The sequence below is a fragment of the Crotalus tigris genome, unplaced genomic scaffold, assembly GCF_016545835.1.
Source record: "Crotalus tigris isolate CLP2741 ecotype Arizona unplaced genomic scaffold, ASM1654583v1 scf7180000024429.2167931701:2281839, whole genome shotgun sequence".
Taxonomy (NCBI): Eukaryota; Metazoa; Chordata; class Lepidosauria; order Squamata; family Viperidae; genus Crotalus; species Crotalus tigris.
Genome location: NW_024100596.1, coordinates 1,604,209 through 1,676,297, shown reverse-complemented (window position 1 = coordinate 1,676,297; position 72,089 = coordinate 1,604,209). Strand labels below are relative to the sequence as shown.

The following is a 72,089-nucleotide window of genomic DNA, read 5'->3' as shown; positions in this document are numbered from 1 at the left end:
GCCTGCAATACTTGCTGATGTTGTTGATCCATCTTGTTTTAGGTCTCTTTTGTGGATGCTTTTTATCTAGTGGGATCCATTCTATAACTGCTTTGGTCCCCCTACCATCAGTTCTTCTTGCTATGTGACCAACTCATTTCCATTTCAATTCTTTTACTCTCTTTGTGATATCATATACTTTTGTTTTGCTCTCTAATCCATGTGCAGGTCTTTCTATCTTGTCTTGTAATGCCAAGTATCTTTCCATGGCTCTTTGTGCCACTCACAGCTTTTGTATCAATTGTGAGTTTAGCTTTACCATTTATTCTTCAAATGTATCTTGCATGGTTGTGGCCTACAAATCAATTCTTGTTCCATCAGTCAGGATCATTCCAATTTAAATCCTACATCAATCTAGCTATTTTGTACATCTGATGAAGTGAACCACAGCTCACAAAAACATCGCCTTTCAATAAAATTGGTTAGTCAGAAAAGGTGCTACCAGGCTTCTTCTGATGTTTTTTTGACCTATGTAGAATTAAAATCCTTTCCCCCCTAGCTGTACCTTGTGTCTTTTATAGACTGCAGAAATTGCTCCAGAAGGGATTTTCTGCTTCCCACATATAGAGAAACTGCATCTGTTGAACTGATTGATTGAAATTAAGCACAGTTCCCCAGTTTTTTGGGAGGAAATAGCAGTAGGGGCTTTTTAGTTCTAGTAACTTTAATATTAATTTTTGTGGAGGTGGACCTTCATTTTCTGTGCTTCTGTCCTGAAAACTCAGGTTTTGCTCCCTGTTCATATGTCTCCTTTCATTCTAATGTATATCTTCTTCTTGCACCATTCCATATATTGTATATTGTATGGCTGATAGGAAAGGGATAAATGGTAAAGATGCAGCAGGGAAGATTGAGAAAGCTGCAGAAAGCCTAGCCACAACCTGTATATGATTCCATAAACACCACTAGAGCAAAGGCAGGGAGGGTTAAATAAGGCTGTACCGCAGAGCCTCTAGCGTTGATGTCTGACACAGTTTTTTCACTGTTGGCTGGTTATATTTAGAATCCTCTGTAGAGTGCAACAAGACAAGCAAGCCCCAAACACGGATTCTGCAGTGTCTATGACTCCCCATCCCCATTTGAACCTTCAGGTTCATACATGAAGGAGGGCTATGCAGACACTACAGCAGCACTGATCCAGCTTTCTGTTGTGCTGCAAAGGAAAGTTGTCATGCAGCATTAGGAAAAAAAGTCAGTGGAACAGCTTGCCTGCAGAGGTTGTGGCTGCTCCATCACTGAGGTTTTTAAAAGGTTGGATGGCCATTTGTCGGGAATGGTATAGGATCTCCTGCAGGGGGTTGGACTAGAAGACATCCAAGGTCCCTTCCAACTCTTTTATTCTGTTAATGGCATGATAAGAAGAGAGCCGTGGCTCAGGGGCAAGGCACATGCTTTACCTAACCACATTGAGTTTGACATCTCCAGGTAGGACTGGGAAAATCTCTGTCCCTGAAAGTTGGAGAGGGGCAGCTAGGACAGACTGGTGGTCTGACTCTCACTACTCATCAGCTTTTTAGTTTCTTAAGTTTCTTCTAAGGCAGTCCTACCACTCAAAATTTGGTGAAAGTCAGGCATTGTTTTGAACATCAGAGTTTGCTCAGTCCTAAAGACACAACAGAAAAGCAAGGCTTGCTGATTGTATGCCTCTACCAATGGGCATAACTTCCTATATAGCTTGGATTCAGATTAAAAATGGTGGATGGGGAATCATTCTTGGACCAAGAGACTTAGCTGGTGCCCCAGGACCCTTGTTTTTAAAATGAGAAAACTCAGTGTTGTATTGTCTTTTGGTGAAAGTCGTATTTCTGTCTCACAACGGGCTCCTAATCTCTCAACATTTCCTAACCTGATGCCTTGCTGATGTGTTGGACTACAATTCCCATCACTTCCTAGCTGCTGCCTTTCATAATGATGGCTGCTCTGTTTAAAGATGGATGATGCCATAGAATACAGCTCATCATATCAACCTTGGTCTGTCATGGCCAGGATACAATTTTTGAAATTCCAGCCTTAGAGATAAGGTTCCTTTTCATCGAAAGTGACAGCTCTTGCACCCAGTTCTGCAGAGAGCAATAGCAGAAACAGTGTCTTCATCAATCTCATTTTGTATTTTCCCATTTTCCTTCTGAGCCTTCCTACATTCCTTGCTGTATTACAGCAGATGTATAGACTAGGGCAGGAGTCATTTTTAACTGAACGCCTAATTTCCTGTTAGTGCATTATAGACATCCATTCCTGTTGCACTAAAATAACAATAATAAGGATAGGCTTGAATCCGTTCAGCTGTGGGTGGGTGAGGGTTTGAATACTTCTGTTCCTGTTGTTTTATGATTCTGAAGGATAGTGGACTAGGGAAAATATCCTTCATCCTAGTGTTACATTAGTTGATAGAGGTTCCCGGAGCAGAAACACTGAGGTTGGAAATAAGAGAAGGATTTAATATCAAAGAAGATATTTTATTTCTTTGTGTGTTTGTTTATTTTTATCCTGCCTTTACTATTTTTATAAATAACTCAAGGTGGTGAACACACACAATATTTTCTGCTTGTCCATTTTGCACACAACTCTGTGAGGTGAATTGGGCTAAAAGAGAATGACTGACTCAAAGTCACTCAGCTGGCTTTCATGCCTCAAATAGAACTAGAACTCACAATCTCCTGGTTCCTAGCCTGATCCCTTAACTGCTAGACCAAACTGGAATCAGCATTGACTGTTTACAACTAGTAACACCTATCTCTTTGAGCTACAATAAAAAAAATAAGCCCTAGATATCCGGCATTGTGCTGCATCTCTGAGAAGTTTGTGTTTGCTATGGAAGAGCTTGACACTAAATCATCATTTGTTCTGAGGTTTCTTGACTGCATGGTGATGGTAACAGCAACTGTACTGTATTCTTGCCCTTGCTTTAAACTAACTGATTCCATTGTTTTTAACTGAATTGGTTTTTCATCTTTATACTTCAAATTCTAGAAGTTTGATATTTATATCCTAAAAGTTTGTCATTTGGCTAACATAGTTTTACATGCTTCAGCAAGAGTCTATACAAATGTTCTTTTGTCTTGGTGATGTTTAGTTCATCAAACTGATGAAGTGGCAGAACAATAAGCCAATGGATCACACACAGTTTTTTACACTAAGAAGATATTCTTTTGGTCCTATCAGTTTCTCTATAACAAGCTTTTTTTTTTTCATTTGAGCCAAGGTGGAGTTACCAATTACACAGTACCATTGGCTGCATTAAGTACCTTTTGGATGTCCACCATGCTGTAACTTTTTATTTAAACAACACACAGCCACTTCAATCATGCAGCATTTGCTAATACACTTTCCTCACACAACAGCATGCTGGGTACCTAGCACCACATTTGTTTACTTGCTGATGAAGTATACTTCCTCCATTGTAAGTGGAAAAACCCTCTCAAGGAGGACAACAACCATTTCAGTGGCAGCTCTCCAAGTATCCAACTGTTCAGTGTTTAGCATATTGCTTTCTGATCTCAGCGTCAGCTTTCATCCATCACTCATACAAATATGCAGGGTAGTTTTCTGGGGTCAGGCTGGGCTATCATCAGTGCTTGATTGACCTTCTTTCTTGACCACCAGTAAGCATTGCTTGTTGCTCAACCATACATGTGACCAAAACGGAAAGAAAAAAACAAGCTGATTTTGTATAATGAGGGTTTTTTCCCCCTATGCTTATCTGTGCGTTCACAGGTCCCAAGCAAACTTCAATCTTAAAAAGAACAGCACTGTAGAAATGAGAAACTGCTCTTCCCATCATATACCGACTCTTCATAATGTTCCTTTAAAGCAACAACAACAAGAACAAAACCACTCCGAGCTGAATAAAAGGAACATTTTAAGTATTGTTTTAATGAATTTTTCAATCAATACATATGATAATAAAGATAATAATTATAATAAAATTGCAGAGAAATTTCATTTAAACTAGGATCACAAAATAAACTAAATAATGAAAACTGAAAAGAAAAAAGGCAGAAAAATACTTTTCTAATAATAGTTTTCTATCAATACAGTTATACCACTCAGTTTTTAACAAATCATTAAGTGTAGGCCATACAGAAACATGTTGTCCAACCTTGGCCCTCTGTCAATACAAAGCCTTTTAAAAAACTGAGAACTGGCAATTTAATTGAACAAACTTTTAACATCTATTAATGCACATATTTTTCCAAGAGTATAAAATGATCTTTCTTGCTACTATCCAGGCATGTTATTGTATATTCAGAGCTGTCCATATGTAAACATATTCATACAAACTGAGAAACAGAATTTAAGAACTCATTCATATCTTTACATTTTAGCTTCCTTCCTACAACTTGGTTCACCACAGCATTCACCCCTAATGAATAAGAAACAACCAGGGAATATGCCCAAAGCTTATGCACTAATGTTTCCTCAAATTGACAATCCTTTAATTATATCCATTGAGAGGGCCAAAATATCTAAAAAAAATATTTTACTAATTGTTTGAAACATAAGAAGCATTTCTTAATACTTGAAGCCTTTAATTACATAATATAAGATACAGTATTCTGGTTTCAAATATTTGTATCTTTTTTCTTCTTTTTTAAAAAGAAATTAATCTTCTGTCCTATGAATGGGTGAAGTGTGTTCCAGCATGACTTACTGCACATTAAGGAAATATATCATACTAATATCTTTTTGAAGAACAATAGAGTAACATCTGCCATATCCAGTGGTGGACAAATATTATTTTATTCTCTTATCCCCAATTCAGTTAGGAATTGGGGTATAAATATGTTCTAAATTAAGCTGGAAAACTATGGCAGAAATTTCAGAGTATGAATGTTATTCTGTTTTGCTGGAGAGGATCTGTTTGTCGATCACCAGAAACTTTTGCAATGATATGAAATAATTCTACTTTTTAAATATGTTTTTCTTGCTCAGACACAAAAGCATTTAAATCTGAAGCCTGCCTTCAGACCTCAGGGGTGAAGAAGAATATATCTGAGATTAACTGTAATAAACATTTAGGAGGCACAAGAAGTAAAGCCTTGATAGGGCATGATCTTAACTTTGGAGGCATCTCTGTACACCCATCTGTCCTGGCAATAAAAGTTATACGATAGAAACTGAGGCTTTTCACTATATCTAAGTGCTGGGATTCCTATCTCATGTGGCTCTTTGGTCGGTCTTCCTAATCTGATAGTTTCAAAATATTTTGATGTTATAGGATTCCCAATTTGTCATTTTGCTTGAGAATTCCAGGAATTGCAATCCCAGTGCAAGTGAAAATTAGGAGCATTTGTCTCAGAGGTGTAGAACTTATGTCCTCCCCCTCCTCTTCCCCCTTCCTCCCCCCTTTGTAGTGAGGAGCATCCTTAGAAAAAGAAACAAGAAGCAGGAGTGCCTCCCATTGCTGGGTGCAAAACAGCCTGGTGAGCTTTGGCCATGTGCTGGCTCAGCCGGATTTAGAAGTTAGTGTTCTTGACCTTAGGGAGCTAAAAATACACACTGGGCAGCTGCCTCCTGTGGACCTGCTGCCCTGTGCATGGCCCCAAATGCTCTGGAAGTGAAGGAAGGCTCTTAGGAGCCACAAGGCTCTTTGACTGGATGCTTTTATTATGTTCCAGTAGCAAGGATCCTGCAAATTACTCCCCACCCTGCTAAGGTAACCAGCATCTGGAGGACCTCTCCTCTCACGCAGGTCTGACTCATGTGTAGCCCTGGCTGCTGTCCCCCCTCCTGCACCAGATGCTGCCCGGGCTGCTTCTGGAGCTCCTGCCCAGCTTGTTCCCTTCGTCCCTGCAACTCCATCTGCTGCTGTCTTCCTTGCTGCTGCTACTGCCCATCTGCCTATTGCCACTCCAATTGTTGCTCCAAAACTCACTGCCTACCTGCCCCTTGTTGCTATCCTTGCCCAACCTGTTGTACTCCTGCAGCCTGTCCAGGCTGCTGCCTGCCCTCTCGCTCTTACACCTCTGCCTGTCCAGCCTGTCGGAGGTCAGGGACCCGCTTCAGCTCCAGATGAGCTGCCCAGCTGCCCTTAATGCTTCTCTCCCTCTGATGTGGAAGAAACCCCCAGGCGTGGTGACAGAAACAGCTCAGCTATTACACACCGCAGGCTCTAGTAAGTACCCTTCATTTATGTGTAGTGACCTACTCTCCCCATCCAACTGTTGGGCTCCACCTCCCTTTATTCCCACCCACCTGGCTCCCTGGCTTAAAGTCACAGAAAGTACCACCCAGCTCTTTTTTTTGGGGGGGGGGGTAGGCGGTGCCAACGTATTGGCTAGGAGGGCAGCCTACTTACAGTATACAATCTTCCTACAGTAACAATAATCAGGTAAAGAGAACAACTCTGGAGGATTTAGGGTTGGGTTGTGCCCAGTGCCTAAGGATGGTCTTGAAGATGGGAGAAAGGATTGGTTCTGGTGTTTCTGAAAGACTGCCTGATCACCCTTAAAATAATCCTAGCAAACAATACTCCTTTAGGTTCTCAAGAGGACTGGCGATACTACTGTGTAGGAGATTGCAGTGTAGAATCTATAGTATGGTGTGTGAGAAATGCCTAGCAAATCGCACTCTATCTACCTCTTCTAGGTCCTCAGCATCAGACCATGATAGCCTTTCTCAAAGATCCACTTCAAGATTGCTCTGTCTTGTGAGAACCCTGACCAAATCCCATTTCTTTCCCTCTGAGGGGAACTCCTTTTAACTTTGCAGCATTTTGAAGGGGAAGGGCAGCCATGGATGAAATGAGGAAAGATTGCTTGTTGTTTATGGAGAAAGGGGTTGAAAGGACTCTACTCTGGTTCCAATGATCCTGAGACAAGGAGCAAAACCAGCATTGATGGACCTCTGCCCCCCCCCCGCCCCATATAATCAAACAAAACAATATTCGCCCCCCCCCCAAGTTAATTCCCAGACAATGAGGAGAAAGAACACCATTTGCATCTCAATGTGAGTACTTGTTAACTGACAGATCTGGAGCACAGGGCTGTGAGCTTTCCAACCACAGTGCCCTGCAGAGACTCCTACACACAAGTTCTTAGATTGTTTTGGAAGAACACCCGCTCAAAGAAAGGACACTGAGTTGGAGGGAGCTGAAGAAGGCAACAAAATTGTGGCTTAGGCAATTTTTATCAGTAGGGAGGCAGGCAATTAAACAAGCGTACATGGGGAAGCTTCAGCAGAATAAGCTCTGTGGACAGCAGGGATCCTTAAACTGGGGAGCTGCCAAGCACATTTTAAACACTGAAAATATTTTTTTGCACATTCTGAGGGAAAGGAGCTTGTTTGTTCAAAATATGGCTGTCGTTGGGGCCATTAACAAAAATCCGATTTTTATGGAATGCTTCTTGCTATTCATTGTAGCCTTGATATCCGGTATGGCGCGTCCTACAATGCCAGGTTATCTCTGTTCTATTTCTGGGCAGATTGGCATACTTCTAGAGAAAGTACTGTACTGTACTGTATTTTATTTTCTAATAAAGTTTTTGAGATCCATTTGGAGCCAAGAGCATTGCTACAAATAAACAGGATGCTGGAGGGTGGTGCTGTGCTTTATCACATAGTAGGTTTCCAATTTAAAAAAAATGGTGAGAGGTAGGTATAGATACACACATATTGACTGCACACATTTGTAGTGTATAACTATAACATTTAGTACTCCATGTGCATATTTCTGAAATAAATATAAGCCAGGAAATCCTTTCTTTCAAATTTTCTCTTTCAGTGCCCTGAGGCAGGCTGTGTTTCTGTTAAGTCTTGCATTTCAGGGAAATGAAAACATTGGCCTACCTTGAAGGCCATTTTAATTATTATCAATTGCTCTGATTATTTATGAAATATTTGGAGCATTTGATACTTGACAAGCTTAGTTATTGTGGAAGTATTCTCTTTGTTACAGCCTTTCCTCATTCCTGTGTCCTCCAGATCGGCTCTACTTCTCATTATAGCTAACCAGCTGACTTCCTACCTTTATGAAATGTATACACTGCCTCAATCAAATGGGATTCTAGATTATTTCTGAGACATGATGAGAGTTAGAGTCAACATATCTGAATGGCAAGAAGCTCATCTGCTGTATTTATACCAGAACAAAGAATGGAAGAGTGATGCTGGTGGAAGTCCACAGGGTGACTTTTGGTCAGTCACAATCTCTATCCTTCTGTGGAGGGAAAAACCGGAGGAGGGAAAACCTCCTAGGAGAAAAGCTCTATTAAATAACATAAAAACAAATGACTATAGAAGTTAATAAGAGCTTATTTTCATGCGTCATACTTTACAATGCTTTTGTTAATGTGTTTCATAACAATGGCTGGATTTATATCACATGCTAATCCAAAATCAAATAAACCTCATTGAAGTTTAGCATGATATGTAAACCCAGCAACCAGGAGTCCTAAATAGCCAATTCAGATTGGTTGCTACAAACTAGTTATTGTTATTTTTTCCTATGCAGAAGCAGCAACAACCCAACATATTATGTAGCCTGTGAGCTGAAACCAATCCTTTCCCTTCAGGCTTTCATGGAGAGGACCCCTCTCTGGGATGTGGCAGGCAATAGAATTTAGAAGAGTGAAGCCACAAGTCCAGGAATTAAGCACAAGGCAAAATACTGCCAACTTGTTACCCAGAATACCAAGAGGGAAGATGGGCTATACCCCCCTCCCCCACTTGAGAACAGCTAGGCCTGCTTCCCACTGTGCAGTTTTCCTCACTCCTCACATTGCACTTCTTTCTACTGGTTTGGAGTTGAAATAGCATGTGGTATAAATACAGTCCTGTGGTTTATAAAACCAAGTTTTCATGTTGTAGATACTAAAATGTGGTTTATCCAATAAACCATGGTTAAACAAATGTAGTTTAGTGTCATGTGTGAACTCAGACGAGCAGATAATCAATTTAGTCAGTGGTCTGGGGAAAAAGATTTTGTAGGGGATCTCTAGATCAGGGATCCCCAACCCCCGGTCTGTGGATCGGCACTGGTCTATGGCATGCCAGAAACCAATCCGTGAAAAAATGAAAACCCTATCCACGGGATGTAGGCAGTACATGAAACCACACCCACTCCAGTCCACAAAAAACCTCTCCACAGACTCAGTCCCTGGTGCTCAAAAGGTTGGGGACCTTTGCTCTAGATATATTATGTCCATGCACTAAAGCAGGGGTCTCCAACCTCTGGCCCACTACCAGGCCATGAGCTGTTCTTAACTGGGCTGCCTGAAGCGGCGGGCAAGCACATACACGTACTCGCTCATCCCCACTTGCATAAGCAGTGTGAGTGTATGCACGTGCAAGCGGCAGGCGCACTTGTGCAAATGGAGCTGCACATGCATGCTTACCCACTGCTTGGGTGGAACTATTCCCTCTCCCTACCCCTCACCGGTCCACAAAGCTAGAAAGATTGGGGAATTCTGCACTAAAGAACATATGGCTAGCAACAAGGTGGATGATTCAGTCATAGCGATTGGAAAACCTCAAGGACCAAGCTGGGGACAGATCCACTTGTAGACAGTCTACATGGGGGGGCTAGGAGTTGATACCAATTTGTTGGCATATCATCATCATCATAATCACCTGTATTGTTGCAATGTTTTTTTTAACGACTTGCCTCCAGAAATTGTGAATGCTCCAACACTGGAGGTTTTAAAGAAGAGATTGGATAACCATTTGTCTGAAATGGTATAGGGTTTCCTGTCTGAGCAGGGGGTTGAGCTAGCTCAGGGGTCTTCAAACTTGGCCCTTTTATGACTTGTGGACCAACTCCCAGAATTCCTCAGCCAGGCATGTTGGCTGAGGAATTCTGGGAGTTGAAGTTCACAAGTCATAAAAGGGCCAAGTTCGAAGACCCCTGAGCTAGATAGAAGACCCCCAAGATCCCTTCCAACTCTTGTTATTCTGTTACTCAGGGAAAGGGACAGAAAAGATGAAATATTTCTGTGCCTGAATATGGATAACAAAATGGCCTTTAGGATAGTTTGCATACGACACTAAGACAAAAAGCACATTTAGGTTACCTTCAGAACACACAACTCTTTAATGTTTATCCTATTCAAACTCCGAGTGCCACTCCCGGGCTTCCCCGTCCTCTAGCCACGTGCGGCAAAGAAGTCACGCTGCACCCTCCCTTTCGGCATGTGGCTTCGCCTCCTTAATCCCGTGGCGCCCTGGCGGATCCGGGCCAACAGCTTCTCGCGGAATTAGCATAATCGCCTCGATTTGCCTGAAGTTAGTCCAGAAGGCTGGAACAGTTGCAGGAGTTACGCCTGCCTAGCCGGTCCATCCTTCTTGAACCCGGTGGGCAGAAGTAGACCCAGACTTTCAGAAAAGGGGCCTTTGAGCTCCCCCACGTGCGATCGCAGGCGCTGGACTCACCCGGGCTTGGGAAGTCGCGACTCTTGCATACGGGATCAAATGAAGAAGGGCGGGGTGGGGGGTGGGGAAGAGAGAGATCCCCGTGAGCGTAATTACATCTCTCCTATTAATCGCTCTCCTCCTTGAGGAAGTCGAACCAAAGTTAAAAACAGCCTAGTCTGTAGTGTATCTTTTATCTTCAGCTCTGCCCTTGGGAGGTTATGGGAAACCGAGGAAAAGGGAGGAGGAAGACAAATGCTGGGTTTCAGATCTGCTTAATACTGTACTAGAAACACCCCTCCCCCCCCGTGCTTCTTGAACTTAAACCTGGCTTGCTCCATATACTGTAGGGACTTTAAAACCAGTTTTGCTCAGAAACCATGCGTCCAGTGGTGGGATTCAGCCAGTTCGCACTTCAGCAGAACCGGTAGCTAAATTTTTGTTGCCCAATCCCAGAATGTGCTTCCGGAAGCGGCATCCACACAGAGAACCAATTGTTCACATATTTGAATCCCACCACTGCGATGCATCCCTTTATTTACTACAGTATTATTCTGTTTTTAATTGTTTTAACCCGTGTTAGGTTTTGTAAGAGTTTTTTTGGGAGTGGGCAGTTACAATTTAATGAAATAAATTTTGTTTATTTGTTATTCCTATGGATATATTGATCATAACATGTCTGTGCAAACACACGGATTAGTTTGACTCATAGTTTGACTCAGTGATGAGGGGAATTTGTTCACTACATGCTCAGAAGCAGTTTTGATTATGTGCTAATCGGCACATCACTTGGCAAATCAGCAGTGGAATCCTACCTGATTTGAGGAATGAGGAAAGCTGCTAAGGCAGTGGAGACATACAGATGACCATCTGCAACTGGTTGTTTAAAAAATTCTTTCCACTTGACTAGATACCATAGATGGCTTGTTTACTAAAGCAATCAACATGCGCAGACTTGATAACAGAGCCTGGTAAATATCTGCTTATTGTAGTCTTTCCTGTGTTCAGAAGCTGAGCAACAAACACAAGTCCTTGAAAAACAGCACTACTGTTCTCATTTGGAAAGGATGGGAAGTCTACCCATGTGGGGAACTAGATTCTATGATGTCAGCCTGTCCTTGAAAATGAGTCTTATGATGGAGCCTTGCTGGCAAGATTTGGATCTAAACAAATCTAGTTTTCATTCCAAAGGAAAGATGGGTAGAAGGTGGAAATATACAATTTGTTAAAAAGGGAGGGCTGTGTTATTCTGTTGGATCTCTGGTGCTGAGTATAGGTATTGCATGAGAGCAATCTATCTCCAAGAATACCTATAGAACAGTGCTGTTGTTGAGGAGAGAAGCAACTTAGAACTAAGGAGAAACTTCCTGACAGAACAATTAACCAATGGAACAACCTGCCTCCAGAAGTGGTGAATGCTCCAACACTGGAAGTTTTTAAGAAGAGACTGGACAGCCATTTGTCTGAAATGGTATAGGGATTCCTGCCTGAGCAGGGGGTTAGACTAGATCAGTGGTGGCAAACCTATGGGATGCGTGCCAGAGGCGGCACTCAGAGCCCTCTCTGTGGGCACGCGCGCCATGCCCCGGAGATGGCAACCATCCCTCTTCAACCAGCTGCCTGCTAACTCACCGAGGTCCCACATGGCTGGATACATCCCAGCACCCATGCGCTCGCTGGCCTGTGTGCAGGGGCCGATGGTGTCAGGCAGCAGCCGCCCCGGCCCCTGCCTCATCTTACCTTTTGACAATGGCACCCCCGCCCTGCCTCGCTTCACCCCGCAGAATCAGCCTCCTGCCCACCGCCCCACCTGCCAGTGACCCCCTGGATCTCCCTCAACCCTGCCCGGCCCCCAAAGGCGTCCCTCTCCATGAGCAACATTGAGGTGATCACGCCCACTTTGGCCACACCCACCCAGTCTGCCATGACCACAGCCACACCCATCCAGTGGGCCATGCCTACCTGGCACCCGGCGATAAATAAGTGGGTTTTGGGTGCAGTTTGGACACTCGGTCTCTAAAAGGTTCGCCATCACTGGACTAGATGACCTCCAAGGTCCCTTCCAATATTATTATCATCATCATCATTATTATTATTATTATTATTATCATCATCATCATCTGCCCTATTGCATTTAGATGATTCCAGAGGCAGTTTCTCTTTCACCACTCATTTGAATCTACTTAGTATGAGTTAGGAAACAGACCACATACTTTATAAAGCAATGCTTTTCCATGTGTCGTGCATCTCTATTGGAGGAAACTATAGATAGTGTTTTTGCAGTTCAAATCTTTGCATCATTACCAATTTCCAGTAACTTTATTCCCAAGTAGAAACTATGCAGTGATATTCAAACTTTGAAACAAGTCCCACTATATTTGAGAATGGCATTTATTCTCAAATGTGCCCACAGTCTTGCATTGTAGCATGACAATTATTATTTAATGTTTTGAACATACATAATGTATACTGTTGTTAAAAACACCACCAGGGAAATGAAAATACACAATAGACCACTGAGCAAAATCTCTATCAGGACCCATCAAAATACTACAGAAGGATATGCAATATCGAGGTCTCCACAAACGTGCATCAGGTGAGGTAACCCCCAAAACAGGTTATGGGAAACAGTTCAAAAATTAGGCCCGGTGTTCTCCATTCCAAAATGAAGTTTGCAGACAGAGTGCAACCAAATGGCTGTATTATAATACTATCTTCAGTCCTTGATTTACAAGAAAAATATGCAGGCAAAATGTTTGCTGCTCTGATTGCTGTACCCTATCTATCCACAGTAATGAGACTGGCGATTGGTGCTGTGTTTCTGTTTTAATGCAGGACCAATGTTAGGCAAAATGATAGGTGGGCTGTCCCACATTTGTTTCTCCTCCATGAAGTTTGCCTGATGGCAAAAAAACCACCAGCAATCATTTTCCCTAATGGGTGGGGAAGGGTTGGGCAAGTGTGGGTGGACGCTTGGAGCAGCATATTTAGTCACTTGCCAAGTTGCCCAACCAACAAGTTGCGGATGCGGCTATGCTCTGCATCTGTGTCTTCTCTGTCAGGCTGATTCTGTACATGGATCTAATGCTCTTCTGAAAGAGTGCTAAATCTGTGTCCACAAAGAATCCAGCTAATGGATTGCAGCATGGAGAAATAATGTGAGGTGGAACAGAGGGGAGCAATTAATAACTAGTAAGCTCAGTCCTTGCCTAGTACTGTAGAGATAGTCCTTGACTTATTGTATGACCACAATTGAGCCCCAAATTTATGTTGCTAAGCAGGATGCTTGTTAAGTGACTTTTGTCACATTTTATGACCTTTCTTGTTACAGTTGTTAAGTGAATCACTGCAGTTGTTAATATAGTTGTTAACTGAATCTGGCTTCCCTATTGACTTTGTTTGCCAGAAGAACTCAAAAGGTGTTCATGTGGCCCTGGGACACTGCAATCATCATACATATGAATCAGTTGTTAAGCATTTGAGTTTTGATCATGTGACTATAAGGATGCTGCAACAGTCGTAAACATGAAAAATGGTCATAAGTCAACTTTTTTCAGTGCCGTTGTGACTTAGAACAGTCACTAAATGAGTGGTTGTAAGTTGAGTACTATCTGTATAGGAATGTCGGCACCTGGAAGATCCCTCAGTGTCTTTACACTTTTAGACCAACCTCCCTCACAGAGTTATTGTGGAAAAAAATAGAGAAGGGAGTGCTCTCTCTGTTGTCTTAGGCTGCCAGGAAAGAAGGTGGATACTGTACATATCTAAGTAATCCTAAAACAAAGTGCATGTCCAGGCTTAGAACCAGATAGAATGCAAAAGGAAAAATGAGGGAAGGGAGAGACGAAAGCAAGAATTGGAGCAGAGCGTTCCTATTGGAAAGGCCAGGGAAGCAAGCTGTGCCCTCTCTGTGAGAGGAATAAGGCCTGAATGATCTTCCCCTTGTCATTATGTTCTTGGCATCTCTGAGACAAGTGGTTCTTTTGTCCCAACGATGACGGTTTGCTTGAAAAAAAATCAAGGAAGAGTCTCTTCTTGCTGCCTAACAGTCTCTTTTGTTTGTATTTGAAAAACTCTGCCTTCTGTTTATTTAGTACAAAATGAAGAGTTTCACTGCTGGAATCTGGGTCACCTGAAGAGGGTGGGAAGGCAAGATTTCTGGACCATGTTGTGCGAAGTGCAGTTTCTGCAAACTGCCACAAACAAGCAACAGAGGCTGGGCTCATTCAGAGATTGCCATTATCCATATTTCAAACCCTCCTCATTCTCTTTCCTCCAAGATCCTTTGCAGTGGTCGGGTTTCTTTCCAGAAAGCAAAATTCTTTTCTGAATGACTGAATATGATGGCTGCAGTAGGGAATATTAGGAAAGCATGTGGGGAGGAGGTGAAGATGCCATGCACCGAGACAAAGAAAGGCTTTGGGGGATGTTTTTTGGAGAGGCCTTAAATAATACAAGTTCCCAGAGAGCAAAGATTCCCACCCTGGGATCTACCATAGGATGTGTAAGGGGTATGGGAGGTGATTCCTAAAGAGGAAGGCACTTAAAAGAAACAACAGAAGTCACAGTCACTAAATCTAACTATTCTTGTTTCAAAACTCACAAAATGTTCGAAATTTTGCAAGATTTTAGGTGGTACATCAACATCTCATTAGATTCCGTCCTGCGTTAGAGTTTGGCCAGTAAATAAAATGCATAAGAAAATGAATCACTCCTATATTGTCAAGAAAATAGTTATATGCCACATAGTTATATGAATTCACTAGAAATCAAGTTGGATTTGAGACTTCTATTATAAGTAGTTCTCAACTTACAACAATTTGTTTAGTGACCATTCAAAGTTACAACATGCTGAAAAAGTGACTCATGACTATTTTTCACACTTATGACTATTGCAGCATCCCATGGTCATGTGATTAAAATTCAGACACCTGACAACTAGTTCATATTTAAGATGATTGCAGTGTCCTGGGATCACGTGATCCACTTTTGCAATTTTCTGACAAGCAAAATCAATGGGGAAGCCAGATTCACTTAACAATCATGCTACTAACTTAACAACTGCAGTGATTCACTTAACAATTGTGGCAAGGAAGGTCATAGAATGGGGCAAAGCTCACCTAATAACTGTCTTGTTTAGCAACAGAAATTTTGGGCTCAATTGTGATTCTAAGTTGAGGACTACCTGTAATTCTGTAAAAATATATATATAATAATTCTGTTCTATGTCCTACAGATATTATTTATTTATTTATTTATTTATTTATTTATGAGACTTATATACCGCTTTAAGTGCAAGCACTCTCTAAGCGGTGTACACCAGTAAGCAATGTATATATATATTTACATTGCCCCCAACAATCTGGGTCCTCATTTTACCTACCTCGGAAGGATGGAAGGCTGAGTCAACCTTGAGCCGGTGAGATTTGAACCGCTGACCTGCTGAACACAATCAGCTAAAGTGGCCTGCAGTACTGCACTCTAACTGCTGTGCCGCCTCAGCTCTTTTATCTGGATATGTTCCAGATACCTCACTGCTTGGACCAAGCTTATGGGATGGTCTCTCAAGCTTTAATTATAATGTAGTAGTTGACATAAGAGAAAGACTGGAAACGGTTGGTGTAAATAATGTTTTCCATGCCTGAATTAAAATCAGACACAAGTTCAGGTGTTTACCAGAACCTGATGAGTTCTTGCAATCAGACATCATGTATCTGAGTCACTGTTCTGGAACTGAATATCTTGAACTCATGGAGAGTTAGTCGCTGCCAATGATAGAAGACCTGAACAGGTTTGTGTGGTAAAGCCCATTTTCTCTTTGATACAACCATGCCTGTTGATGGGAAGAAGGTATGCCCAGAGGAGAGACTTATGCAGAGGCACAAGTAACAGTCTTCTCTGGGGATGAGTAATTCTATTACTGTATTAGAAGCAATTGCATGCTCCTATCAGATCCAGTAAAAGCCAAGCTAGGTCTAGGACATAAGAGAAGCCCTGCCAAATCAGATGAAAAGGTCCAAATTGTTCAGCAACTTGTTTTCCCTGAGAGTAGACAGATGCCACAGGAGGAAACCTGCGTCAGAGAAGGAAGGTGATGCCCGTTTCCTGTAGGGATGCACATTTCTTTGGAAGTTTGGCATATGGCTTGCATGACAAGTTGGCAGAGAAAGATCTGTCCTTCATTACTTTGCCAAATCTCCTTTAAGAGCCATGAAACTAGCAGCCTTTACCACTGCTTGTTGACCCCCCCCAACATTTGAAATTAACAGGATTTCTTTGCTATATATCTTTTACTCATTTCAATGAACTTGTGTAGAAAAGCTTCCAGGGATCTGAAGAGTACTCAGACTAGAAAAAAAACTTTTGCTAAAACATCTTGCCTTATGTTGCTATTCCTGTGGCTGTTATGACAGATTGCATAGTGTCTTTGGGGGGAAAGCACAGAAATTTCAAACAGCATGTTCAGCTACGCAAGTTACTGGTGCTTCTACGGTGCAGCTTTTGATCCAAAGATCTCCAGTGCAAAACAAACAGCATAGAAGAATCAGTAAACCTTCTCTTAATTCAGGCTTGAATCATGGTAACTTAATGGACCTGTCCATATTGTTTCCCCTGCAATAGTATCAAGAAAGTAGATTGTCACTGCTTTGTTTCATGCTTTTTTAAAAAAATTCTAACCTAATCTTTGGCCCTAGGTTTCTCTGGTAATTTCCCATCCAAGTTCTAACCAGGTCTTTGCTTTTCAAGATCAGTTAAGGTCAACTAGGTCTGTCCCCCTAGCTGAGGACAAGAAGTCACCTTCCAAGTCACTAAATGTGGATATGCACATTGCCTTACTCTGTAATCTTTTGTTCTGGCAATGTGTCAAGAGTGCACTGCACTGTCCCAGTTTTTCAAAGTAGAAAAGGAGTCCTATTAATAGCTGTTGTCCTAGTTTCATATTCAGCAGGGTCTTTCTCTGTGCCCTAGATATATATTACTTCTGGCTCACACCGTTTCACCCCTAGAAAAGCTAACTCGTCCTCTAGGTGTGCACGAATATTAATAGTGGCTTGGAGAGAACAAAGAGGTCTTCTAGTACTGTCCCTGTCAAAATATATCATGGAGCTATTTTTCTTTCTCTCTATAATGGTCTTTGTTTAATAAGATTGGAATTCCTGGCAACATTCACAAAAATTCCTTGTTAACCTTGTCTGAAAACACCCCAAAATGATTTTGTTTCAGAGACCTCAGGAAGAATTGAATGATATTCAATGCTTATCTCTTGAACATAAGGGAATCCCCTGGAGAATTCAGAAGGAATAGCCTGGAGACAATTGTGGCAGTAACTCCTGAGAAGGTAGTTAACTCAGTCACCTGTTTATTAGATCTATGTTGTTCCTTGTTGGTGAAGGTTGCCTGGGATGTGATATGTAGTAGGGTAATAACTGCTTTGCTGAGGGAAAGGGTGTTTCCCGTTGTCTTGAAGGAGGTAGTGCCACATCCCTCGTCCAGGAACCTTGGCTGGACTCAACTATATTGGACAATTTTCAGGTCTTCAGCCTTCGTACTTTATGGAAGATGGTTGAGAAGGTGGCTGGACTGCAGAAACAAGTTTTGGAGGATACTGATTAGCTAGACTCCTTTCAGTCAGATTTTAAGTCAAGACATGGTATTGGGAGAACATTGGTTGAGCTTATTAATGATGTTTGGCAGAACCAGAAAGAAGTAGTGCAATATTCTGATTCTACTTGATCTTTCAGTGGTCTTCAACACCATCCAGCGTGACATGTCCTATTTGAGGGAATTAGGAGTATGGACATCATGGTGTAGCAATGATTCTCCTCCTTTCTCTGTTATTAGGTTCAGTTGGTATTGACAGAGAAGAAGCAATCAAGTCTGAGACCCCTAACTTTTATGGTTAAATATTTTTATTAATTTATCAAAATATAAAATACAGAAATACAAAGAAAAATAAAGATAGTGTGAAAACAGTGAATAGAAAGGGAAAGGAAAAAGTGTAGGGTAAAGGAGAAAAGAAAAAAGCATTGACTTCCAAGTCTCTCTCGCATAGTAGAATAAGGTAATAACATAAAACATCAACTTTTTACTTTTATATAATAATACATATTAGCCATTTCTATCACAACAAACCTATCTAATCACCAAAACCCAAAATCAAAGTTTTCCCTACCTCAAACACAAAGTCTAAAAGCGCTTTCCAAGCAGAAACAAAAATTGTAGTTTTTTCTTTAATCAACACAGTCAGTTTATCCATCTCTGCTAACTGTACCATCTTTTGCAGCCATTCGTCCATTGTGGGAATCAGTATCCTTCCCTTTTCGTGCATAGAACATTCTTGCTGCTAACAGCATATATAACATCAAAGTTCCAATTTTTCCCCCAAGTTCTTTATCCATTAAGCCTAAATGAAAAGTTATCATCTTAGAATTTTTTTCTTTTAAATTATAATTTAATGTAAAATTTAAACCTTTAGTCTACATGTTTTCCCATTGCTCAAGCATTATCTGAAGCCCCTAATTTGTGGGATGTTTCAGGGCTTTCTATTCTGTTCAGCTTCTATATGAAGCCACTAGATGAGCTCATCCATCAATGTGTGGTCAGTTAGGATGATGATGATACCAAATTGTACATCTCAACTTCAGGCTGATTAGGTGATGATGTCATGATCTTAAGTATCCAGAGGCTATGGAAGCCTGGATGGAAAAAAACAGACTCAGGTTCAACTTTAACAAAAACTGAGTGGTTGTGGGTTTTTATAATCTGTGGGACTTGTGATTTTCCATATTAGTCACAAATGGGTTTGCACTTTCCTCTTCAGGATGAGTACACACTATGAAGGTCTTTTTAGATTTACTGCTTTTGCTACAGGAGCAGGTAGCAGTTGAAGCTAAAAGGGTCTTTGCACAAATCCATGTTATGTGCCAATTGTGCTCTTTCCTGAACCAAGGAACCCTTCAGATAATCACTCATGTTTTGACAAACCTCATTCCTGGACTACTGCAATATTGTACCCTGCCCAGAATCCCTCTGAGAGGGAGATGGATGTTTCTTAAATATGATATATAAATAAAATAAATATACGGTACTCTACACGGGGCTACCCTTGAAAACCACTTTGAAGCCACAGTTGATCCAGATTGCACTCACACAATTATAGGTAGTGGTCCCCAACCCCTGGGCCACAGCTCACTTCTGGGCTGTGGCCTGTTCGGAACTGGATTGATTGGCTGGCTGGCTGGTGCATGTGTGTGCTATGTGCAGCTTGACTTGCGCACGTGGCAGGCTGGTGCGCACGCACATGCACACGCAGCTTGACTTGTGCAAGCAGCGGGCCGGTTCCCCTCTCCCTCCCCCTGCAGGGCTGCCAAACCATAAAGGTTGGAAACTGCTGATGACCATGTAACAGATTTGCTTCATGAGCTGTACTAATTACCAGTTACAGTATTCCCTATTTGAGTAATTCAAGGTACCAATTATAAACTAAATAGCCCATAATGGTATCAAGCTGCTAAGATCTAAGAAAGCACCTTCCATAGTTTCTGCTCATCCTATCTGATTTGGCAGAATGAGCATGTTCCAAGTCCCATCCATTAACCTGTGTCCCGTAATGAGATCTAAGAAGCATGCCTTATCTGTGACAGACTTGCTCTCTGGAACAATTTCCCTGATGAGATTGCCCTGACCCTATTCTGACCATGATTAAGAGAGCCCTTATATCTGGCTCTTCCCACAGTCCTTGGGTTAAACCAGGTGGTGGATCCTGGGGTTGCATTTTATACAGAATGAATAATCTTTCTCCTGATGCCTATGCTTTTGTGTTTTTAGTAATGATTTTATTGTAGATGTTCTGTGTTGCAGTGGAATTAGTGGCCTTATCTTTTAATAAGATGCAGTGGTCAGTAGTTGAAGGACCTGATGGTGTGCTGTGCCTTGGATTTACATTTTACAGCAGGTGGCAGCTGTGGCTAGGAGAGCCTTTTCCCAGGTTCATGTTGTGCATCAATTGTGTCCATTTCTCAATCAGGATGCTCCAGTTCATTGTAATTTATACTTCTCACCTCCTGTTTGAATTACTATAATATAGTGTATATAGGGTGTTGTTGAAGAGCATTCAGAAGCTGTAATTAATCCAGCATGCAGCAGTGTAGGCAGTTTTGGGCATTTCATGATACTCATATAACATCATTACTCCATAAGCCAAGCTGGCTTCTAGCGATCTTCTGAATTCAATACAAGATGTTGGTTATTATGGTATCTACAAAATCCAAGGCACAGGATCAGGTTATTTGTGAAACTGCTAATCTCTGTTTCAGCTTGCCCCACCCGAGCCAATCAGGTGGGCACACTTGGCAGTTCTTCAATTAAGCAGCATGCAGGAGTCATATCTGTCATGACATGCCCTGTTGAAACAACATCCCCTTGAATTTTGGACAGCTCTGTCCTGTTGTCCTTTTGTACAGTGTTAAAGATTTGATTGTTCTGGTTGTTCTTTCAGGCACTTGGATTGGAATGCTAAATAAACTGTTGGCTTCATTGTTTGGCTGATGTCTTTTTATTGCTTATAGAATGGAATGCTTTTCTTTTTTAAATCTCAAGCATGTCTTGTTTTGTAGATGATAACCAGCATCTTGAACTGCACTCAGAAGATCACTAGAAGTCAAGTGGCTTATAGAATAGCAATAACACTTAGACTTATATACCGCTTCACAGTGCCTTACAGCTCTCTAAGCAGTTTACAGAGCCAGCATATTTTCCTCCAACAATCTCGATCCTCATTTTACTGACCTTGAAAGGATGGAAGGCTGAGTCAACCTTGAGCCAGTGAGGATCGAACTGCCAAACTGCTGGCAATCGGCAGTCAGCAAAATTAGCCTGCAATACTGCATTCTAACCACTGTGCCACCAAGGCTCATGCCACATTTTATGAGTGTATCATGAAATGCTCCAACTGCCCCCACTGCTACATTCTGGATTAATTACAGCTTCTGAATGCTCTTCAAGGCACCCTATGTATTGGTAGTTTTGAACTTTTTTTTTTTTATTAATCATGATGTTTGGTTTTTCTTGGTTTTAGTCTTTTGTTCATTTCTCAGACTCATTCCTGCGAGAGCGATAGCCATATAAATTGTATGCATAAATAATTAGATAGGGAGACAAACAAATATCCTGCTACCTAATGAGAAGATTTCCCTATGCTGCTTAATTTCTGTTCTACTGAATAGATTTGGGGGTTTCCCATAAGTATGGCAATGCTTACTGACAGAACAGCACATAGGACTACAGAGAAAGTATAATCTTTTTGTGGCCCAGACCATGATTAAAAAACAAAAACAAAAAAACTAGGAGAGCAGTCTCAAGGACTGTAGGAAGATATGACAATGTCCTTAGAGTGAACGGATTGACACCTTCAGCTTTTGGGGTAGAAATAAGATCAAATAAATATATTAAACTTCACAGAGGCTTATTTGAGGTCTGATTTAAAAGAAAGAACAATTGCACTGAATTTCAGTAGCATGATCTTGGAGAGTACTGTGGACTAAAAAAATGGAGCTAGCCTACTTCCCGTGGTCTGTCTGCTCACGAAGAACACATTTTGCCTGTCCTATTTTTATATATAAAAGTGGTCCTTGACTTATAACCATTCGCTTAGCAACCATTTCAAGTTACAATTGCATGGGAAAAAAATGACTAAAACTAGTCCTTGCACTTATGAATGACCTTCTTAGCCAACTTCCAACAAGCAGAATCAATGGGGAAAGCCAGATTTGCTTAGTGACATGATTCACTTAACAACTGCAGTGATTTACTTAATAACCATGGCAAAAAATTGAGTGCAACTCACTTAACAACCACCTTAGCAATAGAAATTCTGGTCCCAGTTGTCATAAGTTGAGGACTACATATACACATATGCATACAGTCAGTCTGTCTCTCTTTGGCTATTTTTATGTAAAGCAAGTTTATTTCACTAACAGGAAACATTACATTCTATTCCTAGTGATTATGTGGAGAAATGCTTGCTATTCCAAGCATTAAAACATTTAAAGATGCTCTGGTTCCTTTGGAATAGGCTCCATGGGCTCTTAAAATGGCCGGTCTTCAGTCTCCTTTCATTATAACAGAAAACACTGTTTTTTGCTGAAGGCCCCTAACCTCAGGTATTACAGCCAAATGATAGGTAGGAGAGAAGCAAAGGAACAGTGGGATCAGAGGCAAAAACAAATCTTTTTTGGATTGTGGACTAGGATTTAGAAATTAGGATGAACATTTCCCATTTTCATCCTCATGTTAGTAAAACTAGGGCATATATCTTTCAAGAGTATTTCAGGTTTCAGTGAGCAAGTGTAGGAGTGACTTTAATTTCTCTTGTGCATCAGTTCACCTTTAATAGATGTTCCTGTGGTGGTTTAGCTGTTGGTATCCATCCTTAGTCCTAGAGAAATTAAGAAAATTAAGGAATTCTCTTAATCCTGGAATTCCCATTAAATTCTTCATGTGTCTTCTCAAAAGTGAGTCTAGTTAGTGAAGTGAAGCATACATTCAAGTAAGTTTATATATCTATAGCCTAATTAAACCCTTCTCTGAAAAATAATCTCAAGTCATGTTTAGCAGAGATAGTACAACTCTTTTCCATAATTTAGCTAAATCATGTCCATAGGGCAAAACTTGCAGATTATAGAAGAGTGTTATCTCTCTTTTCCTAACATATGCACAAAGACACACCAAACAGCTGTACCATAACAAAGTCAACATGTGTAGTTTTCTTCCAAATAAAACATCTGCCCGTCCCAAGTCCTTGGGAAGGATTCTATTGGATGATAAAAATGTCAAATCGAGTCTAAACATCTGGCTGACTGTGTGACCAACCATAATAAAGTAATAATTTATTAAACTTGTAGGCCTCTCAACTCTCATAAGTCTCCAGGTGGTTTACAACAAAGTGCTATAGAAAGCTATGCCTCCTCCCACCTGAAGATGCTGAGGAAGGGGGCAAACCCCAAACCTCTATGAGGTAATAAAAGAGGCACAGCTTTGCCTTTTTGCAGCGCCCCTACACACACTTAGCAGAAGTCGTAAACCGGTACACCTCAAGATTTGCACGTTTTTTTCTTGTCGTCGCTGGAGCGCCTGCTTCGCACCGAAATACCTGGTCCATTTTCTACCCTGACAAAAGCTTGAGCCCTACCGTTTGACTATGTCCCACCTGGGACAGTGCCAGGCAGGTGCGTATGTGAATTTCTTCCCCATCCCTTCGCTATCCCAAGCAGGGGGACACAACGCGCGCAGCCACAGCTCCACTGTGTTTCCTCCTCCCGCCCCGCCTCCTGCCCATGTGCAGCCGCGGAGCTGATGTCATCGCTTGGGCTGCCCGAATGTGTGTCAGTGGGGCAAGCCTTTGATTCTGTCACATGCAGGCTACACATGAGCCAGCCACGGAGCTACGCCAGATCCTAACTCCCCCGCGCCTTGCCTGGCTAGAAAACAACAGCGTTTTCTGGAGTTGAACAAGCAAAAAAATAAACCAGCCACAGCAGGAAAGCTCACCCACATAGCCTCGAATTAAGGGAACTGGGTTGGGGAGGGGAGCGACTCGGTTACAGAGCCTTTTGCCGAGCCTTGCTTCAGAAAGCACGTGAAGTCGCAATCGAGAACACGACGCTGCTTCCTGGAAGCACAAACCATTTTGCAGAGCTCGGTGGCTCAGGAGTCGGCAAGCACGCGCGCGCGCTCTTTCTCTTCTCTCTCTCACATATACACACGCCGGCAGGAGAAGAGGGGGGTCGGTGGAGAGGATTCCCTCACCGCGCACAGCCGGCTTGATACCGATCGCCCCCTTTCTAGTCATTTTTGCTCATTTGGGAGAGCGGAGTCCTTCCTACGAAAGCAAGCAAGCAAGCAAGCGAACCCAACGTGCAACTCTTCATTGCCTTCCTCAAGGCGATTCCCTACCACCACCACCACCCTTTTTTTTTTTTTGCAACCCAAGAACCAGGTTTGCATTAATAACGGGAGGACGGCGAGAGAGACCCAGCATGGATAATAATTCCGGTAAGCCTGTTTTCTGCTGCAATTTTTATTCTCCTCTTTCCCTCCCCCACCCACCCACCCCCGCTCCGGATTTCAGTCCTTTGCAAGTGGGTTGGTGGGCGCGAACCAAAGGAGGTCGAACGAGGAAATGAAGTAACCAAGAAGCTCGCTGTGTTGTTGAACGGTGTTTTGTATGTTCATGCCATCACGGTCGATTTTTTTTAACGTTTTCCACTCCTTCCTAGCTTGCCCACTATACCGTAGCTCACTACAGTACCGGAAGGAGCTTCTAAGTCTGGGGTTTAATTCATTTTGCTTTTTAAAAAACAACAACCAGGAAATGCATTCTTTTGCATTCTGTTTAGCTTGTTAGCCTTTTTTGGATCGCGAACGTCTTTGGAAACGGGATCAAAAAAGGGCTTTTGCTGTGGATTCCCCCACCCACCCCAAAACCTCAGTACGCGAAGGGAGAGGAGTCGGAATAATAGTTTCTGTTGATACTGAAATGGTTGTGGAAGAGGAAAAGGGAGTTACAAACAGCCAATTGGAGATTTATGCAATAGAAAGAAAGAGGGGATTTATTGGTGCAATGCAAATTATTGGAGAATGCGGATCTTTCATTACTGGGACTGAGCGAGGGACCGGGGCTTGGGGTGGTGGTGGTGGGGAGAATCGCTGTTCAAAATGGGTTTAATTTGTGTACAATGAAGCGGTCACATGGGTGCCGCTGCATTTGTGTTTTTCAGTAAACAAACCAAGCGATGTTTGATGGATGGTTCTGGAAAGTGGCTTCTTGTTTTTGTGTTATCCTCGGCTAGAAGAATGGAGGGAAAAGGCTTCCGACAGCCGCTTTTTGTATGGATGCGGGAGAGGTTAGGTGGGGTCAGTGTGATTTGAGAAGAGTTTGCAGTCCATAGTCAAAAGCAAAACCGGGAAAGCGTTGAGGCAAGGAAAGTCACTATTTTCAGATAAACTAGGTTACTGGGCTAGTCTAACACCCCCCCAACACACACTTTTTGATATATCAGAGGCAAATGATCTGATGCCCTGCAGCAGGTGTGGATTGTAACTCCCATAAGCTGAGTTCAGACATCCTGAGAATCTAGTCCAAACCATTCAGAACAGTGTTTCTCAACCGTGACAACTTGAAGATGGGTGGATTTCAATTCCCAGAATTCCCCAGCCAGCATGGAAAAAAGAAAAGGGAGAAAGGAATGTCTGGGCAGAATTAAGTATTCTGCTGTTTTAAAAAGGCAGGTTTCTGGTCCTTACTGCATTGAATATAGATTTTGATTAAATTTCTGCAGCAAGAGGGTGATTTAAGCAGGATTTTAAGGAGCCATAGCTTCGTTGAATCTGCAAAGCAACTTGGGTGCTGACTTTTCAGGAGCAGAACACTATAGATACAAAAGATCGTAAACGCAGAATAAGTATATGTGTGTGTTTTGTGCAGGTGACATTTATCTTTTGCTGCTGGAGACCTGTATATTATTGCAAAGAATAAAACATTATATTTTCACTTAATTTTGTTACTCATATGTGTATCTGTTGGTTTAATGTAGACTGTGTGCAAACCTAGATTGTATTAACTTCCATGTAATGATGTCTTCCTTGCAGTTTCTTAAATTTTATCCTTCCAGCCTTCTGAAGTCGGTAAAATGAGGACCCAGGTTATTGGGGGCAATATGCTAGCTGTAAACTACTTAGAGAGGGATGTAAAACACTGTGAAGCAGTATATAAGTCTTAAGTGCTATTGTTATTAAATTTGCTGCAAAATTTTGAAATGTGCAGGAGAACTGGAGAAGTTCTCACCTCTGCTGTCTTTTCACAGTACAGTGCATTTATCTCTCTCCAGATAAATGATCCCTCCGATCAGTGTTTCCCAACCTTGGTTATTTTAATATATGTGGACCAACTCCAAGAATTCTCCATCCAACATGCTTTTGCTAGGGAATTCTGGGAATTGAAGCTCATATATCTTAAAGTTGCTTTTTCAGTTCCATATGGGGAAAATTTTAAAGCATTAGAATGCAACGACCTCCTGGTGCTCCATCTCCTATCTCCCCAACCCAGATTGTGTATATTGTCTAAAGTACTGTTGGGGAGAACATTGTCTCTCTCAAATGCAAGGGGACCCTGGAGACAGAGATGATGGCAATAGGAATTGCTAAGCTGCTGCCCCAAAACAGGAGGTAGGGATAGATGTGAGGACTCAGCCTATTTCTGAGAGGAATTTGATATCTGCAGCATTCTATGTTGTATCTTAGTTGATCCACTGCAAAGGACAGTTGTTTGTGGGGATGTTCATGGCTTGCTGGTACGGCACTAGTTTTACGGAAGGAAGCGTTAGCGGCCAATCCTTCCAACACCAGGGAGGGTTGGGAAAAAAACTGTTCCCAGAAGTTTTGGAGTTCCCTGCAACAGTATTGCGTGCTGAGCTGACAGTATTGAGCAAGCGATTTCACTCAGTGACCCAGTTTGTACATTGCGCTAAGCCATATTTTGGTTGTCTGGTTTTGACTTAAGTATATAAACCCAGTCACTTGGTGATTAAATAGCACAGTTAAGCAAGCCATGATCTGACATGATGTATGAACCCAGCTGAATAATGGGACATAATCCTTTATTCCTAAGATGCAAAAAATTTAATTTTTCCAATTACTTGCTCTTCCCTGCAACGATATGTAGCTTTTTTAAGCTCTGACATTCCAGGGGGTCCATTCATAGTAATTTCTGGTTTCACATTGACATGGAACTCAAGTCCTTTGCCAACTACAGTGGTACCTTGGTAATCTACTGCTTTGAAACTCATTGAATTTGGTACTCAACACATTTTGACAACAAAGTTTTGTCCTGATACTCATTGTTTGTTTGGTATTAAACACACAAGCTAGAACCTGCTGATGTCAGTGGCCTTGTGACTCATTACATTATTCCTTATGGGAAAATTTTGTTTCATACTCATCCATTTTGGTATTCATGGCACCTCCCAGAACCAACTCACGATGAGTGCGGAGGTACCATTGTATTGACAACTCACACAGATCACATTTGTAGATTTGTGATGTTAGTGTGCTTGTTGTTGGAGGGCTGTCATTCAATATTGATTCTTTTGAGGATAACCCTGTTCTCAAATAGGAATTTTGCAAGAGCAGCAATCATCAAACTAGTAACTGAATGGGTGCCAGACTTCCCTTTTCTTGAAGTGGGTCAGCTTTTGTATTTGAAAGACTTTATTCAGGGCATAGGTGGGGGCTGAAAATATGTTTGTATACCAACTAATCCTGAGTGCAATCCTCTAACAACGCAGGCCTGGCATCTGCACGTGCCCAAGAATTCCTCCAGTTAATCACAAAGTGACTCACTGAGAAAGAGGAGCCAAACATAGTTACATCTGCCCGCAGGGGCCAGGAGCAGTCTTTTGAAGGCTGGCAGAACAGGTCAGGAATGTCTTACTTACCAAAACAGTCTTTGGTGGATTCTATTTATAAGGACTAAGGTTATTCAAGGCAGATACATCCATCTACAGCTCAGGGGAAGTTCATAGTTTACGCCTCAGATTCCTTTCCTCGCTGGCTGGCTTAGATATGAGATAGGCTTCTGCTAAGCCAAAAAAGAAAGTTGGAGGAGATATTCATGGTCAGATAGGACTTGGAAGGATTAGGTTGTTCCCTGATACAGTCAACATATCTCCCATTTTGCCTCCATTCCAGGCAGTCCTGGTGAATGTCCACATTCAATACAAGGCCATATACCTTCAATCAGAATAGAGCTGGAAGGGACCTTGTAGATCTTCCAGTCCAACCCCCTGCTCAAGCAAGAGACCCTATACCATTTCAGAGAAGCACCCACAGCTTCTGAAGACAAGCTGTTCCACTGGTAATTGTTGTCACTGTTAGGAAGTTTCTCCTTAATTCCAGGTTGCTTCTCTCCTGTTTCCATCCATTGTTTCTTGTCTTACCTTCTGCTGCTTTGGAAAATAGCTTGACCCTCTCTTCTTTGTGGCAGCCCCTCAAATACTGGAATACTGTTATCATGCCCCCCCCCAGTCCTTCTTTTCACTAGACCAGCCATACCCAGTTCCTGCAACTGTTCTTCATATGTTTTTCATACTTTGTGGGAGGGCTGCAGTTTTCTGCAGGTTATTCAAGAGGATGTTTCTCAGAGTAGACAGTTTGGCCCAGATAAGCAAAGCTTCAGAATTGGGATATGGTAACTAATTCATTGTATACTGTAAGATAAGGGATCCCAACCTCTGTGGCAGCATTCCTTAGTCAGATACCTTGTGTTGGAATTGAAAACCTTAGTCATCATGGATAATGGAATTCTGAGGGAGGAGTCCACAGGATCTGGAAAGCCACTCTGTTGCCAGAGAAGAATCTGCAATGGAGATTCCAGCTGGGAGCAGGTGATCCTAGGAGGAGCCCAACCGTCTCAGGCAGCCTAGGCCAGTGGTTCTCAACCTTTCTAATGCCGCGACCCCATAATACAGTTCCCCATGTTGTGGTGACCCCCAACCACTTATACATCACCGGGTGCCAGGGGCGTGGCCAAAGAAAAGGGGGACAAAATGGCAGACAGCCTTGTTTGGCGACCCCCGTGAAATGTTCGTTCGACCCCAAATGGGGTCCCGACCCACAGGTTGAGAACCACTGGCCTAGGCAGTTGAAATTCTTTTATACATACTAGTTCGTGTGACTCTTGCTTAGTTCTGCACCCCCCCCCCCCATCTGAATTGCAGAAGTCTTAAGAGTATGCTCTGAGTTGTCTTTGGAAACATTGTGTAAATGATGTTTAGTTTGCCCCTGCTTTCTGCACCTATATGGCAAACCTAGAGAACTGCCTGACACATCAAGTGAAGGAGGAAAATGCTTGATGATTGTAAAAGGAATTGTTGTTGCTGCCTTTTCTTCCATAGGAGTGGATAGAAGCTATGGGCTTTCAAAGGTGCCCAAAATGTCAAAGGATGCTGTGCTTAGTGTAGCATCCTATATGTCAGTACTACTGGAAAATGACCTGTCCTATGAAGAAGCATTCAAAATTAATTTCCGCTTAAGAGGTACAACTGACTCAGAAGCAAAAGAAACAGAAACACTGCAATGGCAAGTGATTATCAAATAGACTGGTTTGCAAACAGATTTAAATTGGATTTCAGAGGCAAAGAATCAAGTCTTTCTCTCACCTTTGGTTCTTGCTGAAGATGAACGTTTCAAAGCTTGATTCTGCTTTCCTTGGAAGGAGCCACAATGGGAATAGACAATGGAAATGAATAAACCTATGTATTCTAGGATTTTTACTTCTAGAATACTATGTGTGTTTGTGCTGAACACATAATAATGGCCAGATCTAGGACCAGATTGTTCCTCTGGGCTGGCACTTGCTTATCCTGTGTTTATACTATTCTCTAAATTCTGGAAATAAAAACATTTTTTCTTTTCCTCACGCTGGCTCTACATCAGTGTTTCTCAACCTTGACAATTTTAAGGCATGTGGACTTCGACTCCCAGAATTCCACAGCCAGCATTGCTGGCTGTGGAATTCTGGGAGTTGAAGTCCACATGGCTTAAAATTGTCAAGGTTGAGAAACACTGCTCTACATTGTTGTAATCACAGATATTTAAGATACAGAACAGTGCCTTATACAAGTAGTCCTTGACTTACGACCACAATTGAGCCCAACATTTCTGTTGCTAAGTGAGATAATTGTTAAGTGAGTTTTGCCCCATTTTACAACCTTTCTTGCCGCAATTTTTAAGTGAATCACTGCAGTTGTTCAGTTAGTAACACAGTTGTTAAGTGAATCTGGCTTCCCCATTGACTTTGCTTGTCAGAAGGTCACAAAAGAGGATCACATGGCCCCCAGGAAACTGCAACCTTCATAAATTTGAACTAATTGCTAAGCATCCGAATTTTGATCGTGTGACTATGGGGATGCTGCAATGGTCATGAACGTGAAAAATGATCATAAGTCACTTTTTTCAGTGCTAAACAAATGGTTGTAAGTCGAGGACTACCTCTATAACGTATATTCTGTAAATCTATTTTTAAAATAATGTTAATCCTTTCATAGGTATTAGAAGATCTCAGTGGATGGAGCTTGGGCTGTAAATATTTGGAGAGAGATGGTATCGAAGTTATGCTTCAAAGCATCCTTTTGATTCCAGACTACAGTCTGCACAATTTTCAGCCATTTACTAGTGGAATGTGGCCTTTTGCTAACCCGAAACGATTGCAGCTACTAAAGGAAACCTGTGTTTCATTAAACCATTCTTTCCACCCACCATTACTGCCAAACTGTTATCTGTAGCCTTGAGAGTCTTTTCCTTTTAACAAGGAAGTTTTCTTTAAAAGAGTGATCAATTTGTACTATAATGCCATACAAAGTATATTATTCATATGCTGGTGTTCCTATTTTCCAGGTGCCAAATAAATGTTTCTAGCTTTCTGGTCCCAATATCTTTTGCACCAAAACTTCGGCACAGAATACCTATTGTGCCAACATATCCCCATTCTTTTCAAAGAGTTCTCTGTGTTTTCAGTAGAAACTGTACATGGAACTTAGGTGTGTTCAAAATATTGTTTTCTGCATTGGACATTATTGAAGTTTTCTTCCATAGGCTGTTTTATTTTGGGTATACAGACCAGGAATCTCCTGCTGTTTTTCCAGAATCCATTCAGTTTCTAATAATCAGTGGTTTTCATAGACAGCTTTCTTCTTAAGGAAAAAATTAACTAGTGTTTTGTCCTTTCCCCATAGATCCTTGACCTCTCTGCATGCTCAATATAACATGTTCTCTCAGACCTATAGTCTCAGCTAGTACAATGAAGTAAACGCACTGTGCGTTCAGTTCGTGGCTCTACAAATCGCATCACAGTACATACTTTCACAAATACCAAATGCTTCCCTCCCCCCCTTCTGTCTGCATATACTATAAGACTTCTGTGTAAATTACAGAGTTTGGGCAAACAAGAACATTGATAATATTTCTCAGCAATTAATTTTACTGCTGAAGCTGATACTGTAGTTGCTGGGAGTTTAATAGATGAAGTCTCAGCATATTTCATGGTTATGTGGAAGAAGGAATCTTGATACCTGTAAGCTACTTTATTCCTGCTACACGAGGTACAAAGACACACACACACACACACACACACACACAGAATTATTCCCAGAGAAACTGTTGGTTGCAGCTCTAGCTTTATATTGTTAGAAGAGTATAAACGGATTCTTACTCAAAATGAATTGTTGAAAAATAAGGGCAGTCAATTAGGGATTTGTGCATTTCCTATAATTTATACAAAATGATCGTTCCCAAGAAGAATTCCTCCTTTTCTTTTTGCCTTCCCTCAAACAAGGCCAGTACCTAGTTTGCAGTGATCTCTTGGGCTCTACTAAGCCAGATACTTAACAGAGAGCAGAAGTGTAGCAATAGCACTTACACTTATATACCATTTCATACTGCTTTACAACCCTCTTTAAGTGGTTTACAGAGTCAGCATATTGCCCCCAACAGTGTGGATGGAAGGCTGAGTCAATCTTGAGCCAGGCAGAATCGAACTGTTGGCAGTGAGCAGTGAGTTAGCCTACAATACTACATTCTAACCACTGCGCCACCACGGTTCTCACACAAATGAAAGAGGAGAGCTACTCATGCATCTCTCTTACTTTTCAAGGCTCGTCCCGGTCCTTAGGATCTTGGGGAGTGGGGATCAGGACAGGGATATCAGTAGCGGAGTTGAAAAGGGAATGAGATTGGGGTCTGCATGTTCACGCAATGCTGTGAGACAGTATCAGGAGGAACCTTTTCTACCTTAGAGAAGAGCATGGACTCACAGAATTAGTTTGTATAAAAGTATATATACTTTCTTATGCTCTGAAAAAACTAGAGCTTCTTGCAGGGTGGATTTGATTTAAATCAACTCAATTTAAATCATACTTTTTAAAGAGCAACTGTCATTTCTGTCCCACAGCGGCTCCTCTTCTGACCCGCTGTTGGCTCATTGACAGTCCCATTCACTTTAATGGGACAGCTGGTGGTGCGGCAGTAACACAGGATGAGGGACGTGGCAGGCAGCAGGGGAGTGGATGCCCGCAACAGGCGCTGCCATGATGGATCTGAAATGACAGGTGCTCTTTAAATATAAGGACTCATTCTTGCTGGTAGTTACTCTTTAATATTATTTGCAAACAAAATGAAGGTTTCCTATTTAGAATAATAAACTGTCAGGTTAGTAAAACAGCGATATCAGAACCGATTTTAGGTTAATAGGTTAATTACACATAGTTGGAGAACTATTCAAATTATTTTATTTAATCAAAACACTTAGAGCCTGGTACAGATGGGATAAAGGAATATTTCTGAACTTTGTTTTATGATTTATCTCATGGTTTCTGTGAAATTGTGTGAATACATCAATGCAGTATATGTTAGCTCAGCTTGCAGAGCTTGGATTCATTGAATGAGTTTATCAAAAATGTAAATATTGCAGAATATACAACTTCATGTTATATAACTAAGCTCTATTTCATGCTGAAAAAATTAAATTATTAATGAATTTTAAATAGAAAACTATCTTTAGATAGATTTTTACTCCCAAAGCATTTCATTAAAATAAATTTGATAAAAATAAAAAAATCCAATTTATAAAAAAAATCCAATTTAAATTAAAAAAATCTGATTTTTTTATTTTATTTTTTTAAAATCGATTATTATCCACCCTGGCTTCTTGGGATTTATCCAATAATTTGAAAACCTAGCACTGATTACATATTTGTATGTTACACTGATTAGCCCACAGCCCATTTTCTTGAAGGGAAGCAAAATTGCCCTCTCAATTTGATCAGGGCAGGTGGAGGAGACAGAAAATATAACAAGTTGGGTGATGGAATGATATAGATAATGCCAAAGGCATGTCATTTATGGTCTGGAATTAGATAGTAATATTAAGGATTTTTTTCACATAACTTTATTAAAATTCAACAAAACAATAAAATACAAACTAACATAAATGAAAGAAAGGGAAGGGGATAAAAGGAAAAAATTAAAAAGTGCCAGAAAAATATATACATAAAACAAATAAATAAAGAAGTGAGCTCCATCTTTTTTCAGTGGAAACAATTATGAAATATGCCAAACCTCAAACTTAAAGGTTGCCATATTTCATAATTGTCTCTGCTGAAAAAAGCTGGGGCTCCTTTATTTTATCTGTTTTATGTATATTTTTCTAGCAGTTTTTAAGTGATGTTAGTATTATAACAGCTTGCTTCACACTTCTCTGCTATGGTATTGATCACCCAGCTGTCTCATTGCCTCTTTAGAAGGCAATGTATATTTGTGCAATATACATATACATATATATATATATACATATACATACATATATATACATATACATACATATACATATACAAAAACCACACAGGATGTCACCACCACACATCCACGCAAAAAACAAACCCAAAGCCACACCGATGATGAGGCACGACCACAAACCAGAAGCCAGACCACAGCTGCATCATTAGCCACTTTAAACCCCTCCAATCCATACATGAAGCAAACTGACACCTTCCATGAAGATGAGGCACGACCACGAACGCGAAGCCAAAAAATAGCAAGGCAGCCCAAAATCTTAAACCCCCCTGCAACTCAGACTAACCTGAGCACAACCAAACAGAACACTCCCCCAGCCAATCAGAGCATAGCCAACCCCCCAGCCAATCAGAGCACAGCCAACCCCCCAGCCAATCAGAGCACAGCCACGCCCCTAACCAATCAGAACACACCTCCACCCAATCAGAACACAGCCAAGCTCCCACCCAATCAGTTCATACCCCCACTGGCAGTTAAAAGGAAGAAACAGCTAGGACCACACATTGCTGCTCGAAGCACGAAGCTGAAAACACCAGCCTGAAGATGACGAATGGGACTTCGTCGAAACGTCGCCAAGACACTTCCAATTTTACGCGGGAGAAAACCCGAACAACCAAAGACCTACATACAAACACCCGCGAAAACCTCAGAAAACACATATACATATACAATATACATATATTTGATATGGAAGAAATCAACACAACTGGGATTGAAGATCCTTTTGGTCATTCTGTCAAGATGGTCTCCAGTTTTCTAGCCTAGAATCCTACTATGACAGCTCCACTGGGTTCAAATGAGAAAGATTTTAAGGCACTAAAGTCATATCAGCAGATTTTTTAAAAAGGTAGCCCTGATATTTTCCCCAAATATAAAATGGGATCAATGCTTACACAAGAATGGCGCTCCCAAGAATAGGTTGCCTATGATCAGTAGCATTATTTGGGGAGCATGCAGAATTCAGATTTGTAAGTAAATTAGCAAACTCCTCTACACAAAGTTTATGCAAAGAGAGGGAGAGAAACTTCGAGAGAAAGAAAGGAATCTCTGCCTTAAATATAAATATGAATCCAAGCCAGGCTTGTGATTAGTTATACAGATAGTCCTCGACTTACAACAGTTCGTTTAGTGCCATTTGAAGTTACATCACTGAAAAAGTGACTTATGACCGTTTTTCACATTTAACAATTGTTACAGCATCCCCATGGTCACATGATCAAAATTCAGATGCTTGGCAACTGACTCATATTTATGATGGTTGCAGGGATGATGTGATCACTTTTTGCAACCTTTTGAGGAGCAAAATCAATGGGGAAGCCATTAACAACTGTGTTACTAATTTAATAAGTGCAGTGCTTCACCTAACAACTGTGGCAAGAAAAGTCATAAAATGGGGCAAAACTCACTTAATAAGTGTCTCACTTAGCAACAGAGATGTTGGGCTCGATTGTGGTCATAAGTCGAGGACTACCTGAACACTTAAAGTGAGTTAGCATCAATTCTGGGCAAACAAGCAAAGAAGAGCAAATAGGTTTTATAAACTGGAAAAGAGTTGCTTGTTGTTTATTAGACAATACTCTTTGGTTTACAGCCTTGTCAAATGAGCTTGATGCTTACTTTTCTCAAGTGAACAACAGTGTATAAGGTTGCTTTAGTTTCTTATTCCCATTGGATTCTTACAGATACCTGGTTTTTGCATATCAAAAATACTCTTTCCTTCCCAACATAGAGCCCCACCACCTCATTCTGGCCTTTCTCCCATTGTAGGCGACTTTGACCTACTTTGCTGACTGTAGGCGTCAACAACACTTACACAGGTGCCAGAGAGACTGAGATCAAAGCTATAATGCATTGCAGCAGGAAGCTATGGCAACCTAGGAGCACAGGCCGGCTCTGGGTGGACAGAGGCGTGCCACCTGTGTTGAGCTTCTTTGATTCAGCAGAATCAAATGTGGCTTACCTTTGCAGGAAACGTTGTGGGCTTTGGTAGCATTTGAGCATCAGAAAAAGCTTTGCTGGAGTGTGAGAGAAGCTGAAGAGAAGTGAAGAAAGGACAGGATAAACCCAGTCCTCTTTTTCGTTCTTTCTGGTTAGGACTTATGAGCAAACTGCATTTGACAGATGTACAGTACTGTGTTTTGACAGATGTACAGTACTGTGTTATGTGAAAAGGAGATATCCTCAGAGCTTAATTTAGAAGCAGTGAGGTCTGTGAAGTGGAACAACGAGGACTAGAAATGCAAGGCTAAATTTAATTTACAGGTACAAGACTGTTTCACTTAGAACAGCAATGGGGAATGTACAGGTTGTTCCCGACTTAACAACCATTTGTTTAGTGACCTTTTGAAGTTACTACGGAAATAGGAAAAAAAGAGAAAGATTTATGACTGTTTTTTACATGTATGACTGTTGCAGCACCCCTACAGTCACATGATCAAAATTCGGGCACTTGGCAACTGGCATGTCTTTATGACAGTTGCACTGTTCTGAGGGTCATGTGATCACCATTTGTTACTTTCCCAGCTGGCTTCCAAGAAGCAAAATCAATGGGGGAAGCCAGATTTGCTTAACAACCACATGATTCACTTAACAACTGCCGCCAAAATATCATAAAATGGGGCAAAACTCACTTAACAACTGCCTTGTTTAGCAGCAGAAAGTATGGGCTCAATTGAAGGCTACCTGTATACTTTTCCAGATGTTGCTGACCAATTCTTTCTATCTTTCTCTAAGAGCAAGGTTGGTTAAGAGTATTTGGGATTTGTAGCTCAACAAAGCCTATTTCTTGACCTAGTCCTAAAATAATCTGTCAGGATTTTTTACAGCAATTTCTGCATAATAATAGGAAATGTTCACTATCAGAATCTGTTGGGAATCTTTTCCAAGGATGAGTTCTTGGCCACAGTCTCTCTGGTCCCAGTTCTTACCTTGAGCTCCTTTGAAAGCTAACCACCAAAAGTCAACTTGATTTAGTTGCATTCTATAATGCAATAAAACAAAATAAAAATGATTCAAAGATTTTTGCAGTAAACTGTTGCCTACAGCATTTTCCCTAGTTGAATTTTATCAGTGAACTTGAACCACCTCTCTGCTCACACTAGGAGCAAGCTGGATTCTGCTGTTTTCAGATTTCATAGAAGCTCAAATATGTAAGCTAGAGAATGGATTTTCCCATGACGTCATATAATAGCAGCAGTTCATACGTACTACACATGCCATAAGATTGTAGGGACTTCTGTAGGTAGGCCTGTGAAAGTTCCTTATACTTGCAATTCTGGAGATTCATGACTACTGTAGTCAGGGCGGCCAGTGCAAACTAAACTAGATGTTCAAACATAGTATAGAATAAATTCTCACAAAACTCTTCTTTCTTAAGTGTTCCAACTTCTCAGCACTGTGTAGAATAAGGTTGGATACAAGGATAGCTCTTGTTTGGAACTTTAATCTGGCCTTTAGAGTAAAATACAGGAACAATACTGCAAACACAGGATCCTTGGATTGGAAACCTAGATTCATGTAAACTATGTTACTGAAGAGATATCTGGCCCTATTAGGAAAGCAAGTTTCTTTACTCACATTTATTTCCTAGGCATCTAGGAATGCGGTTACATTTCTGACAAGCTCATGGATGTACTCTGATTCGTTTAACCTAACCTATTTAAAGGCAAAAAAACCTGAGCTACTGCTCCCTTTTTTCGCTCCCATCCCTGTTCCACTGATGGCGGGTGTAGATATATTAAACATCTGAATGTGTTGCTGATGTCTCCTGACATACTTCAGCTGAGACCCTTCTTAGCTTATGCATCATTTGTATGTAGTCCTGGCCCCATCTTATAAGGAGAACATTGCCACCTTCTCCCTAATTGTCACATCTTTCTATATTAGATTAGAGGCAGAGGGAATGGGATGAGCAAGGGAAAGACTCAGTGCCAGCTAAATACTGATTTTTCTTGGCTGACTTAGTTCCAGGTGGTTGGTTATAACTGATAGATGACACATCTTGATATGCTGATTTCTACCTTCTATATGTCAAAGCCCTGGCTGCATGTTTGGGAGAGTTTTTTCTCATAAGGCCAAAACTCCTTGTTACTTTCTTAAATTATGCAGGAGTCATTATTCTTGATTTATTGCTTTACACGGGACTTCTCATGACTGGGCAATAAAGAGGCAGGATTTGTGACGCTGTGGATGCCAAGCCATTTCTTCTGTAGGATAAAAACTTGTGGCGCTGGGTTGAACATATGAGAGAAGAAGGGTGGGGAAGAATAAAGCTATCTGCGTTAAAGGCTCTTTGCTGCAGAGGAAGAAATAAGGACTATATTAGGAGAAAAAAAATGAAATTATTCTCTTTGGGATGTGTATGTGTATGTCCTAGCTCCAAGTAAGGTAAAGTAAAAAAGAATGCATTTGTGTTTGGTACTTGGGTGACAATACTGTCAATTCTTTTATAACTAGCCTGAAAAGTTGGAAAAGAATTTTTGATAAATTACAAGGAGGATCTTCCCCACCTTTTAGTAAGCTTTTAATCTCAATCTTATTATCGGCTCCTTTTGATTTTCTTTAATTTTGTCTGCCACCTGACAATTCTGTGGTGAAATTGTTATGCTAGGAGTACAGAGGCTGAAAAAGTGTCCCATTCCTTTAATGAAATATTTTTTGTTATTTTTAGTGGAAGATAGTTTCCAAATTTGGACCAGGAATTTCCCTATTAAAAATTGACTGGGGTTGCTGTTTCTGTTATTCAGCTGAGTAAGCAAAATTTGAGTAATTTTTCTTTCCTGTTGAACTGCAGTCTTTAGAGAGAGAACTGCAAAGGTCAGCTTCAAAGTGATTCTGATTATAAGCTCAAAATAGGGCCATAGCTCATATCTGCAGAGAGAGGAGGGAAATCAGATTTGCTGTTTTTCAAAAACATAAAAAATAAAAAGAGGTGGGTGGAAGGAAAAAGCAGTTTTCTTGGCCTACATTCTGACATAAGGCAGGACTCCCCCAGCTGTTGTTAACTTTAAACACAATTCAGAGCACAGCTGAATTTGCCTTTATCAGGTAAATTCAGGTCACCCAAAACAAGCAGTACAGCAGCTATCTTTAGCATGTCAGTTCTGGAGGTTGCCACAGATTGATCTCTCTGGGTATCTTGCAACTGTAATTCTTTTTCTTGCTGAAACATGTAAGGTACCATACCTATTCTTTGCTTGCTGGATGTTCAGAAATCATCTGCGTTGGCTGCCACTGCTCCCTTCTTCCACACTGCTGCATACAAACAAACTGCAGTATCAGCAGCACAGATCCTGTAATGGTGGGTGATGGATGAGGCAGATGCAACATGGTTGAAAATCATGCCACTGAGAGAAGGGCAATGCAGCAAGGAGATTGCTTCTGCAGAGAGGGCCATTTGCTACAAAAAGCTGCAATAAAATTTTTAAAAAGGCAGGTTTTAAAACCTTGCAAGAGTCATTGTAGAAATTAGAATTGCTGACAGCTATGAAGATACACTGACCAGATGTACTGACCTTGTGTATAGCAATTCACTTTGACAAGTTGCAAACAGCCATGCAGTTCCATATTTTAAGACTCTGCAGACAAAATGGTCTTACAGAGACCCCTCCTTAGCAGCTAATGAGTGCTCATTCAGCTTCAAAGGAGAGCTTTGTGTCCAAGTCCTTCCTTGACAACACCACCAGCCAGGGATATCACTACTTTGTCCTGTTATACGTAGTCCTCAATTTAGGACTACATTTGGGATTGCAGCTTCCATTGATAAGTGATGTCATTAAGTTGCGCCTGATTTTATGACCTTTTTAAGGCACAGTTGTTAGGTGAATCATAGTTATAAGTGAACCAGGTTCCCCCATTTGACTTTGCTTGTCTGAAGCCCCCGGAGAAGATTGTAAATGGCGGTTATGTCATACTCTGGGATGCTGCAACCACCATAAATATATACCAGTTGCCAAACGCCCAAATTTTGATGATCTGACTGCAGAGATGCTGTGATGGTCGTAAGTATGAAGACTGGCCATGAGTCACTTTTTTCAGCAGTATCGAAACTTTGCATGGCCATTAAACAAATGGTCATAAGACTCCTGTACTTGTACTTCAACATAAGGCAAAAACAAGTCCTACTTTGTGTTGAAGTGTAAGCATACATCTATTACAGGGGTGGGGAACTTATGACCCTTTTATGACTTGTGGACTTCAACTCCCAGAATTGAATCATTGATGGCTCAGGAATTCTGGGAGTTGAAGTCTACAAATCATAAAGGGGCCATAGTTTGATCTATTAGAAGAAAAAAAAAGGGGGGGGGGTTTCTACCTCATATTAAACCATAATGTGTTTTACTTAGTTCTGGCTTGGTATGACATATAGGCTCAGTTGATACGGTATGTCTGTTTGCAAGGCCATTTTATAACTGGGGTTCACTCATATACAGGTTTAAAGCTTTTTAAAGGTTAATAGCAATAGCGCTTAGACTTATCTACCACTTCATAGTGCTTTACAGTACCCTCCGAGCAGTTTAAAAAGTCAGCATATTGTCCCCAGCAATCTGGGTCCTCGTTTTATCAATCTCAGAAAGGTGGAAGGCTGAGTCAACCTTGAGCCAGTCAGGATCAAACTCCAGGCTGTGGGCAGAGTTTGCCTGCAATACTGCATTCTAACCACTGTTCCACCAGGGCTGTTAAGTAAAAGTATCTGGCTCTGTATGGAACCAGTAGGCTGATTTTTAATTTAATGCAGAAGTCCTTAAACTTTTCAGCCCATCAACCCCTTAATTAAGTTTTGGATTGTTTATCAACCCCAAAATAGTTAATGTATGAAAGTAATAAATATTACTTTAACTAATAGTATTGCAAATAATAACACAACAGCAGCAATAGATACAGCCTTGGGAGTAGATATTGGGAAAACCTACTCTAATAGAATGCTGGGAAATGTACTCTGGCTTGATGGCTAAGAATACTATATTAATGCCCAACCTTTATAAGCAATAAGCATTTTTCATCATTTTGTCATGGGGGAGATGGGCAGAGAAAAATGCAAGTTAAATATCAATTTCAGAATTAGATATGGGTTGCTCTGCTCTGCTAACATCCCCTAGAATAGATTATAAATTAGGAAAAGGTTACATCTCCCAGCCTCTTATGCAGGGATCTCCAAACTTGGCAACTTTTAAGACTTGTGGACTTTTAACTCCCAGAATTCCCCAGCCACCCAATCTGGCTGGGGAATTTTGGGAGTTGAAATCTACAAGTCGTAAAGTTGCCAAGTATGGAGACCCCTGCTCTTGGATGTACTGGTGAAGGTAATGGCTTATAAACCAGGAGACTTTGAGTTCTAGTTCTGCAATAGGCAAGAAAGCTGGCTGGGTGACTTTGGGCCAGTCATTCTCAGCCCAACTTACCTCACAGAGTTATTATTTTAGGGGAAAAGAAGAAGGAAGAGGTATTGTATATGTTCACCACTTTGAATTATTTATGGCAGTGTTTCTCAACCTTGACAATTTTAAGGCATGTGGACTTCGACTCCCAGAATTCCACAGCCAGCATTGCTGGCTGTGGAATTCTGGGAGTTGAAGTCCACATGCCTTAAAATTGTCAAGGTTGAGAAACACTGATTTACGGTAAAAATGTCCACTGTTGCTATCACTTCCTTATATTCCCGTTGTGTGCATTGGGTTTCTTCCCATATTATTTTTTCCAGATTGTCTGCCAATCAGTATTTGCATGCTTTATCTATCTTTGGTTGTATCATTTAAATAATAGTGCTAAATGAAAATCTGATTTGGGGATTGTTTTAAATAATGAAATAATGGGATAAAAATAGTAAAATGTTGAGGATTCCTCAAGTTAGTTTTGACTCCTGATCATTACATGAATAGCTTTCTTGGCACCAATATAGAGCCACATGATTGGGACATGCTTCAGCCCTTATGTCAACACAGCAGTACTGTTACTTATTAAAGCAGCCCACCTTTTTTCAGGCTTCTGTGTAAATCAAAAGTTGCTTTAAAAGTTGCAGATTCCTTAATGCAGCTGCTTTTTTTTCAGGCCTGAAGAAAGATGAACTGTTTCAGTGAATAACAAACCCAGAATTTGTGATATCTGTGTGACATCAGAAATGGTTCTTTGAAATACTTCAAAACATTCTGGGATATTTTTCCCAAATTCCCAGTGAATTGTATAGTGAGGAATTTCCTAGTCACTAGTGTATCCCATCCAAATAGGACTGATCCTGTTTATCTTTTAGTAAGAATCAGGGAAACTCTGCTAGAAATTACCACTTATTGCAACATAATCTATACAAGTAACAAATTACCTCATGTTAAACCATGGTTTGTAGACTTAGGTGACTACATTCAGACTTCAAACACATGCCTAGTGTGATATATGAACTCATCCTACTATTTTGGATTCTCACTGGTAGTTTAGCTGAATTGCAAAACAGTGGGGAAATGGGAGGTGACAGCTTAAGTTACACATCTGGAAGCAGCTGGTGCTATTAACTTTGCTTTGGACATGGCAGACCACAGCTTCTCTCCGGTATTCATTAAAGTAGCCCGATTTCTTCAGACTTTCTTGGGGAAAGGTACTGCTGCTTTAAGGAGCCCATTTTGTGAAACATAAAGGTGCCAATAGAACAGCGATTAATTGCGCGCGCGTGTATACCGTGGCAGTTGCCTGCAACGTGGGAAAGCATCTGCTTCTTGGGATCGTGCAGTTTTCTGCAGCTGCTGTGCCATATTTCGGCCCTTTTTGCACAACACACTGAACCACAAACGAGGCAACCCTATTTTAACCAAGTTAATTGATTACATAAGATATAATAAAGCTGTTAGCAAATGCAAAAGCGCCTCTCTGTTGCTGAATTTCTCCCCCCTCCATTTCATTTCGGGGTTCCAGGATTCCACCTTCCGTGATATTTTTGGGTTCCTTTCTAGGCGTAGTTAAACGTTTAAGTCTCAGAGGCTTTCCCCCTCTTCTCCCTCCCTCTCTCTCTCCTTCCTTTTGCATCCCGAGCGATTCGGGCGAAAAAGCCCCCGCCTGCCATCAGAATGGCCTGCGCCGCCGAGCCACGTGAATCGTGAGTCAGGTGTCTCCTCGCCCCGCTTTGGCTCGACTTCAGCACGTTGCCTGCTCTTGATACTCGTTCAACTAGAGCGAGATGAGGACACGTGAGGCGCTGACCCGAATTTGGAGGCAAAGAAGAGCTGGGAACCGGAGCTCTTTTTTTCTTTTTCTTTTTTCTTTTTGCAACCTGCTCCCTCACCCATAGTCCAAACTTTTCTCCAGCTATTGGCAGAGGCTAAAAATAACCAGCACTTAAAGCTTCTCCCTTGGCACTGACTCACCGCAAACACCGGGACAGTTTTGAGTGATGCTGTTAGCCTTGATTAACCTCACGCCCCAGCCCTGTTGCATAGAAGCGGGTCAGTACTGTGGTCGCTGGGGGAGGGGGAGGGACAGGAAGAGTGGTTTTAATAGGTCAGAATTGGTTAAGAGGTGAAAATGAGAGCAGCAAATGGTGAGGGGGGATTTGTTTATAATATTTTTTTAAATGCAGAGAATCCCTTGCCTGGGGGTTAACTAGAATTGGGGACATGAAAATTAAATTGCTAAAATCTCAACTAGGTCATTGCAAGCCTTTCATAATGCTGAGCTTTACTCATAGAGAGGGTAGGGGAACCCGTTCTATTTTGAAGATAGAAAATTAATTGTGTTTACTTTCCCTTTGAAGAGCCTGTTCCTTCTGTTAGGAATAGAAATCAGAGAAATTTCCTCTACCAAGATTCATTTGAAGTAACTATTGTTGCAAATAAAATGTGTTCCAAATACAAAACAGCCCGCAAGCCATTAAGGTAGCTTTCCTTACTTGGTCTCCAAAGGCCTGCCTGAAGACAGCATCTGCTAGACCTAGACCTAGAATGCCTGGACAGCATAAACAATCCATACTGCAGTGGATGAAGATTTATTTTCAAGAAGATGCCATCAAGCCAAGCTCACCTGGTCACTATAGGGCAGCACTGGACATTTTACTGCCCCTGGGCTACATCCTGCCCTTTGGTTGTCCCTGTGTGACCCAAATGAGGTCAGTTGGAAATTAGAAATGAAATGTAAATAAGTATACATCATGCATGCAAATAAAACTGCATTGCTGTTATTTTGAAGGTGACTATCTTTTTCAATTTACATATGTGCATGGTGCATACATATGGACCTTCACAATAATGTATTGAATCTATTGGTTTAGCCATCCACAACAATCCCAGTTTCTCATATGGCCCCTTGGGAAAATTAATTGTGCACCCCTGCTATAGGATTACATTTGCACTGTTTTCCTTGCAATAGCAGTTTTCCATCCTTGCCTTCCTGGGCTTTTTCAGCTTCTCCACCACTCCTGATTCTTGCTAGTACTCTCTTGTGCAGGTATTAAATGTTGGCCAAACTGTGGATTGGCCCAATCAAATGCTGGGATCATTTTTTTCTGGTTCAATGGAACCAATTATCCCATAAGGCAGGGAAATAGCAACTTATAGATTCTGTAGAGCAGACGTGTCAAACACAAGGGCTGAGGGCCGGATGCGGACCGCAAAGTGGTTTCATGTGGCCCGCGAAGCCATCCTGGAAACAGTGAGGGAACGACCCTTGCTGCCTTGGCCCTGGCCCAGGCCAGCGGGAGCCAATGTACAATTTTGTGGTGGCCATCTATCTTGAAACATGTTCAATCTTGGCTCCACAAGGCCGTCTGGAAACGGCTTGGTGCCGCAGGTGCTCGAGGGCCAGGCTGGGCGTTTGACTTCTGCTGCCCAGAGTTCCGGGCAGCCCGCACCACCATTCAGCCCACCCCTGCATGGCCTGAGAGGAACAGTGAGACTCCTCCATTGGACCATGCCTTGGCACTTGCCCTGGTCCCACCCCCTTCTGCCAGAGACCCTCAGATCTGTCCCACTCCTGCCCAGGCCTCCACAGGCACCCTTGACGCGAGCGATGTAGAGCTGACCACGCCCACCCAGTAGGCCACACCCACTCTGTCCATGCCCACCCAGTAAGCCGCACTCACCCTGGCCACACCCCCCCCAGGGCAACCGCAATGCTGATGCGTCCCTCAATGAAATTGAGTTTGACACCCCTGCTGTAGAGAAACAAAGAGGTGCTCCCAGGACCCAATCACAAATCACAATTTGCAATTTTTTATAAAACTTCTGAAGAACAAAAAATATGATTATTAACAAGCAATTCTCAAAGCAGGAAAATATTCACACCACTAATAGAGGATGGCTCTCCCTGAAGGTAGGTTCCTTCTATCTCTAACTGATAAAGCTGGAAGTTAAGTATGAAAAACTTTTACATAATTTATCCACAACAAGAAAAAGGAGTTAATCCTAAATCAGCTGTTTCTCTGGGTGTGGAGTTCTCTGATAATGATACCACATGATCCTTCCAGCAATATACAGGCAGAGTGAAGACACAAAAACAGAGACAAAAATGGAGTTTAAATAAAAATGGAGTTTATCTGCCTCCAGCCAGATACACCACTTCTACAATTAGTAACTGGTCTACCATAATTAGAGTTCATTAAACCATTGTTAACTGGACATGATTTAAAAGCAGATAGCAATTGTGTATAAATTTGTACCATTAGATTAGGAATTAGGGGTTGGAAACCCAAGGTGGGTTGGTTTTGTTTAGTGCTTGTCTCAATTTTTCACCAAAACTTATGCATGTGTTTTTTTGGGTGTGTGTGCGTGTATGCCTACAAGGCCATATTGAATATCCGGAACTACTTAGATTGGTCCCTGCAGTTTTCTTGGCATGTTTTTTTAGAAGCACTTTGCCCTTGCCTCCTTTCTAGGGTTACAGAAAGGAGTGGGCCTAAGGTCACCCAGCTGGTTTTGTGCCTAAAGTGGAACTAGAACTTAATCTCCCTGTTTCTATTATGTCACCTTAACTCAGTGCTTCTCAAATAGTGGGGCGCGCCCCCCAGGGGGGGCGCGAGGCTCCGTAAAGGGGGGGCTCATGTGACCTCGGCAAATACTGTCATATTGGATTTCTAGATCGGATCATCCGACTCACTTGCAAGCAGCAGCCCGACGTGGAAGACAACATGATCGCCAACGCACGTGACACATGCAAAGGACCCGATTGGATAGACATGATGCTCTATCCTGATTGGCCAAACCCGCCCGTGTGACTTTTAGACCCGGAAATCGGTCCTCTGTACAGAAAAATTTTTTTTACAGTCGCGCAGGGGGTGCGAAATGTTTTCTTCTTCCTAGGGGGGCATGACAGAAAATAATTGAGAAGCACTGCCTTAATTACTACACCTAACAGACTCTCTCTCCATAGTTCTTTTGCATGCCCGCTTCAAAGTGAATTCCATTAAATAGTACTTTATCCAAGTTTTGGATTTCTACAGCAGAATAAACTAGCAGATACTGCTGTACAAAAATATAATAAACTGGGTTTTTTTTTACTCTTGGAGATGAGAGATGTAATTTATATTATATTTAAAATGTCAGAATCCAATTATATTTCATCTTTAATTATCAAACATAGAAACTCCCAATTCTGCCTTCTCTGGATTCTGCCATAAGAGGGAGAAAAGGGGGAGAGCAAAGGGGCTTTATGACCCTCACTTCCTTCAGCACACTTCAAAGGACTGAATGTGTGTTTATTGTGGCCTCTAAGCTTTAACATATCAAAGAAGAGTAATTGCCTTTCATGTAGTTATCTGAAGTCTCCATCCAGACGGAAGAAGAAAGGGGATGGAATTGTGATACTTGAAACTATCACTGGAAGGGGGGTTGATTGGGTGGGACTACTGGGGAACCCCTTAAAACCTTGAATGGGAGAGCTTGAACCCCAAGTCCTGTCTAGCATGCCTGCAACCATTTTCTCTTAATAAAGGATTCCTGTTGGAAGAATTATTCCAAGAGTTCTGTCTTCTTAAGATGCAAAGTGGGGTGGGTCCTCACATTAGACAGGACTTGCAAAATTAATCCACCTGGAAGGAAGACCCTTGCCGGGGGATTTTGCAAAAATTTACCATGTCAGACAATGGAGCAAAAGAGGGGGAAAACTCCCTGGAAAGAGAGCCGCTGACCCAGTTGGAACCTTGCCAGATGTTGGGATCCGAGAGGCCAGATTCCTCAGGAGAAGAAGTGGTGGAGACACAGGACCACAAGCCTCGCTGGTCGATGGGCGTTGGAAAGAAAAGTGAGTGGGGAAAGGAATCAAGAAAGGTGACCCTGAGACGGGGGACCAAGCAACCAGAATGGAAGCAGGAGATGGAGAAATCCCTGCACGCAAGTGAAGAGGGAGGAAGCTGGGCACCGTACTCAGACTGGATCCTAGAGAAAGCTATTGACCTGATGAAGAGAACTCTCAGCTCCCTAGGAGAGGAGAATACTGAACCCTACGGCTGCCCCAGTTCCTGGAGCCGCAAAGGGAGAGACACCGAGGGGGACGTGGAACCTGCAACCCCAGGGACATCTACTGATCCAGGAGCTCCCACCCCCTACCGGACCACAGATGGCAATCTGGACGGAAGGCACTACCACCCACAACAGAGGCACCGATCCATTCCAAGACGTCCACCGTTGGAAGTGAAATTCAAAGGGGAGCCAACACGCTTGGGGTTTTTCCTAACCCAAGTCCTCAGCTACATGGAGGAATATGGGCAGGATATTCCCAGCGACAAAGCCCGCATCCGGATCGTGCAATCTGCCCTGGATGGACCAGCTGCGGATTGGGTAGTGAACTTGCATGACTCCAATGCCCCAGAACTCAGTAACTTCAACCGTTTCATGTCCTCTTTGAGAAGACGATTTGAAGACCCCCTGGCTGATCGCAAAGCCCGTGAAAAAATAACAACGATGAGGCAGGGCAAACGCCCAGTGGCTGAGTATACACAAGAATTCCGGGCCATTGCCAGCAAACTGAATTGGCCAGAAGACATCCTCCTTGGCCATTTCAAAGACGGACTAAACTATGATCTATATGATGCTTGCCTACCCCGAGGGGACCCACATCGACTTGAGGAATGGTACGTCTTGGCAGAGGAAGCAGAGATCGACATATTGAAGAGGCACCGCCGAGGAAAACAATGGAGCCGCCCCCCGCCTGAGCTGACACACCAACCGGTGAAATCATCGGATACAGCCAAGAAGCAAATGGGATGTTTCAAGTGCGGAAGAGAAGGGCATCGAGCTGTAGAATGCCGCTCAAAGGCCCCCCAGCACAACCCAGACAGATCCCCAATCAACAAACCCGGAAAGTATTCAGCTAAGCCAAAAGAAACGGCCATGAGAATGATGGAAATTGCAGAAACCCCCACCTCTGCTCACCAAGGGGAAAGACAGCCCTCAGATGACAGCTCGGAGGGCGAACCCCTGGTAAGTGGATGCATCACACCCATCTTCAAAACAGTGACTATATTAATCCCCCCCATGCCCGAAGCTGTGAAGGTGAAAGCCTTAATAGACTCTGGCTGTACCCGCTGCCTCATTAGCCCAACACTAGTGGGGAATCTGGGCATCCCATCCAGGAGACTGGAACAACCAATCTCATTTGGCCAGCTAGATGGATCCATAGCAGGGGGGGTGCCAGCTACCCTAGCCACTTTGCCAATACATCTCTCCCTGGGCAACCATGAAGAGGACTTAACGTTTGTGGTGACCCCAGGTATGGAATGCCCAATGATTCTAGGGATGGAATGGTTGAAAAAATGGAACCCCTGGGTAAATTGGAGGACGACAGAAATCAAATTCCCGAAGGGGGACCCTATGGACTTAAAACCCCAAGGGAGGCTACCAGAATCAAGAATAGAAAAAGCATCCATAGGAGAGGAAAAAAGATTAACAGAAATACCAGAGGAATATAGGGACCTTGCTGAAGTCTTCAGTGAGGAGAGGGCGAATGAGCTTCCCCCCCACCGACCCACAGACTGTACCATTGAATTCAAGCCTGGGGCAAAACTCCCGAAGCCCAGATTATACTCCATGAGCCCAAAGGAGAAGGAGGAAATGGAAAGATTTATAAAAAAAAACCTGGAGAGAGGTTTCATTGAGCCAGCCAAGCCTAAAGTGGCTGCCCCGGTCCTTTTTAGAGAGAAGAAGGATGGCTCCTTTACGTTTATGCGTGGATTATAGGGCCCTGAATACAATCAGTGAAAGCAACCTATACCCGCTGCCCCTCATGAAAGACATGCTGTCACACCTATCGAAAGGGAAAATTTTTTCTAAACTAGACTTAAGGGAAGCTTACTATCGAGTGAGAATCAAGGAAGGGGACGAATGGAAGACTGCATTTAACTGCCCCATGGGGTGCTATCAATTCAAAGTCTTGCCATTTGGATTACAAGGGGGCCCTGCAGTCTTTATGCAATTAATCAATGACGTTCTAAGGGAGCACCTGTTTAAGGGGGTCCTTGTTTACTTGGACGACATTCTTATCTTTACCGAAACAAAAGAAGAACACGTCAAACTTGTCAGAGCGGTTTTAAAGAAGCTGCGAGCCGCTCACCTATATGCCAAACTCTCAAAATGCGAATTCCACCAGGAAAGGATAGACTACCTAGGCTATCGCATATCCCCACAGGGCATTGAAATGGACCCAGAGAAGGTCAGAGCAGTATTAGAATGGGCACCACCCCGCACAAGAAAGCAACTACAAAGTTTCCTGGGCTTTGCAAATTTTTACCGCCAATTCATCCCCTCATTTGCACAGATAGCCTTGCCCCTCACTAACTTACTAAAAACGAAGGGAACATCCTCAGTAAAACCTAGCCAGCCACTAACATGGACAATGGAGTGCCAAGCAGCGTTTGAGAGACTAAAGAGACTTTTTTCTGCCGAACCAGTACTAAGGCACCCAGACATGGACAAACCCTTCATAATACAGGCAGATGCAAGTGATGTGGCAGTGGGGGCTGTGCTATTACAAGAAAATGATGATGCAGTATTGCAACCCTGTGCATATACATCTAAGAAACTCACGGAAACAGAACAGCGCTGGCCCGTATGGGAGAAGGAGGCTTATGGGATACGTTGGGCATTACTCACGTGGCGACAGTTCCTGGAAGGCAACAAAATCCCCTTCCAGGTATGGACTGATCACAAAAATTTAGAAGCCCTGAAAACTTCCAGGAAACTCAATCCCAAACAAGCCCGCTGGTCCCAGCATTTTCACCAATTCCAATTTAAGCTCAAACATTTACCAGGAAGAAAGAACTTCCTGGCAGATGCACTATCTCGCATGCCCCAATATAACAGCGCACGAACCACAGACTCTAGACCAATAATGGCAGAGTCACAACTGGCAGCGCCAGTAACCACAAGAACCCAAGCCAAAATAAAACCACAACTGGACAGCCAAACTGGGATTGAATTCAGAAAAAGTTTGGAAACAGATGATTGGTTCCAGAAAAACAAACATGTGTGCACAATGAGAGACGGATTGCCTTGGGTAGGGGAAAAGTTATATATACCAACAACTCAAAGACTAACTTTCATGCAACTTTGCCATGACACAAAATCAGCAGGGCATTTTGGATTTGTAAAAACTTTACACTTAATTAAACGGCAATTTTGGTGGCCATCAATAAAAAAGGACATAGAAAGTTATGTTGCCAGCTGCCCAACCTGTGCATCAGCAAAGAGGTTGCAAGGGAAATCGCCAGGGCTGTTACAACCAGTGGCAAGTCCCTCAGCCCCCTGGAGGGAAATAGCCATGGATTTTATAGTGGAATTGCCTGAAAGCAATGGGAATACTGTTATCTGGACAGTCACGGACCTATTTTCCAAACAGGTGCACTTTATCCCTTGCCAAAAAATTCCCACTGCAAAGGCCTTAGCAAAACTTTTTATCCAGCACATTTACAGATTGCACGGGGCACCCCAACGCATCATCTCTGATAGGGGAGTGCAATTTACGTCTACATTTTGGAAGGAATTTTTATCCCTCTTAGGGACCACTCAGGGACTGACATCTAGCCATCACCCTCAGACAGATGGACAAGCGGAACGCTGCCAGTCGGTACTTGAGCAATATTTGAGATGTTTTTTAAATTTCCAACAGAGTGATTGGACGGACTTACTTCCTTTTGCAGAAGTTGCCTACAATAATGCAGTCCACTCCAGCACAGGCTACACTCCTTTTCAAATAGCCAACGGCCAAAGTTTCAACCCTATGCCAGAGTTAACCCCAAAAGAACCAACGATCCCTTCACTGAAAGAATGGATGGAAAACCTACAAAACACCTGGCCAATAGTCAGAAAATCACTAGATGAAGCTAGGCGGGCATACAAAGCACAAGCCGATAAAAAAAGGGTTGAGCCTACACCATTCATTATAGGAGAAATGGTGTACTTATCTACAAAATACCTAAAGTCCCTACAGCCCTGTAAAAAACTTGGACCAAAATATATAGGACCTTTTCCAATTAAAAGGATCATAAATCCAGTAACAGTAGAATTAGAATTACCCAAAAACCTCAGGCAAATACACCCAATTTTTCATTGCAGCTTGCTGAAAAGAGAGCATCAGTCACCTCTACGGCCAAAAATCCCCCCCCCACCACCTCCAATCATGGTGGAGGGGGAACAACACTTCGAAATAAAAGAGATCCTTGACTCTAGGAGATATCGTGGAACAACTCAGTACCTAGTTGCCTGGAAACACCTCCCTGCCTCACAAAATGAGTGGGTCCATAAACGTCACGTCAGAGCCCCGAAGCTATTGAAGAAGTTTCACACAGAGTATCCTAACAAGCCTAACTAAATTTTTTACTTGTGTTTTCTTTCAGGTGGATCTCTCTTATTGTTAAGAGGGGCCGGATGTCAGAATCCAATTATATTTCATCTTTAATTATCAAACATAGAAACTCCCAATTCTGCCTTCTCTGGATTCTGCCATAAGAGGGAGAAAAGGGGGAGAGCAAAGGGGCTTTATGGCCCTCACTTCCTTCAGCACACTTCAAAGGACTGAATGTGTGTTTATTGTGGCCTCTAAGCTTTAACATATCAAAGAAGAGTAATTGCCTTTCATGTAGTTATCTGAAGTCTCCATCCAGACGAAGAAGAAAGGGGATGGAATTGTGATACTTGAAACTATCACTGGAAGGGGGGTTGATTGGGTGGGACTACTGGGGAACCCCTTAAAACCTTGAATGGGAGAGCTTGAACCCCAAGTCCTGTCTAGCATGCCTGCAACCATTTTCTCTTAATAAAGGATTCCTGTTGGAAGAATTATTCCAAGAGTTCTGTCTTCTTAAGATGCAAAGTGGGGTGGGTCCTCACATTTAAAACAGCAACATCCTGGAAACAGAAAATTAGCATGAAAGGAGCAGCAGAAATAGAATTTCCTTATAGGTTGTCTGTTCTTTTTTTTTTTTAAATGTAGCCTTTACACATCCTCACCTCAGCAGATGGAGCACCTAATTAACCTTGGCTACTATCAGAAACTAAGATTCAGCCTGTGTTAGTCTTTGATGGGGAGGAGTTAGAGTTGTGGACTGGAGTAGGAAGTTGAAAAAACTTATCAAAAGAAGATAGGGTCAAACCACTTGGTCATACTGTTAAAAAATCCCTACATATATAGTCAGCAGAAGGAGAGCTCAGTTTGAAATAGTTCTCTCTCTCTCTCTCTCTCTCTCTCTCTCTCTCTCTCTCTCTCTCTCTCTCTCTCTCTCTCTCTCTTTCGCACACATACACACAAATATCTCTCAGTGTAAATCTGCCCCTTTCCCCCTATGCCGTTTTTGTATTTTGTATGATTTTTAATTGTTTTAACAGAAATAAAAGATAATACAAAATGAGTTTAAAAGAAAAAAAGAATATAAAAAAATAGAATGTGCAACAAGTAAAAGAGGAGAAATAAAAAGGTATTTAAAGAAGTAATTTCTAATATTTACAGCATTTGCAAAAATATCACCCCCCCCACCCTTAAAGTTACATTGCATAAATCATTTCTTCCCATATCTAGCCCTTTTCAATTGGTAATTTCAAAAGTATTTAACTCCGTTGTATCCTTTTTTCAGCAAAAAGTCCACAAAAGATTTCTGATATTTTATAAACCTGCTAGTCTATCCTTGATTTCCTCAAAGGATCACAATAATCGGTGAAAGGCAGTGGCCCCCACGTAGACATCTACTACGGTAAGGATGTTGCATTCCATTGCAGAAAGGTCTAGAACATCCCTCTATTAAAGTGAGCTGATATAGGCAACTTACAACCAGTCATTTGGTGACTATTCAAAGTTACAGTGGCACTGAAAAAAGGGACTTGCCACCATTGCAGCATCCCCACAGTCATGTGATCAGAATTCATGGTGCTTGGCAACTGGCATGTACTTATGATAGTTGCAGTGTCCTGGGGTCATGTGATTGCGATTTGCAACCTTTCCAGCCAGCTTCTGAAAAGCAATGGGGGAAATTGGATTTACTTAACTGCAGTGATTTTACTTAACAATAATGACAAAAGTGGCCATAAAATTGGACATAACCCACTTAACAACCACCTTATTTTGGTCCCAATTGGGGTTGTAGGTCCCCTGTAATGCCTTTCTGCAATGGAATGCAACATCCTAAGCAGTTGGTGCCTATTGTTTGCCCATGGTCTCTCAAACATTACTTTAGAAAAGAATTTGAGGTAATTTCTGGGCAGTGCTAGTATACTTCACCAAATCAAGTGATAAACGTGTGGGACGAAAAATTTCTTTGCACTTATTCCAAGAACTAAGAGAATAGACTTATTCTCTTGTTTAGAAGTGCAAATGGTAGAGGAAAAAATGAGAAAAGAGGGAATTTTTCATTTTTTCCCCAAGTCTTTTTAAAAAAATTTCAGGAAAAGTAAAAAATGATGGCAAGAATAAAAAGCCACCAATGAAATTTCTTTGGAATAATGAATGCAGTATATTATGGATTGCTATCCTTTATTCCTTCCACATGTTTTCTATTAATTTGTAATAAGTTTTATCAATGCTTTTTTTCTAAAAAAAAAAAAAAGGTGCCGGAACTCACACATGTCATACAACCTGCCTTGCCTACCCTTCAAGGTTCCATCCAAAAAAGGTGCCGGAACTCCGTTCTGGGCGTTCTATGAGAAAAAAAGCCCTGAGTTTTATCTCAAATTCCAGAGTGCTAATTTTTTTGTAAATAGAGCACAAGGAGAACAATTCAGCTCTTAGGCTGAAGTGTGAACTGATTTTAGACCCGCCCCCCCTCCCAAGGATTCAGCTCCCAGTTTGCTTATGGGATTGCTGATAATACTTTATTTTGGAGGTTGTTGGCTCTGTTTGCCATTAGGCATCAGAGGACATAATTTTGTTTTATGTTCATGTGGTTTATTTCTGCCTTTATTGTTGCTGTTTTCTGGTTTGTCAAACTGACCAAATTAAGAAAGCTTAGGTTTCTTAGGATTCTGCAGCTTATAGTTAGAGACAAAAATTACAACATTTTAAAGTTTCTATGTCTGTTTTTTCTTTTTCTTTTCCAGGCAAAAAAATACCCCAGTTGTTTTCTCCTATGGCTTCAAAATTACTGAAAATATTACATCGGCCCTTGTGTTAGCATCTCTGGCACTTCCAAAGTGATCCTTAGGCCTTTTCAGGGTTAGGAGCAATTTGCTTCCTTGATCATTGCAAATCTGACAATAAAATCTAGGGGTAACTCATTAACGCTGAGGCCAAGAGCTTTATTGTTTCAGCTTTGTTATTGCTGAGCTTTCTCATTATTTGAGTTTATTGTTGTACGTTTGAAGATGGTTGGACCATCTTTCTAATCCAGAGGTTCACGTATCCTTGAGGCCAAAGGAGAAAGACTCCTGATGACTCACAGCTGCCTTCTGAGCATGTTGTCATTGGATACAAGGCCAAAATGGTTTTAAAGTTGGCAGCATTCCCTGAAGCCCTTTTAAGCCCCACTATGCCTGTGAAAATGGAAAAGAAAGGCTGTTTATTTTGGGCACTTGTTTTCAAGCCAGAGGTTTTGCAGGATAGAATTGGTCGTGGAGGCGGTTGAAACTCCTTCTGTCAGTGGGAAGATCAGTGTGGAGAGATTCACATGGAAAGTACATTTCCAGTTTTGCTGTGGGTTCCTTGTGGATGTGTTAGGTTTAGACACAGATGTAAGGGGAAGATTGGCTTCTGCTAAACCTCTGTGGCCCATTTTTACAAAGTATTTATATAAGGGATGAAAAAATTTGGAGGTAGCAAAAGAATATGACAAATTATAATGTAAGGGTGGAGGGGAGAGGGTCCAAGAAGCAAAAGGGAGAGCAGTCTGTGGGGTAGGGCCAGACCTAGGTGGGAAGGGCATATGTTTTGTTTCCCTAACATCTCCCTAGTTAGGGAAGATCATGTTTCAATTAATATGGAAGATCTTACCAGGTTCATACCCTGAAGAAATGCCTAGAGCACGCAATATTGGGCTGGATGGAGAAATGGTTAGATCTGTTCCTGTTCAGCCAGATTGAAAACTGAAGGCTTTTCAGAAGACTTGCTTTAACATGCTGTTAACCACTCCTTTGAGTAGGCAGGTAGGACAAGCTAGCCAGATGCTGGAAATAATAGGCTTAACTACCTGTCATGTTGCCCAAAAATTGGATGGCAGGTGCAGGCTGAGGCAGGTGGATGCTCTTCTGAGAGTTCTGCTTGGTGCCTCACCTCCTGCACACCTCAAAGAGAGCGAAATCCTTGTTTAAAAATAGTCCAGCTGATAGATCTCAGGCATGCTGAAGGTGAAGTGGGAGGGAGCAATCAACAAGTGACCTGACTCCGGGTAATCCAAATATCTCAAGTCCATCATCTATATTATCTGGGCTAAGCAATAGTTCGAAGCTCAGACACTATGGATATTAAAGGTTAAATTGGAATATTCTAATTAAAAATTAGGTAAAACTCAAAACAGGACATGGATATGTATAAGCAAAAAAATATATTGATAAATGCTTTAACTAAGTTTGTTATAATTAGAAATCTACTAGCCTAAATGTGATATAGCAAATGTTAAGGGAAATAGAGAAGGAATTTCTGATGATGTAACCTGAGATATGTACCAAATACTGTGTTATTGAATCACTGATTACCCAGTCACCACTCTACTTTCTGAATATTTAATGTAAAACTGGAAAACCAATAACATTTGTTTAAAAAAACAAAACAAAAACAAGTGATCTGACTCCTTGATTTGTTCTGCCAAGGAATGGTAGTACTGGCTGGCAGTGAATGACCAAAGAGGGCAGTTCTGACCTCACAGCAGGCAGTGACTGGAAAGAACTGGTAGAACATATAATTGTGAAAGGCTCCATGAAATAGCATTTATCACCATGGCACTGAGTGCTGCCGAGCCAGAATGGAATAGGCAAAATGGTGCCTTTTCCCTACCCACTTAGGACAACTTAAATGCAACTGTTCTGGTGCTTATATGAAAGTCTCACAAATAACAAAAATATGGTCATTCAAAGCTTACTTTTTGGCAAAAGTAGTGGAAAACCTGTAATACACCCAATGTTGATAGAACACACAGCACACAGCAAACCAAGTCTGTTTCCTGGTTTAAATTGAACTGTACATTATAGGGCTAGGCCTCAAGAGAGCACTAGTTGGTGGTACAGTAAGCCCTCTACTTTTAAGAAGACAAGTGCTATAAAAATGCCAGTTAAGCATTACCCAGGCAGAAGCTAGGTATTAGACTTTGCCTACAACCCAAGTCACATCCAATGATCAGAAGGGAAAGGTGAGGCCTACAGCAGACTAAACGGGTGAGTTGAAGCTGGGCACATCCTAGCCTTGATGTCAATAACCGTATCAACAGTGAACAAAAATATTGTGTTAGAAGAAGAGAGAAGCTAAGAGTGACTAAGGTGCTTCCATCAATAACTGAAGATGAGACAAAAGCAATCTCGTGAAGATATGTCCCCCCCCCCAAGTGGTTACTGGAGCTTGTTATGCTACACTTATGTGGAACTGAGGAAGAGGCCTTAGGAGCACAGGTTAGCCTGCAGATCTGACCTAATAGCCTTTATCAGATAAAGGACTTTCACCTGGCTTGGACTACTTTAGTTGTGAGTTGACCTTCCCTAATTAATTCCTTGCTTTGGCTGGATGTCTGTGCAAGCTGGAGCTCCATCTTGATATTCCTCTATTTGTAACTTCATGACAGGCTGTTGCTTTATTATCCAGTAGTCTTAAATCTACTGTCTAAAATTATGGAATGATAATCCTACCATTTTAAATTATTCCCTGGGAACCAAGGTGAAAAGCTCTGCCCAGAACTAAAAGCAATGCTGGCTTAGGAGTTATTTTCTGGAATGACTTTCTGCAGAACTCTGGGGTTTGGGTGTTTGTATGTGCAATTCGTTTACCCTAGTTTTCTACAGACTGGGCCTCTTGGGCCATGCTTCCGGCTGTTTCCAGGGCCTTGTCCAAGAGTTACATGGAGCCTGCATGCGTTCAGCTGGTCATTGGCTTTGTACCTTGAGACGTACTTGGCAACAGCCACAGAGCAGATCAGAGCCATGCCTAAAGAGAGATTTTTCAGGGTAAAAGGTGGGGGGGGGAAATGATTTTGGGTGATAGTGACCTAGTTCAAATCCAGTTTCCCAACTTCCTCCTCTCTGACATCCCATATATAGTTTGGCAGGCCAACCTGTTGGCACAAAGAAGACTGGAAAAATGAGACACTTGTTTACTGTGTGTCTTACCAGGGGCAAGAATTAGAAGGGTGGCCTTAAATCACGAGTGCAGAATAAAGGCTCATGTTGCAATTTAGCTGTGTGTCTCTCCTCTACTATAGCTTGTAGTGTATGGCAGGGTCCCTCTTGGGCAGGAAAGCTTGCCATCTGGGTACATAGCAGAATCTTATTTTTGTTTCTGCTAGGACTGAGTGGCAGTTCGGCAGCATAAAGGCTGAACTCTGTTGGTGGCCTACGGTCTTTGTAAAGGCCTTTCCAAGCTGCAATAGGAGAAATGGAGTCATCGTTTTTCTGTGTCTCTGTAGCAGTGCCAGGCTTAGGGTGGGGGTTGTTTATTTGTTTGCCATTTCTAAATGGCAGTTGAGGAATAGGAAGGATCTTTTTGCTTTGTGGCGTCTTGTGCAGTTATTATTGCATTATCCTTATTTTTTTAAAAAATAAAAGGAATGCAAGAAGGTTGAAAGTGAGAAGATGCTGTGGCTTGGCTGCTTATATCCCCCATTCCCCCCCCCAAGAGCTGTGAACAACTCACAGGAATTGCATACTCAAGGCTTTGTCTGGAAGTACTCTCTGATAATGTGAATGCAGATTTTTGACCTCTGTATGCTCCAACTAAGAATGTGATTTGTGTAGGCAGGCTGTTAAGGCCTGTGGAAATACAGCATAGCAGTGCCGGCAATTGTAGAAACTGCTTCCATTCTCTGTCTCTGCTTATCCACAGACAGTGAGATCTTCTAAGTCACAAGACATGTCGTGATATATCGCGATTTCCCCCCCCCCCCCCATTGATGGAGCTGGGGTGGATGCAGTTTCAGCATGATGCATCAGGTCCGTGGGACGGCAGTTTGACCCCCCCCCTGTTCTAAGTGCATGGATCCTGCTCTTCTTTGGCCAGTACGCAAAGCTAGGAAATGAAGGTTATAGCTTTTCAGGTATAGTTTTTTGTTGCTTGGAAATGTCCTTCGCTCTTTCACATGTAGGAACTTGGGTTTCTTGAACGGATGACCTAGAAATGCAGGTCTTATTTCTTTCAACAGACTACTGGAAGCTTGCATAGCTTATGACCCATCCAGCCAAACGCAACCTACCAGTCTTGTTTCAGAAACAACTTGCCTGTCTGCTTGCTTGGAATTTAATGAAGGCAGGGAGGCATCTGGCAGGCCAGCTATAGTATGTGCTTCACGGGTATTTGCTTTAGTCAGACATAAATCATGCAGGCATAACCCAGTGGGATGATCAGATTGATGGTGGGGTTGATAGTAACATCTCTCTCTATAAAGAGACTATCTTTATTTTGTTTGAACTACGTGACATGCTTGAGGCAAACCATGGTCGGAATAGTGTGAGTTAAATCAGTGGGGTATGGGTAGTGTCATCATTAGACAGGATATGTATGCAATGTCTCATTACCTTTCCCAAATGTGTGCTCTTGCAAAGATTTCCAGCCATAATACTGACTTAGAAGGCAGTCATGTTTTGCAGATTCTTCTTAACTCCCTCTGCAGTGCCATCCATAGTTCCTGATTGTCGGCCTAGACAGATCAGGAATTGACTCCTTGGGAAGGCTAAAACTACTTTTACTGAGATTGGCAATAATAACTAGAATCTTGCAAGTCTGATTGTGCTGTACCACCACCACCTCCTCCTCCCCCTCCAGTAAATTAGGGAGGTCTCTGCCTGACCTGCTTCCAAATGCTATTTTATTGTTCTGGACTTTTTATTGTTTCAGTCCCTTTTGCCTTGGTAAATGGTTCCTTCCTATCTCCATCAAAGTCATTGTTTTTATTCTGCACTGGGTTCAGCTTCCCTCTTCCTTCTCATACACCAGGTGGCGTGATCCTCTATGTGGGTTCAACAGCTGGCTCCAGCCCCACTCCAGGCAGCCCTCCCAGTGGATATCTGGTATCTTCACCCCAACACTCACTGCCATCCTCGTTAGAAGAGCTGACCCTCACCGAGATTGGAGCCATCAAGCCACAGCAGGCCAGCTCCCCCTCTTCACCCAAGGTAGCCTTCCAGTTTCCTGAAGGGATCTGCTACCCCAGCAAGGGCCAGCTACCCTCAACATTAAATAAGGTGCCTACCGCCAAGCAGAATGGAGCCACCAGCACTTTCACAAGTAAGTGATTCTTCCACATATATCTCCTCTTCTCAGTTTAGTATAGGATTTCTGACATACAAGATGGAATAAGTCTTAGATTGGACCCAATGCTCATATTCTTATTTTTCTGTATTTTCTGCTTTAAGAGCAAAAAAAGGGAAAATCTTTGGACTACAAGGTGATTCTGGAAGTGATGGCTGAGAATTGAGACTAAGGATATGAGTTATGAGCAAGGCTGTGCTTGCTAGGCAGTCTTAAGGAAGCCACAGATTCTTTTGCCTGTGTCCAACCCTGCTCTTTCTGCAGTAAGAAATAATGATAGGAAAGTATTTGTATGGATTTATTTGAAGCTTGAAGCTTCTGAATGCTCTTCAAGGATAACCCCATATAGAGCGCATTGCAGCAGTCTGTACGTGAGATGACACGGCTTGAATGACTGAATGCAAGGAATCCTGATTCAAGAAAGGCTGCAACTGGAGCACCAACTAGAGTTGTACAAAGGCTCTCCTGCTGTGAGTCCCACCTGCTCTTTGAGCAGGGATCACAAGTCCAGGAGAACTCTCAAGTTGAGAACTGGGTCTATCTGCGGTAGTGCAACCTCATCCTGAACCACATGGATTAAAGTCCCAGATCTAGAAGCTCAAAAGCCATTCGATCTTGTCAGGGAGATTATTTCTATGAAAACTACAATTCAAGATAGTTAATAATCATTCCATTGTGTCTGTGCGGACCTGGAGTCCTGGTAGAAAGACCAAGAACTGTTATTCTCCTTGAAGGTAATTACTGCTCTTTTGGGTGTACTCATTTTCTGACTTAATCAAATGTTAAAAATCACCCATTGCTCAAAACCGTTTTGCTTCAAACAAAAAAGTGAACCATTAAAGAGGGCATAGACCCACCCAGTCCCTTGAAATTTTGAAACCCTCCTTATTGGAGGTATAATATTGTTTTATTTACAGTAACCTTTTGCAAATATATTGACAAGGTTCCCATGTAGCATTAAGTTGTGATTTGTTTTAATTTGGTTTGGTCCCATATGACAATAGTGAATCATGGCTTTTGCATTTTGGGTTCTGAATGTGACAGGTGAATTTAGTCAGTTGTGAATTAGTCAGTAAAACATGTTTAAACAGGTGGTAGTCCAACGTGCAAAGTCTTTCTGTACAGGTGTGCATGTGGCCATTGTTATTTCCATTTTAAATAAAAGTTCAGATGGATTCCATTCTGATGGAGTTAGTTTGGCCCTGTCAGCCATTCCCAATTGTTATTCTCTAAGTCTGCTGAACTTCCATTTCCAAATCCTACAGGCATGCTGACTGGGATTATAGGAGTTGACATGTATTGCGTCTGGAGGACAGCAAGTTGGGGAAACCCAAAGGTCCTTTTTCCAAGTGGCATTTGGACTTTCTTGGTTTTTTTCTTTGAAAACATTCCGTTCTGAACCAGAGAAGCTTCTTAGATGAGATACAAAACGTTTTCATAGTAAAAAGAAGAAGAAAGTCTGGCTGCCTTATGGAAGAAGCACCTTTGGGACAACCATGACCTGGGTAATTGAGAAGCTCCATAGACAAGTTAGGAAAAGTTACTTCAGTGGACCAGGACAGAGAAGAGGGAGATTGGATCAGAAACTTGGGCCTGGCAGGGAATTAAGATCAGTTCTTCTCTTCCTTTGCAGAGACTGGTGGGATGGTGTTGCTTTGCAAAGTTTGTGGAGACATTGCTTCAGGCTTCCACTATGGGGTTCACGCTTGTGAAGGATGTAAGGTAGGTGCATCTTCTTGCTTTCTTCCTCTTTTGTTTGTTTCTATTATGACAAGCCTGTAGAAGACTTAAAAACATCTTTGTTTAAAAATAGTTCAAGTTGAAATGCTCAAGATTGATTGTTTGATCATGTGCTCTGAAGGTGATGTCAGTTTTTAGTGACGATGTAGAGGGGTTTTTCTCCAGGTTGATCTTTTCCTAATCTGGTCCTTCAGATCTTCCAGTGTACCCATTACCACTATAATTGAGTCCATCAACCTTGATGCTATTCATTCTTTTCTTATTTTTCTTGCTATCTTTCCCAGCATATAAGTTTCCAAAGTATGATAATTTGAATCTGGTCACTTCAGTCTCTGCTGAAAACCCTGGGTTGTTTTATTTGATGACCCACTAGCTTTTTTTCTTAGCTATCCATTGGTGCACTTGGGTGCCTTTTCAACACCAGTATTCAAAAGAATCAATTACCCTGTTCTTTCAAAGTCTAAAATATTTAGGATACTAATATGAAATCCTACACTGGCAGACCTATTGGCGGCATGTGCAACTTGAATCCATATTGAGTTTTGGTTTTGACCCAGGCTAAAGAGAAATTAGTTTAGTTGGAGTCTCCATTAACACACAAATTGGATTAATTTATTAATCCACAAGTTGGATTCTCCGTTAGCTGTTTGATTTCTCTAAAATAAGAACCATAATACCAATAATTCTCGACTTACAACCAGAATTTCCACTGCTAAGCAGTAGCACTGGCCAGCATCCTCCAGTCCTTCAGCAATTCAGTTGGCAAAACAAGGAATGTTTCAGCCATGTATTTTCTTCCAAGTAGCTAGAGCCTACCAACTTGCCAGTTGTTCAGTTGACTCTCTGGAATCCAAGGGAGGATAAACTAACTTTTGTCTTCTTAGATGTCTTCAGCCAACATTAAGAAAAAAAGGCATGAGGAATACTCCAAAGCTGACACCAAGCAGCGTAGAAAGCTAAAAACCAGTAGATTCATTTTACATGTATCCATTTGTTGGTTCATCTCCTCTTTCCCCATTCCTCTTTCCTGGTGCCTTCAGGGTTTTTTCCGCCGGAGCATCCAGCAGAACATCAACTACAAGATGTGCGTGAAGAATGAAAATTGCATGATCATGCGTATGAATCGCAACCGCTGCCAGCACTGCCGCTTCAAGAAGTGTCTGTCGGTGGGGATGTCAAGAGATGGTAAGCAGCATCTGGGTAGGGCTGGTCTCTCTTTGTGGCGGTGTGGGTCTGTAACTAAAGGCTTGAAAGCAACTATAATGAATTCAATTTGTAGTCATGAATGTTTGCTTCATGATTTGTAGTCTATAGTCATGAATGTTTGCTTCATGATCAAGCACATTGGAATTAACTGGCTAACACGTGGATTCCCGTGGATTCCCTTTTCTTGAATAGCTCTGAGACAGAAAACATGAAGTAGGAAAATCTCTGGAAGGCAACGTGCTCCATTTCCATCCTTGGAAAAAACCACTCAGTTGCATCCTCTCATGTCCTCAAATTGCACTGCCCAGATTTAGCTACTGAATTTTGGCAGAATGATTTGTTTTGAAGTTCTTCAATGATGAACATGAGAAATTTGCTTCCTGTATACTTCCTCTGCCCTTTGCCCAGTGTTATAAACCACAGTGGTCCCTAGCACTGGGAAGGCTGTTCACCCCCCTTTTTAAGGAACAATAACTTGATGATTGCCATTGCTAAAAATGATTAGGAAATGGCAGAGGGTGATAGGGAAACAAGCAAAGGCTGGGCTGATACCAAGACATGCTTCAGTGTTAATGTGTTTAAAGAGATAAAACCTTAGTCCCAACTCTTGGCCTGTAGTGCTGTCCCTGCAGTCACTCTCTCACAAAGGTACAGTGTCAGCAAATGCTTGGTTGATAAATGAAACCCTGGGCTGATTAATGCTTTTGTGTCAGAATTTGCAGAGCAGGAGAGAAAGATGGGGAAGAGCTACTTGTATGCAGAGACCAAGCAATGTCCTTTGATTAATGGCACACTGGCTCTCCCAAGTACATGACCCAGAGGCCTAAGATTCTGCTTATAATTTTGGCTTTGTGGTAGCACTGCTGGCTTGGGAAGGAGGGTTGGATCTGATCCTCTCTTTCTTTGCTGGGGAAGAATGAACAAAGATAAATTGCTTGCCACCACCTCCTAAATTGGAGAAGACCATCATACTGTACGTTTGTGCGTCTGAGAGTTTGCACGGGCTTTCCTGAGCATCATTGTGTTTGTATTAAGTGAATTTTAAGAATCGTGCACTTTTCCTTATTTCTCCAGCTAGAAATGCCACCTTCGGTGGAATCGTGTTAGGGTGCAGCTTCTCTTCCTGTAGGGTTATGGCACAGAAGAAAGTTCTACCTGTTCAGTTCCTTTATTGCTGCTTGTTATAGCGTAATGTCTCCCTGACCCTCAGATTGTCACGTTCCTTCTTCCCTTCCACAGCTGTGCGTTTTGGGCGCATCCCTAAGCGAGAGAAGCAGCGCCTGTTGGATGAGATGCAAAGCTACATGAACAGCCTGAATGAAGTCCCCATGGATGTGGGCCTGAGCTCTGAGGTGGATGCTCCACCCAGTCCTAATACCCAGGAAGAAGAGGCAATAAATGCCATCTCCAGGGCTTACCATGACATCTTCCTTAGCGGGCAGGACCGCCTAGGCAGGCGTAGTAGCTCCCCAGGGGCAGAGACTGCCCCTTTGACCAACTACAACGAACAGCCGCAGCTGAATCATTCCCTGGGTTATGGGCGATACGAATCAGCCACTCTCCACCTCTCCAGCTACAGCCCTGAAGAACCAACCTGTTTCGTTGACAACAGTCCCTCCTGCTATGGCAATGAGATCTTCCAGAACCAGCAGACCAGTTATCTTCAAAATGCTGGATGCTACCCACCCTTTGATTTTGATTATTCTGAGGGAAATGTCCAGAGGAGCTGTCTATGGCGGGGAACCACCAGAAGGGGCATTGTGAGTAGGCCAGTGTTATACTGGGGAGTGGTGGCTGGGCATGTGGAGATATCCAGCAGCAAACAAGCAGCTTTCTTGATATAATCGCCCTGCATGCACCCTTTGGTGCATGCAGAGCGATTGGGGGAAATAGCAGAGGATGACTGATGCTGTCTTGTCCCAGAGAATTTCTGTTCAATCAGAACTCGGCCAACTAGCAGTAAGACACTCTGGTGTCACTGCTAGTCACCCTGGAGCCACATTATGTCTCTTTCTGGAAGTTTAAAATCTTAGATATTACATTTGAGGAAAGCCTGCAGAGCATGGATTTGGGTCTACTTCCTTGGATCTCAGATAAAAATATTGGCTTTGCCAAAAGAAAACTGATTTTCAAATCCTTGACATCCCTCTGCTGTAAATTATTGGTAGTGCAGTGGAAATAAGAAAGCAAACCAAACAATCTCCTTGGATTGGTAGAACAAGCTGGCATGGTATCTGTGGTTCCCATGGCCAGTTCCTGTCCTTGTCCCTGTTTTAAATGAGGAACTGCTCTTGTTCTAATTTTTAAAACCATGAACCACAGGATTAAATAGTAAAAGTGGTGCCCTCCAAATGGAATGGCTATGTCCAGATCAAATGGTACAAAGTAAAGTACTGTGTGCCGCAATCAGTTGCCACCACAAATGTAAAATAGCTCCTGGTGATTTCAGATAGTTGTTTGTGGCTCTTAGTTTTACCAAAGAAAGTAAGAAGTAAAATCACGTCTGGTGTTTTCTCTTAAATTATCTGCATGAGTTCATGAAAAATTTTAGTGTTTTTTTTTTTTTTGAACAATGTTTTGAGCCAATCCATTGTTTTAGTAAAATCATTTTGGCCACTTCTCAATTACAGTTTTAAAATGACAATTAGTTGTGATGGCAGGTCCACATTGGCAAGCTACTGAGTTTACTGCTAAAACTGTTCGAAATGGTGGCATATAGAAGGGCTTTCAAATGAAGAATGGCAAATTGATCCTTCTTACTTTCCAGCAATGCTTTCTACTAATCCAAGATACTTTTAAAAAACTTTTTATCCCATTGGAAGATCATTTTTGGAAATAACCTCAACTGGAAAAAGGAAAAGTTACAAATATTCTTTTTTCCAAAAGAATGGCCAGTGAGGCAAATTACCCTTTTATCATTTTTCTCTCCCCCTCTCCCTTTACAAATTCTATCCTTTCATTATATCTGGCTGTGCCTTTGGGTTAAACTAGTTTACTTTGTATTCTAGTCACAAAGCCATCCTGTTTATGTGTTGAGAGAACAAGTGTCTTTAAAAGTATTAAGTTATACCATTTGAGGGTTAAAATGGATCTTTTGCAAAGAGTTTTGCTTGACCAAACATCCCTCTTTCTGTCAATCTCTTTGTGGCATGTAGGCTTGTCCTCTGAATGCCACCCCTTATTGTGGCAGTGGCAAGAGCAGTCAGCAAGTGTGGGAAGAGTTCTTACAGTGCTTCACACCAGCTGTCAAGGAGGTGGTTGAGTTTGCCAAGAGCATTCCAGGCTTCCAGTCACTCTGCCAGCAAGATCAAGTGATGCTCCTCAAAGCGGGCACTTTCCAGGTCAGTGCTGGGTGCATTCTTTCCATGGACAGCCCCAAATCTGTGCAAAAAATGATTGATGCAAACTTAGTTAGCCTCAGGATCTTTTCTGCACTGCAGCTGTGCTCAGGATGATTTTTTTGTTTTGGAGAGAAGCTATGAGGGCACACAGCAAGAATGAGGAAGTGCAAAGAGAATGGCTCTTTTGGGGATAGGTTTGTTTTCCACAGTCTCAAGTGTTATGGAATTGCCTTTTAATTGTCAAATAGCTTTGCTATCATCTGGAGAACATAAATCTTGTTGGCAAGATTTCACTGGAGCTGAAGCTGAAACCTCCTTACTGACTGCCTCCTTACTGCTTTTCGTGTTGGAGTAGGGAATTTTCCTTATAATTAAGACACTCTCTTCTCAGAATTTGGAACTCTTTCCAAATAGCATTCTTGTGTCCCAGCAGTTGCCCAACTGTGGAAAATGCAAGTAAGGACAAGAAAGTTGTACCTACAAATTTTATCAATTTTACACTTGAAGCAGATTACTGGTTAGGCCTTTGGCTTGCTCCCATGATGCAAACAGCACGCACATAGCTGCTGCCTCACTGGGCACCTTTTTATTTTTTTTCCAAATTTTTTTGTGGTTCTTCAGATGCAGATGGAGATGATAACAAGTTTGCTCTGGGAAATTATAAGTTGCTAGCTGTGTTTCTTCATTCAGTGAAAAATGTGTTTGTCAAAAAGATGTGTCTTTGCTTAATGGGACACTGTTCCACTATTTGTCCTTTCATAGGTGCTGATGGTACGCTTCTCCACCCTCTTCAGTCCCAAGGAGAAGAAAGTAACATTTCTGAGTGGGGAAACATATTCACTTGGCAGCCTACGTTCCATGGGCATGGGCTCTCTGCTGGATGCCATGTTTGAGTTCAGCGAGAAGCTCAGTTCCTTGGGGCTAGATGCACAGGAGATGGCCCTCTTCATGGCTGTGGTCCTTGTCTCAGCAGGTGGGCGTAAGCTTGTGTTGCAACCAGACTTTGGGTAGTGAGACATACTTGTTGCAAGAGCTCTTGTAACTTTCGCTAAAGGCCTGCCTTCTTGCTATAATCCTGTGTTGGAGACTGTATAGGTAGTCCTCGACTTAACAACCATTCGTTTAGTGACCAAAGTTACAATGGCACTGAAAAAAAAGTGATCATTTTTTACATGACAGTTGATGTTGTGATTATGATGATCACATAATCAAATTTTGGATGCTTGGCAGTTTGCATGTAATGTCCCAGGATTATGTGATCACCTTCTGCAACCTTCTGACAAGCAAAGTCAATGGGGAAGCCAGATTCATATGACATCCATGTTACTAACTTAACAACTGCAGTGATTCACTTAAGAACTGTGGCAAAAAAGGTTGTTAAATGGGGCAAAACTCACTTAACCAACTGTCCTGCTTAGTAATGGAAATTTTTGGACTCAATTGTAGTTGTAAGTCAAGGATCACCTGCCTTGTGGAGGATCATATGGAGTTTATGTGCCAGTAAGATCATTTCTGTAACCAAAACAGAATGGAACCCAATTTGATATGATGGAAGAAGCCTGCAGAAGGAAGGATGGGTTAAGAAATAAATCCAGCTGGAATTTGGGGAGAAAAAAATAGCCCCCCCAGCGCATCCCAGAGAAACAGGCAATTGAACTGCTTTTTTGACATTTTCTGGTGAGAAGGAAGATACTTAAAAATAGTACAATGAAACGTTTTCTCAGCATAGGGGCTTATAGGCAGGTTCTAATGAATTTACCATTTAGAAACGTGGATGCAATTGTGATTATGCTAAAGCTGTGGTATTGGGTACAAGATTAAATTTCTTAGGATTCCATTAAAATTCCTCTATCCAGTGAGCAAGTAGGTGTGCGAGAAATATCTACTGAAATTTCAGAAGTCCAACAAGTATTAAGTTTGTCAGAAGAGTCTGTTCTGTCCTTTTTGTGCATTTAGAAGAACCAGATTATGAAGGGTCAAAAACAGTACAATGCAATATAATACAATTAGATAAACTGCAATTGTAGTTATATTCCATGCATGCATATACTTTGCATTGTACATCATCTTATGTAAAACACAGATCACTTTCACATTTTGTATTTTATATATTTGATAATGCATTTGATACTGACAAATCTAGTGAGATAGTGCAGTTCGTCCTTGATTTATGACTGGTCAATTAATAACTATTCAAAGTTACGGCAGACTTCAAAAAGCTACTTACAACCTGTTCTTAAGTTACAACTGCTGTCTCCTCCTCTTTCATGGTTCATGTGATCAGATTTTGATGCTTGGCAACTGGGGCTCATATTTACGGTTGGTTGCAGTGTCCCACGGTCATGTGACTGTGGTTTGTGACTTGCTGATTTTCAGCAAAAAAAATACCCCTTGGATATGCTAGATTCAATTAAGGGCCATGTAGTTAGCTTAATAACCATATGATTTATTTAATGACCATGATGACACACTTTATGTAAAAATGGTTGTAAAATTGAGTTTAGTCAGACTTACGACTGCAATTCCAGCCTCCATTTTGTTTGTAAGTTGAGGGCTATCTTTAAGTGGTTTAATTCTCCCTAATATGTTATCATTTTTCCAAGACAGCTAAACCCATCCCCTCTTTTTCCATATCTTCTTTATTTCTCTTAATTTTTAACACCTTTGTTTTGGTTTTCAGATCGCTCTGGGGTCTCCGATGTGGATGCTATTGAAATTCTTCAGGAGACATTAATCCGGGCCTTGAGAACTCTAGTAATCAAGAAGCATCCAGATGACTCCACGCTTTTCCCTAAGCTGCTTCTCCGTCTCCCCGACTTGAGAACTCTGAACAAGCAGCATTCAGAGAAACCTCTTGCCTTCCGGATCAACCCTTAATTCCAGCACATCAATCTCATAAGCCCTAAGACTTCAGGAAAGAAAAAAAAAATCCACCATCAAGTAAATTTACTGCAGCGGACTAAATGTTGCTCTTTGGGAAATGACCGTAATGATGAAATAAGAGGTGTAGAAAGGATACGACAAAGGCAGGAAGCCTATAGCCCCTGGCAGCTTGTTGGAGTAGATCCAGTGAGGAGAGAGATGGGATGAAGGAAGGAAGGATGCATTTCCCAGATAGCGCTCTCCACAGCACAATGCAGACTGAAGATCATTTACGTGCCAAGAGAGATCAGGCAAACAAACTAGACACATCTGTTATTTCTAAATGGGTGTGGGTGTGTATACACACGCATGCATATATCCACACATATATTTCCATACGGTGTTGTTTTGAGGCTCTACCCTGTATATAAATGCACCAGCTACATTGTACATAAGAGTAATCCTTGGTAGCTTTTGAGGGTGGGCAAATGTAGGACCACCTGGTAAGGCAGTTACTGCAAAATCTAGCTTCCTTAATCTGCACGCTAGTGAAGTCCCAAGTCTCAAAACTTTTTTTCTTTTCCTTTGTTAGCCTCTGTTCCTTTGCTGCTATTTTCAGAAAGTGTGTATGTATGTGTATACACACAAACAAAAGAGATTTTACTGAGTAGATGGTCTGATCAAATAGGAAATAGAATTACTTAAGTTTTCCACCTCCACCCCTATCTCGGCAACTGTTTAACTGACATCCCAGTTCTCTTTCATCTTGTTAGGTATGAGTGTCTAGATAATACATATTTCATAAAGATCTCAAACAAAAATACAAAAGGTCTTCCACCAGTTTGTGACAGATTGGTTCTCCATAATTTGTGGCTACAACAGAAAGGCAGTAAGAGGAAGAAAGCTATGGAGATACTGTCAATTGATCAGAAGTCTAGTATTTCAGCAAGTGATAGGAAATTGATTGTAGTTGGATGACTTGAAAGAGCTACAAGTAGTCCTCAACTTACAACACTTCAAAGTTACAATGGCACTGAAAAAAATAACTTACGATCATTTTTCACACTTAGGACCACTGAAGCATCCTCATGGTCGTGTGATCAAAATTCAGAGGCTTGGCAGCTGGTTCATATTTATGACAGTTGCAGTGTTCTCAGGTCCTGACAAAAGTCAATGGGAAAGCCAGATGTCACTTAACAACCATGTGACTAACTTAACAACTGCAGTGATTCACTTAACTGGCAAGAAAGGTCATAAAATGGGGCAAAATTCGCTAACATGTCTCAGTTGTGGTCATAAGTTGAGAACTACCTGTATTGGAAGAGAGAAAACGATTTGGATTAGCCAGTCTTCCTTCCATCCCTATAAGGTTCAGCCATGAGGAAGAAAGGGCTAAGCGAAGCAAACACTCTGAGACCTTTTCTGCTCAGCTTTTCTGATTACTTTCTGGATTTTGGTGCTTTTCTGTCTGTTCCCCCTAAAGAATGAAGTTTGGGGTATTTTATCCTAGAAATCCTTGGTCTCTCATTTTGACCTCCAAATCCCATTCCTTTTTAAGGATGGGGCCAAGAATCCCAAGCACTTTCCAAGCTGCCTTTCTTATTATATTCAGCACCGTCTTTTATTATAGATTTCCCATGTAAACCCTGAATTTTTTGGCTACTTCACCTAATCATCAGTAGACTGCCTTCCTTAGGGAGTGGTGTGTTCTTTGCACTTTATATTACTTTTTTTTTTAAAAGCAACCAGATTCTGTGCCAAGAAATGTGTAAATTATGACCTGAGTAAATTATTCAACTTAAACAGATGCCATATTAGTTTATTTTGCATAATTTACTCTGCTTCCACTAGTCATGGACAATGAAAGTGAAGGTGGCATTGGAAGCTATGCTGCATACTGAAGTTAGTTCCACCCTCTGATCTCTTAAAAATTCTGTTATGGCTTTTCTGGGTTTCTGAGACTGTACATCATGGTGGCACATCAGTGTCCCGAGCAATATGTATATGGTTTGGAGCACCAAAGGGTCATATGGGTATGTACATTCAGTTGCATTCTGTGTTGTTGTTTTATTATTTATGCCCGATTGTGACACAGCATTGGAGAAATGGCTCTGATGTATGTTTGGGATTTGGATTTTGCTGAAGCCCAACCTTGAAAGAATAGAAAATGTATTTTCCCACGACAAATAGAAACAGAATGAAAGAGGAGATGTGCAGGATGCTAACTTCTGTAACTCCACATTCTGTGCTCAAAATGAGATGGAACAGCAGATGCACATGTTTAATACACTTGAGCACTCTAGGCCTTGAGAACCTAGGAACTATTTTTCCCCATATCTAATTATAGATTTAACCCATTGGGATGTTTTTAAAAGACTCGGAGATGACCAAAAAGGATCCTGGACTCCCTCTTCTCTCCAGTAGGATCTCCCAGTGTCCTCGTCTGGTTGTGGTCAGCCCTGCCTGGTTCTCTACATTGATATATGACAGGTTTTCCATCCCATTTACAGGAGGTCTCATAGCATGTTTGGATCACCCTCCTGATGCATGATGTGGGGAATATTCGGTGTTCTTTGCAGGGTGGGAGGGACACTTGCTGCTGCTGTTCAACACTGCTTTGAAAATGAAACCAAATGTTGCACTTTCTTAGAGATGTATGTAGGAACAAAGAGTCCCCTCCCTAAATTGAAGTATATTTGCTGCAATGGAAAAATGGAGAGGGGTTTATTTGCTGCTGCTGCTGCTACTGCTACTGCTGGGAGTCCAAAAGACTCATAAAAGATGCTGGCAAAGCAGAGAAAAGAGAGAATTTATTTTTTGTCTAAAATTGAGGTGCAATAAATACATGAAAAAGATAAATAAAATAAATATTTGCTAACAGTACAAGCTTTATGTCCTTCTTGTGGTCAGGAGTTAGGACTGTGTCAAAAAAGGGTTCCAAGATTCACAGTCTTGAGATAGGCTCCTGCGTCACTGGTAGTACCAAACTTAAGAGCAGCCAACCAGGTGATCCCTGGAATCAGGCAAGCAATTCAGGACCGCAGTAGCCCTCTGTCTTGTTCCCCAACAATCAATCTATGGAAGCAGACTGATTCCCTCTGGAGGCTTCATAATGCAGAACTGAACAGATTTGGCTGTATGCTAGAAGAACAGGTCTCAACCTTTTCTTTACCATGTACCCCCTTTAAATGCCTTTTGTGACCATAGAACATGGCCATGGACCCCCACGACTTAAGTTTTAAACCATTTCTTCAAGCCTTCACAGACCTCCTGTGACAACATTGTGGTCCCCTCCCCCCAGAAGTCAGCGGACCACAGGAT

The 72,089-nt window shown here is 41.8% G+C and overlaps 1 protein-coding gene across 1 annotated transcript; it reads left to right on the top strand.

The window, feature by feature from the left end:
- Positions 1 to 23,678: 23,678 nt before the first annotated feature.
- LOC120302348 (nuclear receptor subfamily 1 group D member 2-like) lies at positions 23,679 to 69,882 on the top strand. Its single transcript, XM_039330569.1, has 8 exons — positions 23,679 to 24,438; positions 59,305 to 59,595; positions 61,253 to 61,341; positions 62,400 to 62,544; positions 63,805 to 64,325; positions 65,721 to 65,906; positions 66,669 to 66,879; positions 68,587 to 69,882. The coding sequence occupies exons 1-8, from the start codon at positions 24,423 to 24,425 to the stop codon at positions 68,781 to 68,783; spliced, it is 1,656 nt and encodes a 551-aa protein (XP_039186503.1). The 5' UTR covers positions 23,679 to 24,422; the 3' UTR covers positions 68,784 to 69,882.
- Positions 69,883 to 72,089: the final 2,207 nt, after the last annotated feature.

Bases quoted from the DNA above. Each gene is read 5' to 3' on its own strand.
- LOC120302348 (XM_039330569.1), top strand. The intron at 62,545-63,804 runs GTAAGCAGCATC...TCCCTTCCACAG, and splicing joins GGTGGGGATGTCAAGAGATG to CTGTGCGTTTTGGGCGCATC. The intron at 66,880-68,586 runs GTGGGCGTAAGC...TTTGGTTTTCAG, and splicing joins TGTGGTCCTTGTCTCAGCAG to ATCGCTCTGGGGTCTCCGAT.